At 59.6% G+C, this 55,226-nt stretch overlaps 2 protein-coding genes across 4 annotated transcripts; one reads left to right on the top strand and one right to left on the bottom strand.

Moving 5' to 3' along the window:
• Positions 1-5,980: 5,980 nt before the first annotated feature.
• On the top strand, positions 5,981-9,643 carry NKX1-1 (NK1 homeobox 1; the record flags this gene model as incomplete). Its single annotated transcript, XM_082391285.1, has 2 exons — positions 5,981-6,434; positions 8,654-9,643. The coding sequence occupies 2 exons, from the start codon at positions 5,981-5,983 to the stop codon at positions 9,505-9,507; spliced, it is 1,308 nt and encodes a 435-aa protein (XP_082247411.1). The 3' UTR covers positions 9,508-9,643.
• Positions 9,644-15,702: 6,059 nt separating this feature from the next.
• UVSSA (UV stimulated scaffold protein A) lies at positions 15,703-48,065 on the bottom strand. Of its 3 annotated transcripts, none has more exons than XM_082389924.1 (15): positions 47,895-48,065; positions 46,831-46,938; positions 45,354-45,684; positions 44,102-44,222; positions 42,977-43,279; positions 42,089-42,201; positions 41,868-41,996; positions 33,763-33,874; positions 28,513-28,657; positions 28,196-28,261; positions 27,976-28,101; positions 27,071-27,254; positions 26,530-26,641; positions 23,795-23,960; positions 15,703-23,122 (listed from the first exon to the last, which is right to left on the bottom strand). In XM_082389924.1, exons 1-15 carry the CDS (start codon positions 47,951-47,953, stop codon positions 23,029-23,031), a joined length of 2,169 nt encoding a protein of 722 aa, XP_082246050.1. In that variant the 5' UTR covers positions 47,954-48,065; the 3' UTR covers positions 15,703-23,028. The 3 variants fall into 3 exon arrangements, with proteins under 3 accessions (XP_082246050.1, XP_082246052.1, XP_082246051.1); XM_082389926.1 differs by having other exon boundaries at positions 47,871-48,052; XM_082389925.1 differs by lacking the exon at positions 28,196-28,261.
• Positions 48,066-55,226: the final 7,161 nt, after the last annotated feature.

The following is a 55,226-nucleotide window of genomic DNA, read 5'->3' on the forward strand; positions in this document are numbered from 1 at the left end:
AGCTCGGGGTTTGGATGGGCACCTAAGACGGCGCCTCCCTCCACGTGGAGCTGCCGCTAAGGTGAGTAGGAAGGATCTGTGTAGACAACGGCCAAGGGCACCGCCAACAGAGGCACTCGGCAGCCAGACCCTCCAGGCTCATCAGGAGCCCTGGACGCAGGATGCAGACTTAGGAGCTAGGCAGCACATCCCACAGGACCCAGTCAGGAAGGCCTTGATGCCAGGCTGCAGAGCCCAGAGTCGGCCCTGGGCCATGGCAGCCTTAAGGAGTTTCTGGAAGAGGAGGAGTGAGACTGCATTTGTGTTTTAGAATGATGGGGATACACTGGAGGGCTGGGCTGTGGCAGGGGCAGGAGAGGCGGTCACCAGCAGAAGATCCTGATACCCAGGGCCAAAGGCACCCCAGACCCTCCACTCGGGAGGGTCTCCTCACCATTCACCTCCAGACAGAGGGGTGACAGAGGGGCATTACCCTGGGGAAAAATAATCCATAGAAACCCCAAATAACTCTAGTGATCACTGACGGTGAAAATGCCTAAGCTTGGAGCTCTGGGTGCTGGCAGGACCCTGAGGGACAGGAGGGAAGGTGGCCACGTTGGGCAGGGTCAAACCTGGACACCCCTGCTGCCCCTCAGAGATGGACAGTGACACGCAAAGGGGCCACAAGGGGGACAAGGAGGGACAAGGCCTGCAGAGGCAGGGACCTCCCCCCCCCACCGGGCACCCCACCTGAACTGCCTTCCCTGTGGCACCTGTTTGTGCACATTAAAGATGCTGGCACCAGAAGGGCCCGGCATTCACATCAGAGCTCCTCCACGTGCCGGCTGGGTGATCGTGAGCACATCATCCATCCTCTCCGGCCTCCGTTCGCTCGTCTGCAAGGTGGTGGCTCCCACCCCTGGCCTGCCCTCTGGTCAGAACGCCTTTTGGAGCCAGGGTGCCCTCTGAGGCCGGGAGAGGGAGCTGGCCGCTGCCTGTACAGCCCGGGCGCCGAAGCCAGGTGCCCCTGCCCTCCACACACAGCACCCTTGGTCCCCCACAGCCTGACATCACTCCCAGTTGTTGATTTTTGTTTGTTTTAAAGGGTTTATAGATTTTTTTTAAAAATTTATTGTATTTTTGGCTGCGTTGGGTCTTCATTGCTGCACACAGGCTTGGGCAAGCGGGGGCTACTCTTCGTTGTGGTGCGCGGGCTTCTCACTGTGGCGGCTTCTCTTATTGCAGAGCACGGGCTCTAGGCACGCGGGCCTCAGCAGCTGTGGCACTCGGGTTCAGTAGTTGTGGCGCACGGGCTCTAGAGCGCAGGCTCAGCAGTTGTGGCGCACGGGCTTAGTTGCTCCGCGACATCCTCCCGGGCCAGGGCTCAAACCCGTGTCCCCTGCACTGGCAGGCAGATTCTTAACCACTGCGCCACCAGGGAAGCCCTGTTTGAAGGGTTTAAACCTCACCTTTGTATCTGACTGATTCCTTGCCTCCAGCCAGGCCCAGCGCTACATGCTCTTTATCTCTGAACTCATGCAGCTTACAAGCAGGCGGATTCAAACCCAGGCAGTGAAAACCCCTGCCCTTTGGTAGGTCGTGGTTTGGTCTTGGTGAATGGGCTGCTGACGGCGCGTTGACGGTGCCGGGAGGCGAAGGCGCCTGGGGCCTGGGGCGCTGTCCGCGGTGTTGAACGTGGGCTCCGCGCGCGCTGCCCATGGTTCTGAAGACGACCCGACGCCCGGGCTGCGCGGGGCTGGGGCCCTCTTGTCCCCAGAGCTGCAGCGCAGCAGCCCGTATTCTCTCCCTTCTCTGGTGTTCTGAGTGTGGGGTACCCTTTCTCGAGTAGTCAGGAGACCCCAGGAGAGGTATAGGTTAGAGAAGATGAGGAAACAAATAAGCAGAAAGTTCCCCTTTCACTTGCCAAACTCCAGGTGAGAAAGCGGTCGTGTGGGTCGTTTGGGGGTGGAGAGGCAAGAGGAGGGAGCATGGGGGCTTCTGTCTCCAGGCTCTGCCTCCACCTTCTGCCCCCTCCCACACGTGCACAGGACAGTAGCCCGTTCAGAGAGCACAGCGTCGGCCGCGGGACCCAGGCGGGCTGGGGGAGCCGAAGCATTCATTTGTAGAGGGGATGGTGACCCCTGCCCTGCGTATTTCACAGCGATGTTGAGAGGACCCTGGGCGGTCTGGAGTGGGGTGAGCTTTGCATGAATCAAACATCATTCACATTGGGGGTTACTTATCTATGCGCCCTGGGGACACCTAGCACCGCTGCCCTTCCAGGAGCAAGACGAGAAGGGAAGCCCCTCACCCCACCACCATGTACAGTGAAGGCTGTAATCTCGTCACCCTTCGACCTTCGAGCGGAGGATACGGGGACCTTAGAGGTCATATGGAATCCAACCCCCATAATTCACAGATGAAAAATTGAGGAGGGGGCTCACAAACACATGGTGAGTTAATGGCAGAGATGGTGGGATCTCCCTCCTGCTCCTGCTCCAAAACCTCCCAAAACTCGTTGCTGAGGAGAGGATACTGGCGATGGGTTGAAGAGATTGCGTGCTCCGCTCTCCTCCTCCCCTCCCCTTCCAACACCTCCCCTCCCTCCCCTCTTCTGCATAATCTCAGCCCCCACTCACTCATGTTCCCGGGTCCACTTTGAAGGCCTTTTATCACCAGTCTCTCCCCAGATTTCTACCCTTGTCCATGTCGGTTCCTGCCTTGACACCCTCCCCCCGCCAGCCCACCAGTGACCCCATCTGGCCCTGACCGATGTGCAGGGTGTGTGGGCTTAGCAGCGAAGGGGGGTTTCCTGCCCGCTGGGTGGGTGGAGGCATCCCCAACTTAAGCACTGATTTCACCTGTCATTGCCCACCTGGGGCCCCACAAGTGAAGCTGGTGGCTTGGAGATAACCTGATATGGCAGATGGGCAGAGATTGCACAAATGACGGTCTAATTGACAATCAATTGTGATTAGGAGCAAAAGGACGTCTTTATAGACCCAGATGCTCTAGGTTGAAGTTGGGGAGATGGGAGGTTGTTTCCAGGTATCTGGGAGAGGAAGAGGGGTGCTGTGCATCTCCACGGCAGGTTGTTCCTTAGAGATGGGAGAGGGGTGGGGCAGTAGAGGATGCCACGATCTTCCTGATCCCCGTCCATACACGGCACCCCCGCTTCCCATGGGAAAGCGACCCGAGGTCTGCTGTGTGGCTCTGGAGGTCCCCCTCACACCCCACTGCCCTGCCCCTGCTCCAGACTGCAGACTGCAGACTTTGCAATTCATTCCCTGCCTGCCGAAGCTCCCAGCAGAATGTTTAGGGGCAGGGAAGAAAGGGGAGGGAAGGACCTCCAAACTCCAGGACAGGCACAGTGCTTTCATCCAAGTAGCGCTCAGCCCTGGATCAGCCCACACCTCTCGGCAGGGAGAGCACTTTGCTGTGCTGAGTGTGGGCATGTGCTTTGGCGAGGAGCGCAGTGTGGCTGTGTATTACAGTGTAGTATTCCACTATGCTTATTACATATCGTACTTAACATATTGTATTCTACTTACTATGCTTTAGTGGTAATCCCCATACATTATACTACATCCACATTATATAAAACGCCATTTTACATGTGCTTGTGTTCATGTTGAATGAAAGTTGTACCAAGAGAGCTCACGTTTCTCTTCCTCACGTGTGCGCATAAGGGGGGTGAGAGCAGACCCCTGCCCGCCCCCTGCCCACCCAGCAAGGTGTGGCGGTTTGGACTGCTGCGTTTGTGCCTCGCCTGGTGACCTGCGGAGGGACAGGCATGGAGTGAGAGCATGCCTTTGAGGGGCTTGTGACACTGTGTCACACAGACTCGGCCACCCAGAGCCAGGTCAGGGCCCAGCCCTTGGGACTTGGCCCCTTAGAGTGCCCAGTAGCTGTGCCTCACGGGGGATCAGGCAGCAGCTCAGGGGACAGGGGACCTTGTGTGCCCCTCCTCCAAGCCCAGCCCGGAGCTGGTGGGTGCATTTGTGAGCCACAAGCTCCACACGGGGTGCCCGGGTGCTCATGAGTGGATTTGCGCTCGTGTGTGGCGCGCGCTGGAGAATGACTGTGTGTGTGTGTGTGTGAGTGCGTGTGAATGCGTGTGCACATCTATATTCAAACTTTGCTGGGGGAGGGGTGGAGAGAGCCTAAGAGTCCCTCCAGGAAGGTGGGGGTGGGAAGGAGATAATTACCTCTCTGTGATGAGAGATTATCCACCCTCCTTCCCCCAGAGGTGATTTATAATTTAAAGATAAAGAATAATCAAGTCCTGGCAAGGAAGGACACAGTGTTGTGGGTCTGATTAGAATCTTGGGACCGACCAGCACGCGGGGGAGGGGACCGGCTGGGGGAGGGGAGGCCTTGCCTGCCCCCCCCCCCCGCCGCCCCCGCCTCCCGCCTCCCGCCTCCTCGAGGCTCAGCATGTCCGAGCTTGGCCCAAATTACAGCCAATCGGTCCCCCATTATTTCTCCCAACTTTTAATTTCTGCTTCCAAAGGATCATTGCCCGCGGTAATTGCAAAGGACCCGTCCTTGTGCGCAGAGCAGGCTCCGGGGACCGCAGTGTGAGGCGGCGCACACCGCTCGTGCACACGCCCGCGCGCACACACAGCCGCACACCCTGAAGACACTCGCAGGCGCGCTCCTACCGCCGGCTCCCGCCTGGGTCCCGCGGTCGGCCGGTGTGCCCGTTGGCGGGCGCAGGGAAGAGGGAGCAGCGGCGGTTCCGCCCTCGGACGCCAGCCGGTCCCTCCACCTCGAGGGCCGCAGGGCCCTGGGGTGCAAACCTCGCCGCTGTAGACAAATGTGCACACATAAAGACCCGGACCGAAGGACTTATTTCTCCGGGCGTGGGAAGGGGGAGTTTGCTGCGATGTTTCTCCTTCCTTGAGGCTATCGATTTTTGTGTAGGCCTCCTGCCGTCTGTACGATTTTTTCGGTCCCCATTTTGGGGGGGCGGGGGCGGGGGCGGGGGCGGGGGCGGGGGCGGGGGCGGGGGCGGGAGGGCCCCCCTCCAGCCGTCCCCATTTTCGATTCCACGTCTAATGAGCGACCCTGGGGGCCGCCGGCCCCGCCCCCGGCGGGGACTCGAGGCCAGGCCCTAATTTGACGACGCGAAGGGGGCGGGGGCGGGAGGAGACAGAGGGCCGGAGACCCTGAGCGAGGGAGGCCCCGAGACACGAGAGGAGACCTCGAGCGGAGCGACGGAGAGAGGCGGGACCGAGGTCCACGGAACGCCTGGGAGGGGGCTGACGACGCGGCGAAGACCCCGGGAGTCGGCCCGCGAGGACCCCACTCCTCGCCCAGCCGCCGAGGGGCGCCGGAGCCTCGGGAGCCGCCAGGGCGCCAGGGCCCCGAGCGCCGTGAGCCGGGGGAGAGGCCGGCCGGCCGCCGGGATGCCCCAGCCAACTCTTAAGGCGCGCCCGGGGGCCTCCGCGGCCCCTCCGCAGACGAATCCCGCAATTCTTTAAGAGCCGGGGCTGTCCCCGCCCCCTCCCCCCAGGAGGCCGGCGCGCCGTTTCCGGACGAGCGGAGGCGCAGCGGCACGACGCGAACCGCGACAGCCGCTCGCGGACCGCACTCCGGCTCCGGGCTGTGGGTCTGTCGGTCGGGCCCGGGGCGCAGTCCGTGTGTCCCGCGCGGGACCCGCCTCCTCCGCCCGGGACCGTTCGCAGCCAATTAGGCGCGCGCGCTAACGAGGGCGGCGGAGCCCGCGGCCGCCTGCGGGCGCACGTGTGTGCGGCGAGTGGGCGCGTGGGCGCCGCCGGCGGGGCCGCCATAAATGAGCGGGCCGGGCGCGGCGGGCGCCTGAGGCGGCGGCGGAGGCGGCGCCAGGCAGCACCGGCCGAGCGCGGGGCGGCACGGGGAGCGAGCCGAGCCGCGGCCGCGGCCGCCGGCGCGAGACCGTGCGGCGGCGCCCGGGCCGCCGGGGATGGGAGCCCAGTAGCCGGAGGGGCCCGAGCGGCCGGAGCGGCGGGAGGCCAGCATGAGCGCGAGCGGCCCGGCGGCTACCGGGGACGGCCCCGCGCTGCCTCCGCCGCCGCCCGGGCCCGGTCCGGGGCCCGCACCGCCCGCGCCCGCCGCCGCCGCCCGGGACGCCATGGACGGGCGCGCTGAGCTGCCTGCCTTCCCGCGGGCCGGAGCCCCGCCGCTCGCCGCCAGCGACACGGTGCCCGCGGCGCCCGAGGGGGCTGGGGCGGCCCGGCTCGGCCCCCCGCCGCGCCCCACCTCCTTCTCGGTGCTGGACATCCTGGACCCCAACAAGTTCAACAGCAGAAGACGCCGCTGTGTGCTGCTGGGCCCCGTGGCGCCCGCGGCGTGCGCCCCGTGCGCCCCGGCCCCCGCCGACCCGGGACGCCCGCCGCGCTCCGAGGAGCTGGAGCGCCGTGCCCTCGCCGCCGCCGGAGGAGCTGGAGCCGGTACCGGAGCTGAGCCGCCGCGTGAGTAGGGCACGGCCGGCACCGGGTCGCGGGGGTAGAGGGACGGGCCGCGTCTACGCGTTTGCGCTCCCGGGACCCCTCGGCGAACCTGGCCGGCCCGGCGCCAAGGCTCGGTGGAAAGTTCGCAGCGCGCGGGGCCCGCACCAGCCCGCCCGCCGCCTGCGTCCGACCCGGACTCCAGGGCCCGCACCGCCCGGTGCCTCCCGGGATGACTCCCCCGGACCGGGCCCAGGGCTACGGGCTGCATGGCCGGCCCAGGTTTGGCCACCGCGCACCCCCGGCATTGGAGGGCAGTAGGTGGCAGAGGAAGGGGAGTCGTGCGCGGCGGCTAGCCCGTGACCTCCCCACTCCCACCGCATCCTCCGGAGACCTCCCTCTCTCTATTCTTTCACTTCCTTCCCCCCCCTCTTTCTCTGTCTCTCTTTTTTTTTTTTGGACAAATCAGACTAATTGTGACAAAACGCTGGTTATCTCTGGAAAAACAATTAAATTCCTTCGATTACAGTTAAGGGGAAATGTGCTTAGCGGCGGAAAGCGGCTGGTAATGGGGCGGCCCGCAACCCCGACCTGGTCGATATCCCATTACGGCTGCATGCATATCTCTTTCAAGCACCTTGCAAACTCCCCCCGAACATCTAAATTATAGGGTCAAAATTCGGATAATTACTCGATTAAAACCTATTACACTTATTAGGGGCCGCTATTGATCGAGAATTGCATTCGACCGGCTCCTGATTGCTTTTGGTGCCCCCTCCGCCGGCCCTTCCTCCCTCCAACTTCCCGGGCCCTCTGCCCCGCCGGGAGAGGCACGCAGGGCCGGCAGGGCTCGGGTGGGCCTCTTCAGGCGAGGGGCTTCCCGGCACCTGCACTGGGCTTCCTCCCGGTTGGGCGGAGATGAAGGGGGAACAATCGCGGGAAGGCTGGAGGGGAGCCCCTCAGGCTTTCGGCCTGGCCAGGGTTCTGGGAGTTTCCGCTCAGAGCATCCGTCAAATGGGGAAGACATCCCAGTCGGAATGCCCAGTTTCTTGGTAGTTTAGGGAGGGAGCTGGGTCAGGGTTCCTCCTTCCTCAGCCCACCCCTGGACAGGGCAGAAGCTGGATGGCAAAGTGCTGTCAGGGTCACCTGGGGGACCGTCTCTCCTCCTGCTAAGGGGTATGGGTGGGGGCCAGGATATCTGCCCTGCCGGCCTCCGAGCAGCCCCTGTGGTCACCCTGGAGGAATCTTCCAGGACTGAATTTGTCCTTTACTCTCCAGTCCTCCACGCCAACCTGACCGGGGCCTGGTGCCGACTGGGCGACATGGTGTTGGGCGCCTGCCCTGGCTTCTCTCCTGGTTGTATGACCACCTGTGGGAGCAGGGGCTGCATAGAAACACCCCTCCTCTCACCTCCCCGCCACCCCTGCCAGGCCCTGACCAGGACAGATGCTTTCCTCCAAATTTCTGAGATTCAGATTGCAGCCACCGCGCGGGCCTCTGCCTGGAGGATCCGGAGCTGCTGCTCAGACTTGACCTAGTGGGGACTCCCAACCCGGCTGGTCTCAGCACTGCTCTAGACCCCCACTGCCCAGGCCAGGCGCTCCTGGTCGGAACCAGCCTGGACCTGCTGCAGTCTCAGCCGAGGGGCCAAGGGTGGCCAAGGTCTAGGGCCCCAAGTCTTGAGGTAGGGATGGATCCAGGGCAACTTTTTTGGTCCCCGGAAATCGCCTCCCCACAGCGGGCTCCAACCTCACCCCAGGACTCTGGCCGGGCCCGCTCTTAAATGCCCAGTAATTGGCTGGCTCTGTTGGAGCCTTGTGGTAATTGGAGGGTAATGTACGCTGAAATAAATTAAATGGCCGTTAACTAGTTTGTACATTACGCAAAATGAGTTTAAGTTTGTATCTGCCCCATGGATCGATGGGATCTTTCCCTCTGCCATAAGCCTTGCGGCCCCGTCCTGCCCTGCTGGGGCAAAGGCACGGGGCTCGGGAGATGGCGGGAAGGGGGGCCTCTGGAGAGAAGGAATGCACAGGGGACGGAGAGAGAAAGCGCGGGAGGGTGAGAAGGAAAGGAGGGAAGAGGGCAGGGAAACGAATGCGCTAAGGGGAAAGGGAGGCAAGAAGAGAAGCAACGGAAACAGGAAAAGGGATTCGTTAAGGGGAGCAGGGCGCCGGAGGGGCGAGTGAGCGGAAGGGAGGGCGCCGGGTCCTAACTGTGCTGTCCTCCCTCCCCGTCCGCAGACGCCGGCGACCCCTGCAAGGCGGACGAGGCCGAGGCCAACGGCTACAGCAGCGGCGGTGGCCGCAGCCCGAGCGCAGACAGCGGGGACGAGGCGCCCGACGACGAGGACGAGGACGAGGCGCCGGAGGCGGGAGCGGCGTGCGGCGCGGAGGTGCGGGGAGGCGGTAGTGGCCTCGGGGCCCGCGGGTCGGGCTGCCAGGGCGAGGCCGAGGCGCCCCCAGGCGCTGTCGATGAGGCCACTGTCCTCGGCCCCCGTGGGAACTCGCCCGGAACCCCGGGCCCGCCGGGAGCCTCGGCGGCGCCCGGGGGCGCGGGGACGACCCCGCCGGGCGCGGCGACGGCGACGAAGCCCAAGCGGAAGCGCACGGGCTCCGACTCCAAGTCCGGGAAGCCGCGGCGCGCGCGCACCGCCTTCACCTACGAGCAGCTCGTGGCGCTGGAGAACAAGTTCAAGGCGACGCGCTACCTGTCGGTGTGCGAGCGCCTCAACCTGGCGCTGTCGCTGAGCCTCACCGAGACGCAGGTGAAGATCTGGTTCCAGAACCGCCGCACCAAGTGGAAGAAGCAGAACCCGGGCGCCGATACCAGCGCGCCGACCGGCGGCGGAGGGGGACCGGGGCCGGGCTCCGGGCCGGGCGCGGGGCTGCCCGGTGGCCTCAGTCCGCTCAGCCCGTCGCCGCCCATGGGCGCACCGATCGCCATGCACGGCCCGGCCGGGTACCCGGCGCACGGCCCCGGCGGCCTGGTGTGCGCCGCGCAGCTGCCCTTCCTGTCGAGCCCGGCGGTGCTGTCGCCCTTCGTGCTGGGCTCGCAGACCTACGGCGCGCCCGCCTTCTACGCGCCGCACCTCTGAGCACGGCCTCGGGACAGTACGGGACGCCGGGCCGGGCGGCCCTCGCGCCCCCGAGGCCGCGCCCAGGACCCGAGGGCGCCCGCCGGTCGGCCCTTTTGTAAGGCTAACTCTGTATATAGCCGATTGCTACAGAAGAGTTTTAAATTTATAAACGACTGTCCGCGCGCGTCGGGGCCGAGCTCGGCCCGCTGGGAAGCACTTTGCCGAACTCTACTCAATCAATAAACCGCAGGAGGCCGCGCCCAAGTCCCTCAGGCTCCCGCGTCGCCCGCGCCCCGTCCTCCTCGCCGCCCTTCGGTGGAGACTTCGGCGCGACCGAGGTGCTCCTGGGTGCTCGACCCTGCGCGGGCCTTGGGCCCCAGTTTCCCTGCCGCCCGGCGTCCCGTGGCCAAGCTCGCCCCGTCCTGCGTCGCCCGGGTCCCCCCACGCGCTTGGGAACAGGCGCGCGGCCTCGGTGCTGTGTGCGCTGAGGCTCCGGTCCAGGAGCCCCGGGTCCCCGCTCCTTCCCTTCCCTTTCCCCTTCTTCCGCCCGGGACGCTTGGGGGTGAGGGACGCCCAGCGGCACAGTGCCCGCGCGGTGGGGCCTGGGGGCAGCGCTCGCGCTGGGCGCCGACTCTGCCCCCGCCCCGCTGCGCATCCGTGCGGCCTTCCCTGAGCACCGGGCCGGCCTGAGGAGGAGGGGGCTCCCGCCGCTTCCCAGTGGAGGAAAGCTGGGGCTGGCCGGGATGGAGCACCTGCCCAGCGGCGCCTGAGCCGGACCCCGAGCCCGGCCCGCGGGAGTCCGGTGCGGCCACCTCTCCTCCGACAACCTGCAGCCCGGCTCTGCGCGCGGTCCCCACGTGGGCTCCTGGAGCCCTGGGGAGCGAGGGGAGGCGAGAGGCGGCGGCGCCTGGGCCGGGTGGCTGACTCGAGGCGAGAGCCGAGGCTCGGGGACGCGGGCACTGCCGCGCGGTGAAGGGGGGCCCCGCCGCAGCCCCGCCGGTACTCAAGGTGGGTGTCCACGGTCGCTGGACGCCGGCGCGGTGAAGCCGCGCGCCTGCTCCGCCCTGTGGCTGCTCGGCGGCCGAGCCCTGCGCCCGCACAGGGGACATCCCTCTCCGTGTGCGACTAGCGAGCTCTCGGAGGGACTCTCCCCTGCGCCGTTCAGCCCGTCACCCACCGCGGGCAGGGCTGGGGCTGAGGCCAGGGGCGGGGAGCAGGACGGCCCTGCGGCGGGTGAGTGACAGCCACCGCCGTCCAGGCCCAAGTCCCGGAAGCCGCGGCGCGCACGCACCGCCTTCACCTACGAGAGGGCGCCCCACGTTGTCCTCTCCATCACCAGTGGGCAAAGGGTGGGGGAGGAGCAGCCCCCGACCACCGCGCAGGGGGGAGGGCGGAGGCAGCTGGAACCGCCCCGCCCACTGCTGCAGCCCCCGCCGCCTGGGCCTCTGGCCTCCCGCAGGCTGCTGCTCACCTGCCTCAGACCCCCCCCACCCCGAGTTCCCCGCCATGCACCACGCCGCCTCTGCCCTCGCCAGCAGCTCGGGGCTGGTGCTGCTGAAATTCTCGGAGTATTCTCGCTGCTGGTGGTTAGCCGCCATCCGAATCCTCCCCCCAAGCTGCGGGCAGCCGGAATGTCCCCGAATCCAAGCGGCCGGGGTGCAGAAGGGTGAGGACAGCCCTGGTTTCACTGCTGAGGCCTGGGCCTCCAGGCTGTAGACAGCTGACAGAGGAGCCCCAGAAGGCTCCAGAAGGTTCCAGAAGGCTCTTGGCCTCAAATCATCAGCATTACTGTGCACTTAGCCCCAACAGGATGCCAGGGGCTGCCAAGCAAGAAGCCACAGCCTCCACTTCCAGGAGCTGGGGGAAGAGGCCAGAGGAGGGCAAACCATCAGGACCTTGCAGGAGCCGGACCTGTCCTGCAGGGGTCCCCTGCCTCCCCTAAGCCCACCTTGCTGGGCCGGAACCTGCTGGAACAGAGGGAGAGGTCAGGGAAGACCGGTGCTCCCGACCCTCCACGAGGCCTGGTCCTGCAACGCTGTCCACGGTGGGGCGGGCGGGAGGAAGAGGGAGGGAGTTTCCGACTCGAGACCCGACAGCTCTGGCCTCCTCCCTCTCCCCATCCCGCATCCTGCCCTCACTCACCAAGGTCGCCCAGAAACAAGGCGGCCACACCGCTGGACCCTTCAACATCAATCAACCCTGGCTCAGGACATGGGTGCAGGGGGCCGTTGGAAGCCATGAGGCAGGGAATCAACGCCCCCTGCCCGCCCGGCTCCACCTCCAGGCTCGCAGACTCAGCCCTGAGCTGATACCACAGCCGTGATTGGCCCACACACTAGGCATACACTGGGCCGCTCTGAGCACCTGTGCAGGCCCTGCTGCGGGAGCGGGGACGGCTCCCTGTCACTTCCCTGGGCCCCTCCAGTCTCTCTTTGGTGCATGCCTACCATGTGCTGGGCCCTGTGTCAGCCCATCTGAGCCTCCCCACACCCAAGTGGCATCTGAGCTACGGGTATCTGCACATGGTCACATGGGAAGAAGCAGGCTCTGACCCCGGCCTGGGTGCCCTTGCTCCCTCCTGGAGGTGCCCACAGGCCCAGCTCCCACCCCAGCCCTCCCGCTCACTCTCCTATCAGGTCCTCAGAATCCGCCACGTACCTGGGGAACTTGGGGGTGCAGGCTCCTCTGGCTGCTTCCCCAGGGACCCTCCAGCTGGCCCTGCCACCCTTGCTCCCAATAGGCCATGAGAGGACCCTGCCTGCCCAGTTCTCAGCCTGGGGTTCCTGAGCTGGAAGCAGAGGGGAGTGGTGGCCCTGCTGGCACCTCATCCCTGCCCCCACCATGGTCCCACTTTGGTGTCAGTGCCATGAGGACTGGCACAGCCCCAGGATCTTCATGTACTCTGGGAAGGCCCTCCTCCAGCCCCTAGGACCAGCCCTGGCCCCAGACAGCATCCACCCCCAATCCCAGAATGGTATTGAAGTAGTTTCCATCATGTGGAAGGAGCAAGCAAGACACAGCCCCTGCAGGTACGAGCCCGGACAAGCACAGGCACCCAGAGCCCTCCCTGGGGGGCTCCCCTCCCCACACTGCCCCCCAGTCTCCTGTCCAGGGACTGCTGAGCCCTGCCCTCCTCCCCTCCTTGTGCCCAGCCCACAGCTGGCTGGCTGTGGTCCCTTGCTGTGAGTTAGGCTTTGGTTGCATGAAAGAGAAAATCTGAATGAACAGAAGTTGAAAGGAGATTGTTTATTTTTTCTTGTGTGAGGGAATGCTGGCCTTTGGCAGCCCTGGGCAGCTAGGACACCTTCCCAGGGTCCTTGGAGAACCAGCTCTGTCCAGCTCTCCACTGCCTCATCCTGGCTGGGCTGGGCCCTCATCCTCATGGACCCATATAGAGGGTGAGGCTCCAGCCATCACATCCACATTCTAGGCAGCAAACAGGAAGAGAGAAGAGGGGCACAACTGCCTCCTTTTAAGGCGATTTCCAGAAGCCCATGTAACAGCTGCTCACACCTCATTGGCCAGAACTTGGTCACATGACCACTCCTAGCCGAGGGAGGTTGGGAAATGTAGTTTTTCTAGCAGATGCGCTCTCATTCCTGGTAAAAAGGGGAGTGGGTGCGGGGGCTGCTAGCAGACCTGCCACCCTTGCAGAGCACCCTAGCAGCTCCACCCGTTTCCCTGCCTGCCTGCCCCACTTAACTTTAACCAGCTTTGTTCCGTTTGGGCATGTTGGGGACCCTCAGCCTTACCCAGTCACGGCCACACCCTCAGGGGACACTCACCTGGACTGCAGCCTGCCCCTGGCCCACTGTACTCACTTCCCTGCTCAGGACCCCCAGTGCCCACCGCCCCACCCCCACGGCAGGCTCATGCCACCTGCCCATCCTGCCGCAGCCCTCCCCGCCCCCTTCAATGGTGGCCCTGCTGGCACCTCATCCCTGTCCCCCCACGGTCCCACTTTGGTGTCAGGGCCATGAGGACTGGCACAGCCCCACGACCTCCACCCCTCCTTGCCGGGCTGCACTGGAGTCCGAATACGCTCTAGTGTCTCCACCTGACCCGGGATTGCTTCCCGGTTGCCTGCAGTGTGGCCCCCTTTCAGAGCCAAAGTTACTAAAAGAGCTGTCTACGCTGGCTTCCCTCCCCCCACCCATCACACCACCCTCTTGCCCGCCCATAGCCCATCCTGCTCCCTTGCCAGGTCTGCTGCTGCTTCTTCCTGCCACAGACGCTGCCGATTCCTTTTCAAAGCTCGGGGGGACCCACTGCGCCCACCCCTGTCCTGCAGAGGCAAGGATGAGCCCCAAGGGCCAAGCCCAGCTCTTCCCCATCTCATACGTGCCCCCAGCCGCACCTCACTCCCCTCCCAGGACCCACTGAACTCCTGCTCTGTCCCCCCTCCACATGGCAGCTCTCCTGTGGCCCCCTCTCCAGGGCCCCCAGCCCTCCCCGGGCCAGTGGTGCTGGCCCATCACTCAGCCTCCTGTGCCCCTCCCCCGTTCCCACCCCTTGCTCCAGGTCAGCCAGCGTGACCTACCACATCCCCCATCCCAGGGTGGCACCCAGGTCTCCATCCTGGGCCACTTAAGTGTCACTCAGCTGACGGACCTTCCCTGGCCATGTGCGGCTTCCTGGAGGGTGTGATGTTTCCACGGGGAAGGGCAAGGCTGGACAGACAACTCGGGGCACCTGGGGGCAGGCAGGGGAGTAGTAGCAGGGCGGGGGTGGGGAGGAGTCAAACAGGTCATTCTCAGGGACGCAGGAACTGTCACTCAAGGGGAGGGTGCAGAGCTGAGGCACACAGGTCCACGGGGTAGCGGGGGGAAGTCCCGTCCCTTCCATGGCAACATCCCCTGTAGGCAGGCCACAATTCCGGGTGCCATGTCCCACCCCACACCAGACCCGTGTGGTGGCCCCTTTTGGAGAAGCCCCTTCTGGGCACTGACCTGTTCTCCCTCTTGCCAGGACACAGGGCTGATGGCAGCTGGGCACCCATCCCCAGAGTAAAGACAACATTTCCTGCTTTCTGGGCAGCTGGACAATGCCATGTACTAGGTTTGGCCCAGTTGGCATGAGCAGAGTGTATGTTGCTGGAGGGGTTCCCAGGGAGGCTCCTCACAGGAAATGGCTGAGCCCAAGCCACACACCCCCTGCCCCCCTTCTGCAGACCCAGTGATGGCTGGAGCTCCAGCAGCCACCTTGGGCCAAGAGGTAGCCTTGGGGATGCAGGCCCTGTACTCTGATACTGGGAAGGGATGAGGCCCAATGGCTCCGTGCGGCCTCCTCCCCAGCCTGGGCACCACCTTAGGACAGAAGCACATTTAAAGCCTTGTGTTCACAAGCCACTGTCACTCATTTTCCGTTCTGTGCAGCCAGCTCTGACTGCCGCTGTAACAGCCCTGCCAGTCCTCCCTCCTGCCGTCCCTCCGCCACTCCCTGGGCCGGCCCAGCCAGTCTGCCTTGGACCAGGGCACAGCACCATCCCACCCCGCACCCCACGGCAGCCCCCGTGGTCCCAGGCTGGAGCCAGAGCCCTCAGCGCCACACGAGGACCCGCTCCCACCAGCCCTGCCCGCACTGCCCCACACCACCCGCGCTGACAGGGACTCCCCACTCACTGCTCCCGCCCTCCTGACGAGAACCTGCCGAGCCCAAACGCCAGCACTGACGCTGCCCTGCTACACGGCCTTGGGAGGCCCTGGGACCCCACCCCCCCCCCAGGCAGTCCCGCTCTTGCTTGCCAGGTCCTCACTGGGGCACCCTGCTCTCCCACATGTAGATGGGCTCCTCAAGGCACTCGGGGTGTAGCCTTCCCCTGCTGGCTCCACACCCACCTACTGCCCAGGCTGTCCCACGCCCCCCTGCCCCTCCCTGACTCATGGGGTCCCGAGCAGCACGTGACAAGACAGGTGGGAAGGGGGGGGCACTGAGGGCACCGAGGGAGGGGGTGCAGCTTCCTCTGGGGCCTCTGAGGAAAGTGGGACCCACCCAGGACCCCCTCGGCACCAAGTCACTTCTTGGGGGCCTGGGCTCAGCGTGGTGGAGCCCGCTCCCCGAGGTACGGTCCACTGGGCCCCACTGGCCAGAAGGGCCAGCCCAGCTCCCACTGCTGCTCCCGCCAGCCAGAAACACGTGGACCTGTGGGTTTGTCTTAATAAACACTCATGGAGATTCATTAAAAGATACGATGCAAAGAGCACCAGTCACAAATCGGTCATGAATTAAATTTTATAAAAACACTAGTTATCTAACTTTACCTGAAGTTATACAAAAGAGAACAGAAATATAAGAGGTCTTTGACATAGGCATGTACTACCAAGGCACAGTAATTAAAACAGTATGATGATATATAAATAGGCAGACGAGCTGATGAGATAGAACAAAGTTCAGAAATAGAACCACTGTACGTAGGGACTTTAACAAATGATGATGGCAGTATTTTAAATTTGCAAAAACAAATGATTTCATTACTAGTGTTGGGACACCTGGATGGGTATTTAAAATAAAAAACTGAATTTCCAGAGCCATATTTTATATCAAAATAAATGGTAAGTAGATCAGTGACTTAAACATGAAAATGCAACCTATAAAACTACTAGAAGAAAAGATGGAAGAATTTTTTAACACAATCTTTGAGTGGGGAAGGAATACAAAACTCAGAAGCCATGAAAGGTTGGTTAAATTCAACTACATAAAAAATCTACATGGCGGAAAACAACATAAGCAAAGTCAGAAGATAAAATGAGGAAACATTTGTGACTCATCACGTACAGCTTGTTACTGAATAAAGAGCTCCCACAGTTTAATAAGAAACCAATAAGCTAACAGAAAAATGGGCAAAGGGTATGGAATACAATTCACAGAAAAGGATAAACAATGAATGCTTTAACATTATGAAAAATGCTTGTTCTCACTCCTAAGAGAAACGTCAATTAAAACTATAACATGCTACTTTCTCATGGAGCAAAGACCAAAACATTCATCAATTGAGAGCCAAGGCAGAGTCAGCAACTGGCTGGCAGAGCACTGAAGGTGTGCCCAACACACGGACACACGCACACACAGCTAGTCGGAAAACCACCAGACTCACTGGATCAAAGCATTTAAGGAAATCTCTGTCCAATCATTAGCTAATCACTAAGCTGCCTTGAAGATAAGTCAACAGGTCCAGTCTGAGACACAGAAAAAAGAACGAAGAAAAATGAACAGGCCTCAGAGGCCAATGGATACCATCAACCAAGTGTGTATACATGATGGGAGTCCTAGGAGAGGAGAGAGGGAACAAGGCAGAAAGAATCTTAGGAGAAATAGCAGCCAAGTTTGATGAGAAACAATCTCTACAACCAAGAAGCTCAACAAATTCCAAACAGGACACACACAGAGACCTTAACTAGACACTTCGTGGTTAGAACAGTCAGAGGATAAAGACAAACAGAGCATCTTGAAAGCAGCAATTAAAAACCCAACTCGTGTTCAAGGCTTCTTTCCAAAGACTAACAACAGCTAGCTTCTCTCCAGAAACCCTGCAGCCCAGGAGGCTGTGGGATGACACACTCAAAGTGTTGCAAGAAAAAGACTGTTAAACCAAGAATTCTGCATCCAGCAAAACTATTCCTCAAAACGAAGGAGAAATGAAGACATTCCCAGAGAGACAAAAATGAAGAGACTTCACTGCTAGCAGACCTGCCCTACAAGAGACACTGAAGGGAGTGCTTCAGGTTGAAGTGAAAGATACCAGATTCAAATCCTCAAAGAGAAATTAGGGCACTGGGAAAGGGAGCTACAGAGCCAGATAAGAGATAGTATAAATGTGCTTATGTTTGTAAACCTTTTCTTTTCCTATCTGATTTAAAAGACAACTACATAAAGCAATAATTACAAAACTATGTTGATGGGCTTACAATCTATTAAGATGCAATTTGTATGACAAAAACAGCAGAAAAGAGCTGGAAGGAAACAGAGCTCTAATGGAGCAGTTTTTGTACATTACTGAAATTAAGTTGTTATTTATCCAAACTAGATTGTATTAAGTTGTTCATCGTAGTCCTCAAAGCAACCACTGAAAAAAATTACTTAAAAAATAGTGGTAGAGACACAAGGGAATTAAAGTATTACAAGGGAATTAAACAGCCACAAGAAAAAAAGGTAACAGAGGAAGAAAGATTTAAAAAGACATGTAGAAAAATAGAAAAATGGCAGACATAAATCTTACCTCATCAGCAATTACATTAAAGGTAAATAGATTAAACACTCCACTCAAGCAGCAGAGACTTGGTAGAACAGATTTAAAAACATGATCAAATATATGCTGTCCATAAGGAAGACTTTAGATTCAGAGATACAATGAAAGTGAAAGGCTGGAAAAGGATATACCATGCAAACAACCAAAACCTACGCTAACATCATACAAAAGAGACCTTAAGGCAAAAACTGTTTAGTACTAGAGACAGAGAAGGCTGCGCTATAAAGGGTCAACCCATCGAGAAGAAATAAGAAGTATAAACATATAGGCACTTAACAGAGCCCTAAAATACACAAAGCAAAAACTGACAGAGAAGGGAGAAATAAATAATTTAACAATAATAGTTGGAGATTTCAATACCCCACTTTCAATAATGGATTTAACTGCTGGGGTAAAGATCAATAAGGAAAAGAAGACTTAAACAACACTATAAACCAGCTAGACCTAACAGACTCTACAGAACACCCGTCAACAGCAGAATACTCATCTTCTCAGCTGCACATAAAACACTCTCCAGGATAGATCATAAGTCTCAAATTTTAAAGAACTGAAATCACACAAAATGTGTTCTTTGGCTACACAGAATGACATGAGAAATCAAATAACAGAAGGAAATTTGGGAAATTCACAAGTATGTGGAAATTAAACAACAAACTCCTAAATAAACAATGGGTAAGGGGCTTCCCTGGTGGCGCAGTGGTTGAGAATCTGCCTGCTGATGCAGGGGACACGGGTTCGGGCCCTGGTCTGGGAAGATCCCACATGCCGCAGAGCAAATGGGCCCGTGAGCCACAACTACTGAGCCTGTGCGTCTGGAGCCTGTGCTCCGCAACAAGAGAGGCCACGATAGTGAGAGGCCCTCGCACCGCGATGAAGAGTGGCCCCCGCTCGCCACAACTAGAGAAAGCCCTCGCACAGAAATGAAGACCCAACACAGCCAAAAAATAATAATAAATAAATAAATAATAATTAAAGGTGCTAATAATTAAAAAAAAAACAATGGGTAAAATAAGAAATCACAAGAGAAGTTAGAAAATACTTTTGAGATAAATAAAGATGGATACACAACACACCAAAACGTATGGGATGAAGCTAAAGCAATCCTTAGATGAAAATTTACACCTGTAAACACCTACGTTACAAAGAAGATAGATCTCAAATCAGTAAGCTAAACTTCCACTTAAGAAACTAGAAAAAGAATGAAAAATACTAAACACAAAGCAACCCAACGGAAATAATAAAGATTAGAGTGGAAATTAAGTAAAAAATGAAAAATAATAGAGAAAAACAACTTTGAATAGATCAGTAAAACTGATAACCCTTTAGCTAGACTAACCAAGAAAATTAATGAGAGAGAAGACTCAGATTTCTAAAATCAGGAATGATAGAAGAGACATTACTATCAACCTTACAGAAATAAAAATGACTAAAAAGTAATGCTATGAACAACTGTATGTCAACAAACGATAACAAATAACCTAGATGAAATGGACAAATTCCTAGAAATATACAGACTACTGAAACTGACCATGTGGGATTTATCCCATGAATGCAAGTGTGGTTCAACATATGAAAAACACTTAATGTAACACACCATACGAAAAGAATAAAGGACCAAAACCACACAATCATTTCAATAGATGTAGAAAGTGCATTTGACAAAAATTCAACTCCCTTCACGACAAAAACACTCAACAAACTAAGAACATAAGGAAACTTCCTCAATCTGATACAAGGCCATCTACAAACCCAGCTACCATTACACTCAATGGTAAAAGACTGAAAGCTTTTCCTCTCAGATCAGGGACAAGACGAGGATGTCTGGTCTCTCCAATTCTATCTGGCACTGTACTGAGGCTCTAGCCAGAGCACCTAGGCAAGACAAAGAAATAAAAGGAATCCAAATTGCAAAGAAAGAAATACAACTTTCTCTTGCAGATGACATGATAGTGTGTATAGAAAATCCTAAGGAATCTACACACACACACACAACTATTAGAACTAATAAGTGAGTTCAGCAAGGTTTCAGGATATAAGACCAACATAAAAAAAGTAGTTGTATTTCTATGCATTAGCAATGAACAATCCAAAAATGAAATTCAGAGAAGAGTTGCATTTACAATGACATCAAACAGAATAAAACATTTAAGAATAAATTTAACAAAATAAATGCAAAACTTGTATACTGAAAACTACAAAACACGGAGAAAATATAAAGAAAACCTAAATAAATGGAAAGATAGTAAGTTCACGAATTAGAAAATTTAATATTAAAATGACATTACACTTGGCCCTTGAACATTTCAGGGTTTAGGGGAGCCTACCCTCCACGTAGTCAAAAATCCACGTGTAACTGCACCGTCAGCCCCTGCGTCTGTGGTTCTCCTCCAAGGAGTCAACCAGCCACGGCTCACGTGGCCCTGCAGTATCTACTGCTGAAAAAGTCCTTGTGTAAGTGGACCTGTGTAGTGTGTAGTTCAAACCTGTGCTTTTCAAAGGTCAGCTATACTTTCCAAAGTGATCTCTAGGGTCGACACAATCCCTAAAATCTCAGATGCCCCCCCCTTTTTTTTTTTTTGGTGGCACAAATTCATTCATTCATTCATTCATTCATTTTTGAGATTCCATTACCCTTTATTTTTAGCAACAGCGACAGACACGTGAGGTGGCTCAAAAATTTGTTTGGAAATGCAAAAGACCCCGAATGGCCAAAACAATGTTTAAAAAGAACAAAGTTGGAGGATTTCGAAACTTACCATAAAGCTACATTAATCAAGACATTGTAGCAGTAGCATAGGATATATAGGTGAAGGGAATAGAAGTGAGAGTCCAGAAATAAATTCACACATTTATTGTCAACTGATGATCAAGAAAAGTGCAGACAATTTAATGGAAGAAAGAATAATCTTTTCGACAAATGACGCTGAGACAACTGAATATCCACACGAATGAAGCACAGACAAAAATTAACTCAAAATGGGGCTCCCCTGGTGGTGCAGTGGTTAAGAATCCACCTGCCAATGCAGGGGACACGGGTTCGAGCCCTGGTCCGGGAAGATCCCACGTGCCACGGAGCAACTAAGCCCGTGTGCCACAGCTACCGAGCCTGTGCTCTAGAGCCCGCGAGCCACAACTACCAAGCCTACGCTCTAGAGCCTGCGAGCCACAATTACTGAAGCCAGCACGCCTAGAGCCTGTGCTCCACAGCAAGAGAAGCCACCACAATGAAAAGCCCGCGCACAGCAACAAAGAGTAGCCCCCGCTTGACGCAACCAGAGAAAACCCACGCGCAGCAACGAAGACCCGACGCAGCCAAAAATAAATAAATAAAAGATAAATAAATAAAATTAAAAAAGAAAAATTAACTCAAAATGGACCAAAGACCTAAAATGAACAGCTACATCTTAAAACTCTTAGAAGAAAACATAAGAGTATATATTCATGACCTTGGAGTAAGCAACAGCTGCTTGGATATGACACCAAAATCACAAGTGACAAAAGGAAAAATAGATATATTCGGTATCATCAAAATTCATAATTTTTGTGTTTCAAAGAATACGATCAAGAAAGTGAAAACACAGAATGGGAGAAAATATTTGCAAATCATATAAGGATCTAGTATCCAGAATATATAAAGAACTCTTACAACTCAAAACAACAATTCAATTTAAAATGGGCAGGGCTTCCCTGGTGGCGCAGTGGTTGAGAGTCTGCCTGCCAATGCAGGGGACACGGGTTCGAGCCCTGGTCTGGGAAGGTCCCGCGTGCCGTGGAGCGACTGGGCCCGTGAGCCACAATTGCTGAGCCTGCGCGCCTGGAGCCTGTGCTCCGCAACAAGAGAGGCCGCGACAGTGAGAGGCCCGCACACCGCAATGAAGAGTGGCCCCCACTTGCCGCAACTAGAGGAAGCCCTCGCACAGAAACGAAGACCCAACACAACCATAAATTAATTAATTAATTAATTAAAAAAAAAAAAAAAGAATAAAGAGACTTTAAAAAAAAAAAATGGGCAAAGGATCTAGATGTTTCACCAAAGAAAATACACAAATGGCCAACAAGCACATGAAAAGATGTTCAATATCATTAGTCAAATCAAAACCACAATGATACACCACTCCATACCCACTAAGATGGCTAAAATTAAAAAGACTGATAAAAGCAAATGTTGGCAAGAACATGGAGAAACGAGAACCCTAATACACTGCTGGTGGGGATAGAAAACGGTGCAGCTGCTTTGGAAAATGTTTTGGCAATTCAATCAGTAAGTTAAACACAGAGTTACCACGTGACCCAGCCGTTCCACCTGTAGGTATAAACCCAAAAGGAAGGAAAATATATGCCCCCGCAAAAACCCGTACACAAGTGGCCACAGCAACATCATCCACAATCACCCCGAAGTGCAGACAACCCAAATGCCCACAATGAACGGATAAACAAAGTGCAGTATGTTCCTACAGGGGTGAGTTATCCGCTCATAAAAAGGCATGAAGCACGGACAGAGGCCCCAGCAGGGAAGAACCCTGAACACGCTGTGCTAAGTGAAGGCAGCCAGACACAAAGGGCCGCAGGCTGCTATGACCCCATTCACAGGAAACGTCCAGCGAAGGCAAATCCAGATACAGGGGGCCGGAGGGGCCGGGGCTGGGAGCAGGGCTTCTTTTAGGGTGATGAGAAGTCCTGGAACTAGACAGGGGTGGAGAGTGTACAACACTGTGAGTGTGTGTCACATCACATCACGGAAGCGCACACTTCAAAGGCGTGAACGTCACGGTACGTGAGTCCCGTCTCAATAAAGTGGATTTTACACGAACGAAGGGTGAGGAAGTTCCCTGCGTTCTGACGCGGAACCACCGCCAGCGTGCCTGTGAGCTGGCAACGCCGAGAGCAAACAGCTGGCTCCCCTTCGAGTCAACGGGAGATGTGGGCTTTCCTCCGAGCAGGAGAAGGCTGGCGGGCAGGGCCGGAGGCTGCGCACGCGTCCTGGATGATGAGCGGCCCTGAGTCACACCACAGAGGGCACAGGCTGTACAAGACACCCCCCTGTGGACACGGCTGCCCGAGTTCACCCCGGGCTACTGGGCAGTCAGACGCGTAAGCGATGGCCGTGGTGCCCCGCAGGAGGCCAGAGTCCACACCTCTGGGGCGCTTTAAGCAGAAAGTGCACCATTTCTTCACGTTGAATACACACTGTAATTGTGGCTGTTGTTACAGCCCAGACCCGGGTCTGCCTTCCCATCCTAGCTCACCAGCAGCAGAAGAGGAGCCGGCGACCAGAGTGGACCCGGCCTGGCGCTCTAATGCAGCGCATAGTTAAACTGGTTTGCAAACTTCTCGTGCTTCTTCCGGTCCATCTGGTTCATGGCTGCGACCACCCTCTGCACAGCGGCCCTACAGGGAAAGCACAACGAGGCGTGGCCAGGGCTCCGGCCAGGGCGGCTCCGGCCTGCTGACTGCAGCCTGGCTGGGCTCAGCCACGGGTCCCGGGCCGGCCGCCGTGACGAGGGAGCGCCTGAGCCTGGGAGGGAGCCGCTGGGGCCTGGCACTGAGGAGCCCCGGACACGGGCACTGCTCCAGGGGTCAGGCACGACCTCCCTCACAGATCACAGAGGCTCCGGCCACAGCTCCCGGCCCCACGGAGGACGCCCCCGGCCCCCGCTCCTCCGGGCGCCAGCACCCCTGGCTGAGCCACGGGGAGCCAGCCTCACGCCCAGAGCCCGGGGGCCGAGCCCTCCCCTGGATGCAGACGCACACGGCAGGCCGGCGGCGAGGAGCCGTGGGGGCTCTGCGGGGGTGCTCGGGAAGCCGCCCTCCTGCTCACCCGACTCGGGCAGGGCCCTGGCACCGCCTCCTCTGCCCGGGGTGGACGGCGCCCATGGGGCCTGGGCGCAGACACCCTCGCGCCTTCTAGGGCACCTGGCAGTGCCGCGAGGAGCGCCTCTGGCCGCCAGAGCAGTGGGGTGGGGGGTGGGCGGTGGGGGCACGGGCTGGCGGCCTCTCCACTCTCGCCGCCAGCAACACCGGGCCTGGGGTGGAGGGCGGGACCCCGCGAGGAGCTCTTACTTGGCGAAGACCTTCTTGGCGATGCGTGCACGCGCTGTGTCCGCCTGCCGCTTGAGGTCGGTGAGGCCGGACCGCCGCCGCCTGCCCTTCCCACCGGGCCCGGACGAGCCGAGATCCACCCCAGTGGCTGCCTCCACGTCCCTCATGAGCTCAGGGTCCTGCCAGGCTGCAAACACACCAGACACTGCAGAAAACTCCCGGCGCCGACCTCACCTGAGCCCCGAGTCCTCCCTGACACTGGGGCAGGGAGGGCCACCGGCTGCCCGAGGAGTGGGCGCAAGGCCCCCGTAGGCCAAGGTGGGTGCCTCCACTGACCCCTTAGGCAGGAAGGCAACCGAGGCTGGCGGCCAGGGGCAGTGCCACGCGCAGGCTGCTTCCGCCTCCAGGCTGACGGTGCCCCACCAGAACCCAGGCGTGGCCTCCGGACCCATCTGCTGGCCGGAGGCCGTGCACAGCAGGGTGGCCACGGCCTCTTTACTGGTCCAAAGATAACTTGGCCCCAGGCCCCAGCGACGAGGGTGTCGGTTCACGCAGGCGGCCCTGCTCCTCCCGCCACGGCCCAGGCCCTTCAGGTCAGAAGGCGGTGCTCCGCAGGGAAACAAACGTCACCCAGCCCCAAGGCCTGGTCTCACCAGACCCGGCTGCAACAGAGACAGGTCAGTGCGCCTGTGTGCCAAGACGGGAAGCGTTAACTGTCTAAGTGGGGGCTCCCAACGCGGCGGGCACAGGCATCGGAGTCAGAGGCCAGCGTCCCAGCTCCACCCACCACCACCCTGGCAGCGACTTCCGCCTCAGTCTCCTTCTGCTGGGGCGGGGGGGGGTCCCTGACATTCAGGCCCCATCTAGCCCGCTGGCTCGGGAAGGCCGCCCTGGCCGGGAGTGTGACAGCACAGCCCCCCAACGTGCCCAGACCTATGGACCCAGGCCCTGGCTGGCAGAAGGGGGCTGGACGCCCCAAAGCCCGATGGGGCCCACCACGCAAACCAGAGCCCCTTGGGAGGCTGGGCGGCAAGCAGGGAGAAGCCGCGCACCCAGACACGTAGCGAGGCCTCCCCGAGCTGATTTCTGAAGTGAAGGGACACGGGCCGGCACAATGCAGATACGGGAGCGATTAATCCAAGCCCAGGGAAAACTGTCCAAACAGTTTATCTCCCAGTAATGAGAAGGCGTCACAGTTTAGGAACCCGGTGAATGGAGCAATTGTTTAAACACAACGGAAAAACGCTGGCACCCAGTAGAGATGAAATGAGCATCTCAGTAAAATGAAGGAGCAATTTAAAAGCCTTTGAAAAAAATCAATAAGAGCCGGGCCGCGGGGCCGTCCTGCGTGCTGACGGGCCCTGGAGCTCCGCGCGCATTGTCACCGAGGTTAGCGCCAGGGAAAAGAAAATTGCCCGGCGTGTGAGGGAGGAGGGGATCGATACTGTAGTTAGTAAAGAGATGCTATTTCACATCTGACTGGCCAGCGCTGGCCCGCGGCCCCGGCCCGATACCTGTTGTTAACAAGTCACCGAGGGCTGCAGAACCTGATACTCTTCAGGGCTGACACAAAAATAGGCACTTAATTTGCTCCCGAGTGTGGGCCACCAGGGAAGGCCTCGCCCGCGGATTAATGGGTCAGGGCCCCTCCCCGCCACCCTCCAGGGCTCCAGGCGCCAACCCTGCGTGTGAGGCCGAAATCTAACATTTGTCTCTCGTGACAAAGGGAAAAACCCTGCTAAAGAGGACACACGGCCCAGCTGAGACCCACACTAGCACCACCCCTACAGACACAGTCGCCTTCTGCCTCGGGGGGCTCTGCGCCGTGGGCCTGGCCTTTCTTTTAAGAAAAGGGGCCCGAGGCGGCACGGCCTCCAGACCCCAGCCCAGATCTGACAAACCACGGGACGTCGACACAGGTCAGGGCTGCCCTGGTGGGCCCCCCCACCCCACCCCCCAAGTGTGCCCGGGTGCTGCCCTGCCAGGGATGCCGCTTCTGCGGGTCACCACCCTGCCCGCTGTTCAGGGGCCTCTGGGGGCCAATCAGCCTCCACCCGCGGCTCGCGCCAGAACACAGCACCGGCTCACACGCCAGGATGAGATGAGCTCCCTGACGGGCGGAGAACAGCGTCTCAGTGGCTTTGGCACGAAAGCCCCTCTGTTTGGCACGAAACAGCCTACAGGCCGGAAAACGGGGGCCCTGAGGAGGTCTCCAAGAGAGCGCCCCAGGCTCAGAGGCTCAGCAAGGATGCTTGGGACCACCGGGCAGGACCCTCACCTTCTGCCCACACACGCGCACACACAGTCCACGTGCACGCAAATCGCACACCACACACGCCACAGCCCTCCTGCCCGGCCCCTCGTGCATGGCTCTGCAAGACAGCAGATGACGGAGGGGGGCAGCTGGCATCCTGGAGGCACCTCGGGGCTCAGCCAGTTAACTTTTCACGCCTCAGTTTTTCCATTTGCTTAAAAACAGGTTTAAGAACCCAGAACCCAAACAAACGATGACAAGCTGGTTTCTGGCCGTGGGTGTGTCCACATCGCCCGTCAGGAGCCGTGTGAAAATGTGGTCAGGCTGGCGCTCAGTGTCCTGCTAGCCCCGAGGACAGTGTGTCCTGGGCACGCTTGTGAGTTATGACTGAGCGGGAGGCAGCAGGCGACCACCCGTGGAAACCACGGGCCACGCTGTACGCTGCCGGGGTCCAGGGTGTCCCCCACGCTGTGGATGCCCTTACCCCGTCCCCCGGACCTACCTCGGCGCCCCGCCGGCCTCTGCAGCCGCTGCTTCTGTTCGCGGGCCCTGTCCTCCGGATGGAGGGGCCGTCCCGTGTCATCTCTTGGGATGATCTTCCCATGGAAAGGGCACTGAGGCAAAGAACGGAGCAATTCTGAGGCGGGAGGGGGTCACTGGCCATCCCTACCTTCACGGCTCTTGGGGACGGCCAGCCCACACCACCCTCTGCCCACACACGCCTCAAAGGAGGGGCCCTTGGGCGCAGCCGTGACAGAGCCAGGCAGCGGAGGGTGATCTGGTGTCAGTCTGGCCAAAGCCCCGCCTGGTGCACAGGGCCGCCTCCGTGGACCCCCGGCCCAGCACAGAGCGCGCTCAGGAGACACATGTGGGCGGGGACGCAAGAACCAGGGCAGAGCAACCCAGCCCTGTGCCCACGTGTCAGACCACCCATCCGGGGGAAGGTCCTGGCACCAGCAGGCTGGAGCCCAGCGCCTCCCTCCGGCCCCATCCTGGCCTGGCCGAGGTGGCCACCCCACTGCCCAGCCCTCCACCCTCCTCACCTTCAGGCGGTCTTGGCGCTCGCAGAGCCGGCCGTCGGGCCGGGGGGCACGGCACCGGTGCTGCACGGGCTCGAATCGCCCCGCAAAGGTGATTTGGCGGCTCCGGAGAGACTCAGAGACAGCGGCGCTCTCTACTTCCGCGTCCACCTCGCGGGGCTTCCAGAAGCGGTGCTCAGAGTCGGACCTGCACACGGACCGGACGCTCAGCGCTGTCACGGGGTGGCCACCACAGCACCCGCAGCAAGGCCGGCCTGGGCGGCTAAGCAGGGGGCACCCCTGGGCCTGTGAGTCCATCCAGGACGAGCAGGGACGCTTAGCACGGCGGGGGCACCGCCAGCCACCCCACCCCGGCGGCCCGCCGCCCTAGCCTGGCCTGGACCCGGGGCAGGGGCTCCCTAACGGAGGTTAACAGAGAACAGATCCGCCCACCCCCCACCCTGTGCCCACTCTGGAGAGAAAGCGTCCAGCGCAGCAACAGGGACGGCTTCCCGGAAACTCTTTGCGGAGCCCCAGGCCCGGCCCGCGGAGATCCGAGTCAGAGGACCAGAGGGTGGTCGTGACGAGGGCCTGGGTGGAGAGCCTGGAGCAGTGGGCTGGGCCGGGCCGGACCCCAGTCCTAGGCAGACAAGCCTTCATGCCGTCTGTCATGACGCCCAACCATCAGGGCAGACATCAGGGGACATCCCCCCAGGGAGTAACAAGGAGGTTCAAAGAAGGTCCACAGGCCTCTGGGCAGGGCTGTATGACCCCGGGCACCGTGCCTATGAGAGCCCGAGAGCTGCGCTTGGTGGGACGCATGAGGGCCTGCATGGCAGAGCTGGGCTCGGCGCCAGCTGTGTGTCCCCTGCGCCCAGGCCGGGGGCAGGCTGGGTGGCCCACAGGACCCGCGGGACGCCCGCACTCACTTGAGGATCTTCCCGGCCATCGGCTCCTCTCGGCCCCAGCAGCACAAGTCCACCCCAAAGGGCACGACAGGCGCCCGGGCCCGCTCTGCCGCCAGCTTCTCGGCCTCCTCTGGACCCAGCGGCACCCTGGAGACAGCAGAGGAGGATTCAGTGACGTGGTGCCGGAAGCCAGCCTCGGCCACCCGCCTCTCCACACCCCCCGGAGCTTCCGGTCACACACCTGGGCTGTGACCTTTGCCACCTCAGACCTGGAACCCAGGGCAGCCGCTGAAGCCCTACGAAAAGGCTGGCCATCCCAAGACCACATGGGGAGCTGGCCTCAGATCTGCGGTCCTCACGCTGGGCCCAGGGGTGTCCTGACGCCTGCCCCCTTGAACCCCAGAACCTTGGCCCGCCCCCATGGCCTGGCCTACACACCAGTGCTGAGGACCCCCGGCCCCTGCAGCCCCCGCCCCAGTACGGACGTTGGCAGGCGCTTGCCCGGCCGGGGGTGCACACGCGGTGCCGCCTGGGCAGGGGCGGGTGTCCGGGCATCACCTGGGGCTCGGGGGCAAGGCTGGGGGCAAGTAGCGCTGGAGCCAATGCAGCTGGGCGGCCGCAGAGGTGGGGTCACAGGCCTCCTCGCTGCTCCCTGTTCTCTTCCTCGCCTGCGAGGCCAGTGTGGCCGGGTCTTTCTTCAGCCCTGCGACAGAGACGTATCTGCTCTTGGCCACCATCCCCAAGACCCCGGACAGACCCCTGGAGGAGGCCGTGTCCCCATCCCACGGTGACGGCACAGCACCTGTGAGGGCGCCGAACCCTCCGTCAGCACAGCACCTGCCCCACCAGCCAGATGAGGCCCCAACGCCAGCATCTCACCGGCAAGGCCACCAGGCCACCTCTGCAGGCCAGGGTCTGTGCCCAGGTCCCCAGGGCAGGGGGAAGGCAGCTTCTCTGACACTACTGGGCCCTACTGGTCCACCTGTGCCAATTCCCGGGCTGTCCCTGACCCCTGCCAGCCCCTCCCAGTTGGGCACCTGGGCCAGGGGCTGCCCAGGAGGCACAGGGCAGGGTGTGGGTTAGGACCTCAGAGGCACTCCATCCCGAGAGCAAGGGCAGTGCCTCCCTCCCCAAACTCTCCTCCAGACAGGGAACCGCTGCCAAGAAAGAGGTGAACAAGAAACAAAATATCTGGAAGATGAGAAAGAAAGAGGAGCTGGAGACCCCCCCCCAGGGCCCCACAGAGAGGGAGCCAGGAAGACAAAGACAGCGGGCAAGCAGAGGAGAGGACGACTCCAGGCCAGGCTGAAGGACAGGACGGCAGCTGCACACCCATGGGCAGCTCTCTCTGGTCAGAGACGTGAAGGGCATTCACACAGGCATCAACCTCCTCATTACTGGACCCCAGAAAGAGGAAAGATAACTGGAGTGGATGAAATAAAGAGCCCAACCTTCCTGGAATCAGAGGAAGACCGAGGGGCTCACTGAGTGTCAGGAAGGAGACAGAAGGAAGAACGTGCAAGTCACTTACAAGGATGTTCAGGAACGCGAGAGATGAACAGAAAGGTCTGAGAAGCTTTCCTTCGGAAGCCATAAGCATCCCACAGACACCAGTGTCTTTAAAACAACAGTGAGTGTAAGGTCTGGGAAACAACAATCAAACTCGGAATTTTATACCCAGCTACGCTAGGTTTCAACATGCAGGTGAAGGACACAGCCTCACCTGGAGGTTCAGGAGGGTTTGCGGGATACGGGGAGTAAAGGCCAAGAAATGACTTGGTAAGATTCACTCCCGCCTCTCCCGAAACCCGAGTACCCACAACCATCAGAAGTAAGTTGGTACCTGGACGACCCAATGTGCCGGGCTGGGGGGCCTGAGCGAGCAGGAGCCAGCATTGTCCCCCATCCTGTGCAGGATGTGGGCACAGGGACGTGCTGGGAGGTGCATGGCGAGGGGAAGCGTGAGTGCAACTCTCCCGAGCAAGCGTCACCATCAGAAGCAAAAATACTCATCGTTTCATTTATACTGGACGAACACTTTCAAAACCAGCAGAAAAAAAGTTTACCCAGCAAATAAAAGGTAGGGAAAAGAAAAAAACAAAACAGTAGCAACAATAGCAAACCAAAGAGGAAGGCTGGCAAACAGATGTGCAGCAAACTGGCAACCCCAGCTGAGAACACAGTAGTAACTCAATGGATTCAAGTCAACGAAAAGACACGCTGATGAAATTAAAAACAATCAGCAATTTACCACTTTGGCAAGAACCACTTAAAACAAAAGGTTAACAGAGACTAAAAATAAAAGAAAATAAAAATGAAAAGACACTCGCTGTGCCAACGGGAACTAGAAGGAAGCTGAGCCGATGTCACCACAAGAAAAACTGGGTTCTACATCAAAAAGCTGCATAAGAAGAGTGTGTGAAGGTGTCACGGATGTGAATGGCTCTGCCTCATGAGCGCCCTGGGAGTTCCGGCCAGACCCCGGCCAGTGGGGGTGGACGAAGGGTCAGGGAGGTCGTGGCTTCTACGACAGACACCCTGGGGCCTCACGTCTAAGAAGTCCTTCCCAGGACACGTGGAAAACTGACAAGACAGCCAGGCAGGCAGCTCCAGGGGCCAAAAAGCCGCCACGGGAGCAGAGCAGCACCAACACCGACACAAAGCACTGCCCGTGACGCCATGAGCCTGGCCTTCCTGATGGCGCATCTCCATCCCTCCGTCCACGTGCACGGACTCGAGAACATCCCCCGCTTAGAGAGAGAAACCAGAAGGGAAATGACACAGCACTGAGAGCTGGACGCCAGGGGAAGTGCTTCCTGGGGGAGGAAGGGGAAGCGGGAGGGGGTGGGAGGGGAGAAAGGCGACCAGGACGGGTTGGGAAGGCTGGCTCCGGCCGCCATCAGCTCCGGGCTCTCCGCGGCAGGGCGGGCAGACCTCGCGGCCAAGTCCTCCCGGTGTCTGCACGTGGCCTGCCCGCGTGCACGGCCCGCGTGCTGTCTGGTGCTTCTGTAGATGACGGCAGGGGAGTCGCTGCGACAGAGGCCTCGTCCTGCCCACAAATCCGAAACCGTTTACCCCAGGCCCTTCACCAAAACGCCTGCCCTGCCTGCTCCAGACGCCCTCCAAGTTTGCGCATGGCCCTGAGAGTACGGGGTCCACCCCTGCTTCTCAGGTGCCCGTGGCTGAGAGTGGAGGACATGGCGCAGGGCACTTGGCGTGGCAGGGTCCACCTTGGTCAGCCGGCAGCACCCTGAGCTCTGAGGCCTGGGTGCTCTCGGAGGCCGGCAGGGAGCCGGCCCGGTCACAAAGCCTTCCAGACGCCCCCACGCGGCATGCCGACAATGCAGCGGTCCCAGCTGGCGCAGACCCCGACACGGGCGCGCGCACACACGGGGAGGCGGGACTGGCAAGTGGCCGCTGTGGCACTCACGTAGGTGGCTACAATCGCAACCCGAAGATCGATACGAGAATTCCTAAGAGTTACAAGCATGAAATATATTTTCCATTGATTTGTTGTTTTAAACCATTAAAAAGATGGGTGAGCATGTTGAAGCAGGGTAAACACTCAGAGCACTAAAAAAACACTACCGTTCTCACACTGCTATAGAAATTCAATCTCCCTAACACACCTGCAAGGTAAAAGTCCGAAAAGCAGACGTGTCCCCCGGCCCCGGGTGCTGTGCTTTCGGGGAGAACACTGAGTCCGGGGAGACCAGAGGTCGCAGGTCACGGCGAACCCCGCCAGCCCCACCCACCCGCGTGGGGCGTCTGCCTCAAACACAGATCTCAGCTCAAATGTGCTCTCTCGGCGGCTCTGAGGAAGAGTCATGAGAGCGCCCAAAGCCCCTGGGCTGGTTTAAACTGACCAAGTGGCACCTCCGTGTCTGCAGCGCTAAAGCAGATGGGGCGGGCGGGATCGATGGCAGGAAATGGAGGGGCGGGGGCTCCGCGTGGAGTTCGGCTGCGAGCCTGACACTATTGATTTTACCTAGTTCAGCTGGCCTTGTAATTAAAATGTAAATTTGAGAAAGAGATTACGTCCTGACAGAAATGGTAGGATTAACGGGAAGATAAAAGCCCCTCAGTGAAAATTCAGAGAAAGAAATGAGAAAGAAAACGGGCACCCGTCTCCTCAGCTGTGGATTTAGACCGAATCTACTGCAGAGTCACCTGAGTTTAATTGAAAAACCAGTGACGGACCATCGACTACAGTTATGAACTGGCGCGCCCAGCACTTCCTGCAGTGGCCCCGCGGCCCCGAGCTCTGCACTCCAGACCAGGGCCCAGACCCCTCCAGGGAACGGGGGGACGGCACCCACCCCCCACTGCCGCAGGACAGACCCGGAGCTCAGCAGGTCCTGTCGTGCGAGGGCTCCCAGGCTGCCCGGCCCACGAACCACCAGGGGATGGCTCAGCTCCGCTCTGTCACACCTGGGGCCCCGCTGCGAAGACAAGCGGCGGGTCGGCGACAGCTGGAGGTGGTCACCCACAGTGGTGCCTGGCGACCTGGGAGCCTCCCGGCGGGGCTGCAGCTCCCTCGAGGCGGGGCGGCCAGGGGAGACCCGGGAGGGCAGTCATGGCACCCCAGGGCCTCCAGCACCCCTAGCAGCCTCACGGGTGTGGGACGAGGCCTCGTGGGGGGCAGGCCAGGCACCTGGAGGACGAGGCAGAACAGAGGGCACGGGGAGTGGCCCCGTGGTCAGAGGAGCCCCACTGCTGGGACGGCGTGGTGGGCGCAGCCGGGACCGAGGGCGGGGCGGGGGCCGGGAGGGCAGGAGGCGGGTCACGTGGCGCAGACGGCAGGACCCAAACACTGGAGGGCCGTGAAGCTGGTGTGGTAACTTGGTGTGACACGCCTAACGGGTCATGTCCTCACACTCCAACTGCCTGAGCGTCTAAACTAACAAATTCACATCTCATCTCACACACTCCGATTCAAATCAACTTGTCCACTTCGCCACAAACCCACACGCGATCTTGGTTTTATTAGCTTCCTTTGGACAAGAGATGCCTCCTGTGCAGTCGAGGCTTTTGGAGATTTTTTGGAAAAGAAAAGAATGCTACACGGGAAAGACAGGTCACGGGTAGCACGCCTTCTCAAGGTGTGTCACTGCTCCTGGGCCAGACGTCAGGCAGCGACTCCATCAACGGGAAGGAGGACACCGCCTGACCTGTGACTCCCCTGAGAAACGGAGACTGGGCAGCAGGGGAGCCCAGAGAACGTGGGGTGGTTGCCCCCCACCCACCGAGGCAGTGGCCTCCCCCCGACTCCCTCCCAGCCCAAAGGGCCCTACCGACGCGGGAACCACACCGCGTGCCCCCAACACCCTCCCCCAAGCCCAGGAGGCGCTCTCTGCTCTGAGGGTGCCCTTCCAACCCTGGACTCGCTCCCAACGGCTGAGACTTCTGTGACCCCAAGCAGGGCTGCCCCTCACCGTGGTGGGGCCTGAAGCTGCAGGGCGGGGGGCTCAGCGTGGGCCTGTGGGGTGGGTCGGGGGCCTCCGTGTGTGGACAGCCTGGCTGCACCCAGAGGAAGTGGCAGCAGGGCCTGCCCACCAAGGGGACAGCGGGAACCCAGGGCGGGGCCCAGGCCAGTGAGCGCCCCGATCAGGAAATGAGAATCACATGGTTTTCAATGAAAGCGGCTCCGCAGGGTCGACGGGCGGGGACGCAGTGAACCGCAGGACCAGGCGGCACAGACTCGGGGTGCCTGCCACGGCCAGCTCCCTGCTTGGCGGGCCCCAGGCCGGACGTGAGGTCTGCCCCGAAGGGCAGCGTCCTGCGCGGGACCTCCGCCCAGCCACTCACCACACTCAGGCTGCAGGTGCTCAGAGATGCAGGCCTCATAGCCCTCCTTCTCCGGGACCTCCACAAAGTCCTCGTCGTCCTCGTCCTCGTCCCTGTCTCCCGTGGCTGCCGCCTGTGGACACACCCCCAGACCTGTGAGTGGACACCGCAGGCGGAGACCCGGACAACCCCAGTCCTGCTTCTGGGGACTTTCTCCAGGTTGGGGTTTAGTGTCGACCGTGACGGCCGTGTTTGAGGTCCGCTCCCGTCCCTAAATAGCCACACGAGCCACATGCGCTCCTCCACCGGCCGGCCCTCTGAGATGCACGGACGGGCACTGCTTCGGCCCACAGAGCCCCCACGAGTGGCAGGTCTCACCCGCACAGGCAGGGCCTGGATGACGGCCCTGATCCAGCTCCAGCCAGGCCAAAGCACCTCGTCCTGCCCCGGGCTGGCTCCCCACCTGGGCATCCAGTGGTGCCGGTGTGACCACAGCACTTCTGGAATACTCTACCCTCAAAACGGCTTGTTAAAAAACCACCGAAGAGGAAGCTTCCTCTGGACAAGGCCAACCTCCCCGGCTGCTCTGCGAGGCAGGGTCACTGTGCTGTGCCTGGAGCCCCCCCACCCCTCAAGCCCAGGGACCCAAGAACCACCCAGGGCGTTCTGTTCAAGATCCGTCCCCTCCGCCTCTGCCCCCACCCCCTCCTGGGTAGTGCCCAGCTGGGTAGGAGCGGCAGGGACCCTGAGCACGGAGGGCTCATCTCGTGGGGACCAGAGGGCCCTCCAAAAAGCAGGATGACCGACGGCCTCGCACACGTGCCAATGTGCTGGGGCCACGTGCAGCATGAATGAGGTGTCGGCAGCCCATGCTGCTCAGACCCGGAGGCGCAGCCCCCCCCGAGGCCAGAGTAGCCTCCTGCTCCCCTTCTCCCTCACCCATCCTCAACGACCCCCCGCACTCCAGGACAGGGCGTGGGGCCTGTCCTTCTTGAGAGGGTCACGGCAGGAAGGCGCCCAGAAGCCCGGCCCCGCTGCCAGCGCCATCCTGAAACACTTGGGGGCGTTGCCTGCCTCCAGCCTCTCAGGCCCACCCGAAGGAAACGTCCAGAGAGGCAGCCCGCTGTCGGGGTGATAGCAACCAATGGTTGTATCCATCAGACTTGCCCCCCCCTCCAGAGCCCATCTCGACAGCAACGCCTCAGGGGCACACAGGCACGCCAGAAGAAGGACGGAGGGCCCGGCCCGCCGACCCCCAGGGCAGGAGGCCAGCCGGGGCGCGGCTGCCCTTGGCACTGCCAGGACCGGGACGCCCCACGCCCTGCGGACCCGGAATCCAGGGAGGAGCTGCCCGCGAGGCCTGATCAGATGCAAATGCACTGAGCTTGGCACAACCCGCAGCGTGCGTCTGGGAAGCACGGAGACATTAATCATCGGAAACTGTAATTTTTGTTATCGGTCTAACACTGATCAAAAGGGAAGCCTGTCTCCGCCGCTGACCTGTGAAACGTCCCAATTACACTCTTTGGAAATGACAGGGGCACTTAACTCCGGAGCTGAGCAAATGACGACGATCAATCACGTTTGAATAACAATGAGCCGCGGACCTGAAAATTATTTTTGTATAGAACCTACCCAGGAATTTATGAAAGGTGGAAAGCAGCCCAGGGTTTTAGGGCATCACGGTCCCGGCTAGTGCCGTGCGTATCAAACACTAAACAGAATTTATGGGGTTTAATTTTCTAAACGGCAGATGCGGACCGGGCGCTACAATGCATAACACACAGTGCCAGACTTTAAACATGGGCTCATTTTCCGAAAATATTATGCTTATTGCTCACACCCTTGAATTTCACCTGGGACTTTTATTACATTTTCCTTTCCTAAAAAATATTCAGCTGCTTAGCCAACTATTAGGAATTATACCTTCTTTCTCCCCAACTAAAGTTGTTTATCCCCGTGATTAAACACGAAGCCCTGGCTCCCCCTGTTCTTAAATTCTCACTGATGAGGCCATGAGGCCGTACGGCACCCAGGAAGACCGTCTGGCCCTCAAGAGCTGCCTCCTTAGGGCCCCCGGCCAGGTCCTCGGGCACAGCTTTGCCATGAGCGGCCCCGGGGCCCTCGTACGAGAGCTACCTTGGCCATCGCTGCCACGCTCGCGTCCTAAACCCCTCAGCAGCTGGGGTGACCCTCAAACCACAGCCCTGCAGAAGGAAGCAAGGGCTTCGCTGCTGACACTGACCTCAAGCTTGAATGAACCCATTCTCGAGTTCTAGTTCACACGGGCTGGGCTGGGCTCTGATGTCCTGGGCACACAGCAGGACCTTCTGCGTCCAGCTCTGGGCACACTACCCACACGGGAGAACAGCAGTGAAGATGTCCCGAGGCACAATCCCTGCGGACGGAACACCTGGGGCCAAGGGCCTGTTCAGAGGAAGCAAACCCCCTGCCCTCAGGCTGGACAGTCCTCTCCAGGCCTCCGAAAAGCACATGGCTGGGGACACCGAGGCCCAAGAGAAAGCATCCACCTGTGCTCAAGGGGCCAGCCCAGGGGTCCCAGGCAGTCGCGGTGGCAACCTCCCCTCAAGGTTAAAGGTCACAGATCAGGTCCGACGCCACACTGGGTGCGGGTAGAGGCACTACGGGCAGAGCAGGGGTGAGGACAGGCCCAAGGATCCTAGGAGGAGGTCACACCCTAGGGAGGAATCGGTTGAGGGTGGGTGGCCTTCAAAACGGGGCCAGACTCGCCAGTGGTTCTCGAGCCATTCACTGGGAGCTGAGCTTCCCAATCAGGAAGAAAGACCACCAGACATGCTTGAGAAAGCAGCCCGCCCTCGTCTGGGGGCCAGGAGGCCATGCCAGGCCGCCCCCGGGGGTGCGCCCACCCTCCCTAACAGGTCAAGTCCCAGGGTCTCGGAGGCCCGGGCAGGCGGTCCGAGCCCTGCGGTCAACAGTCTGGGTGAGGGCTAGGCCCCAAACTGAACCCTCCCAAGGCCGCAGGGAGGTGTGGAGGATGCCCCGGGCTTTCCTCTGGTTTCACACAAATTGATTCTCGCCCACAGTTAAAAGGATTTAGAAAAATGAGGCTCTGCGATCATAATTAAACAAGCAATAAAAACAGCTAAGATATACAACGTAATCCGTTTACAGAAGTAGGGCAGCGGGTTGCTAATTACTTGAGAAGGATGGGAAGAGCCACCTCCCAGGTCTGCCCGCCCAAGGCATGCCCGAGATACAGCTGGACCATTAAATAAATTTTGTGCGATCTAATTAACTCGGGGCACCATCTCCATTACTTTTCACCCAAGAAATCACTTTTGTTCAGTTTCATATGTGTGTGTTTCCCTTTTTTTAAAAAAAAAATGATGTAAGGCCTCGTCAGACAAGTGAGCTCCAAGCTGCATTTGTCTCTGCGGCTTGATGGCAACGCATTTAAAACCCCATTCTATCTTATAAACTAAAAATTAAACGTGCTCAGCTGTGATGGTCGTCATCACATCTGCTATTTATATGCTAATGCCCTCCCTGGACGCGGTGCAAATTGCCCAGCCAGGCCAATATCTCACGCGCATCTCCACTGCCGGGACGCAGCTCAGAGGGCAGAGGACGCGCGGTGACCACCACGGGCCCGCGGACAGGAGGCGGACGGAGCGTGCAGCGTGTGCTCACCTCCTGCACGGGGGCCTGAGGGCCACCAGTCAGACCGACTGTCCCCTCCTCACCCCCTCCCACGCGGCCGAGCCCTGGGAGCTGCTCTGGCACCTCGGCCAGCCTGCCGGGGGTGCGCAAGGAGGCCACCAAACGCCTGGACATCCACCTCCAAGCCGAGGCCAGGTGGCCTGAGCCTGTTCCGCGTGCAGATGGGCAGCGCCCTCCTCCCGGGAGCCCCGACGCAGCCCCGATGCTCGCTCTCCTCCCTCAGCGCGCCCTCCTAGCAGGAGCGAGGCGCTGGCTACGCCGCCTCGGCCTTGGCGAGAAGACCCATGCGGCTCCCCCTAGACTCAGTCTTCCCATCTGTCAGAGGACGGTGAAAATGGCATCGACCTCATAGGGCTGATTTTGGAATTAACGGGACCACCCGTGAAAAGTGTTTGGAAGAGAGCGGCCACCCTGGAGGGCGCTGGGGAGGAGGGGCTGCAGGGCTGGGAGGGCCCAGGGGCTGCGGGGGAGACGGCTGACCCCGCCCCCCAGCAGCTAACACGCTCCCGGTCCTCGCGAATGTGCGCAGCCCCCGCCCCCGGCTCCAGCCCTCACGCAGCAGCCTTCAGCGCCAGCGCGCTGGTGATGGAGAGGGCGCGTCTCCAGGAAGGCTGTTTACTGGCCCTGCCGAACACAAGGTCCTGACTGCCCTGACTGCCCTGACTACCGGCTGATTCAGTTCCCCTGCTTCCCTGGGGCGCCGACGCGGTCAACAATTCTCTCCCCTTGTTCCCTGCTCTTTCCCTTTCACCTGCAGGAAGCCAGCACGCAGCTCCGGCAGCAGAGAAACGCCTCCAGCGCACAGCACAGCCGTGACAGCAGCCTGGCCTTGGCCCGCACACCCGCCTGGGCGAACAACGGGAAGAAAACCTCACCCAGAGTTAAGAGAGCGATCTCCACTTCTGCGATGAGACGGGGTGTTTCTGACTTAAAACCCTGTGGCTGCCACCTCAGACCACCAACAGGTGAGAACGAGAGCATCCGCGCGGGCATTCCAGCCGTGGAAGCGAGGAACCCGACAACTGAGAAGACACCCACAGTCCACAGCTTAAACAGACTGATGCTTGGAATTATTTTTTTCTGACTTACTGGTTGGAGGAAGATTAATATTTTGTTAATTACACAATACAAAGTTAAGTGGCGATCGTAGCTACATAGTTAAACAGCAGGCAATTTAAAAGTTTTCAAAGGATTTTTATCAGTTTAACGGATGTAGCAGCCATGGACTATGAGACCTCTCCTCTAGCAGCAGGACTGGAAACTAAATCTACCAAACGACGCTCCATATCGATCTACTTGAGATTTATCCCCGGCCCGCTTCCACAAGGAACAGGGACAGACACTCTATAAAACAAACGGTTACGCGTATTTAAGCTGGCTTAAGTATTCTTTAAAGACAGAACATCTACATCAAAAGGAAAACAATACGGCAACACACAGACTGAAACAGGAAATCTGAAAAAAAGGCCCTTGGCCTGGCTGCAGTCAGGCTGCCCAGGAGAAGCCCCTGCACGACCCACACCTGCCACGGTCGGAGCCATCGTCTAAGCTTCAGCACGACCTTCACATCAGCTTCGGTCTCTTCCACGTTTGTTAAAATTCTCAAATATTTAACCACACGCTCCCAGCTCGGCTCACGCTAAGTGGGGAAACACCAGGCAAAGGATTTAAGCTCCAGACATTTTACGTGAAAACGAGCGAGCGAGAAACACCGGTCCGTAACCCTAACCACCACTGGGCCGCCTGGAGCGGGCGCAGATGTGCAGAGACCGCAGCCGTGTCTATTCTGGGAAGCAGGCTGCCCGAGCGAGCGGGGCGCTGCCACTCAGCGGCCAAGCCCCAATCACTCCATCAACAGGCCCGCCGCCGCTGCTAGTGAACCAGCGAGCACGCTCTCCAAGGACTCAGGGCCTTTGGAATCAACTCCTGGAGGAGCCTGACCGGGCAGCGCCACTCCCACACCCGACCACGCGCCCACCCCGACAGACCCCGGCCACCCCAGCTCGTGCCCTCAGCTGCCGCCCTGCACGGAGTGCACTCTGACCTGACCGTGTCGTCACGTGCCTCCCGGGCTCTGGGGCTGCCCGGCCACAGTCAAGGATGCGTTGATGCTCAAGCTGGAACCAGACCCAGTGGGCCGCTCAGGGCTCGCTCCCAGCAGCTGGCCTCACCTAGTGGCCCTCAAGGGAGCCGTGTCAAGACATCCGGAAGGGGGCTTCCCTGGTGGCGCAGTGGTTGAGAATCTGCCTGCTAACGCAGGGGACACGGGTTCGAGCCCTGGTCTGGGAAGATCCCACATGCCGCAGAGCAACTAGGCCCGTGAGCCACAGCTACTGAGCCTGCGCGTCTGGAGCCTGTGCTCCGCAACAAGAGAGGCCACGATAGTGAGAGGCCCACGCACCGCGATGAAGAGTGGCCCCCACCTGCCACAACTAGAGAAAGCCCTCGCACAGAAACGAAGACCCAACACAGCCAAAAATAAATTAATTAATTAATTAAAAAAAAAAAAAAAAAGACATCCGGAAGGTTCTGCTACCAGTTCTGGGCTCCGAGTCTTGCCGGCCTGGGCAGTGCAGGCTGGCCCCAGACCCGGAGGGACCAGACTGTGCTGCCCGCTCTCTCCTTGAGGCTCTCCCCCAAAGCCCGGGCTGCTCCAGGATGCCGGCTGCTCGGAAAAGGGGGGAGCTGCCCCAGCCCCGCCAGACACAGCGAGGGAAAGGCGGCCTACGAGCAAGACAGGCCGGTCTCAGGTGCCCGTGAAGGGGACACACGGTGCCAACCCCTGATCCCCACACCCCTCACTGCTCTCGGCCCGGCCTTCCACCCTGACACCACGCCGCGAGTCCGCTGAGGCTCAGAAACACGCCCCCCCCCCCACCACCCCCGACCTGAGAGGATGCATGGACCAGACCAATTCCTCCCCCGGGCCCAGAAAGCACCCTTTCTCACTGTGAAACAAGTATCTCGATCAAAATTCACAGAACTTATTTCCTGTTCAGTTATGCACCGAGCAAAGCCCTACCGGCCACGGAAGCAGGGCCAGGCCCCCAGCTGACGACCAGGCCTCGTGCCCGCGTGTCTCGGGAGAAGGTCAAGATCGCCCTCTGCCGGTCCCCGGGGGCTGCACACCCGCAAAGAGGAGGGCAGAGGACGGCCCTTGGCTCGGAAACTCTCAGAAACTCTCGCAGGGCCCATCCCCGCGGGCCCCTGGGGGCAAGGACGAGGCACCAAGGCCCAGGGTGCTGGCCACTCTCCCCTCTAAGTCTGAGGGGCTTCAAACTTGACCTTCTCCTCAGCAAAGAACAGCGCTCTCCCAACCCCAGGGCTTCCTCAGGAACCGGGAGAGGGACCTGCCCCTGCCCCCGCCCTCCTCCCCCTTCAGGTGCCACAGCTCAACCCTGTGGGGTTCGGGCTCTGGGTGTCCCTGGGGCACAGTGCACTCTGCTGCCTGTTTTCTCGTTGATTCCAACCAGAGGCTTCTCGGCTCTGATCGCTGACAACGTCCAGCTGTGGCTGTCACCTCCCCCCACACACACCCTCCAGCCGTAGCGGCTCCCCACCCTCCCACGGTCCCCTGGGACACCCTCGGAGGACCCAGCTCTCTCGGTCCCTTTCAGGCAAGAAGGTCCAGCTCCTGGTGCGAGCCCACGGGAGGGGGCCTGGACGCCACCACCTCTGAGGCTTGGGGTCACCGCACGGGGGCCTGGTGTCCGGGAGCAGGTGGCTTTACCCCTGCCCAGTCCCCAGGGCCCCTGGACCAGGGCCACACGCCTGCCCCCGCCCCACAAGCCTTGCTGCAGACACAGCCATCAAAGATCAGCTCCCCGCCCCCGAACGACGTGGCACCTGGGAGGCGGCGCCGTATGCCCAGCAGATGGCGGGCCTTGAGCACCCTCCCAAAACCGGGCACCAGTCCCCACGTCCACCCCACTTGGCCGCCCTAGGCTGAGACACTGCTCTGTGTGTAAGAGACATCCTGGTTTTCCGTGTCCTGCAGCCACCCTCGGCCCCAGCGCACAGACAGGAGAAACGCCTGAGGCTGGAAGTTGCTACCGAGTTCACGGGAAGGGGCCTACTAGGTGCTCGGACCAGGCGGCAGCCTAGCTCAGCGAGGCCGCCTCCCACACATCCTTGCCTGGGCCCTGGGAGCCCTCTCCCCAACTACAGCCTTCCGCCCGCTGCCCAGCCCACCTCCCTCGCCCTTCTGCCAAGACCCGGTCCCAGTCCCTCCACGTGTGGCGGGGGCCTGGCTGTGGCCTCTGGTGCTCAGTCCAGGGCTCCCGCTCGGGGAAGTCGGTTCCCAGGGAGGAAGAGGAGGAACAACGCTGGGGCCCCAGGGACGCCTGCTTGCTTAGGAGGCCGAGCTGCTATCAGAGGAAGGTCCCCTGGCTGTCCTCACGGGCAGACGGGCCGGCGGCACTCACCTCTCTCCTGCAGCCCTCCTCGGGCATGACATCCAGCTCCCGAGATCGCCGCAGGGCAGTTTCCAGCTCGGCCTTCAGGTCGATGGCACCCTCCAAGTGCCCGCCATGTGTCCCTGCGCGGGTGAACAGCTGCGAGGACGGGGAATCACTCAGCAGGTCGGGCACCCTCCCTCCCTCCCCCGGGGTCGCCCTGGCACCCTCTGCCCACACGCCGGGCCCACCTGGACCCAGGAGCACACGGCTGGCAGGAACCTGTTCTGGATGAGCCTGAGCGTGTCCTGAGCCACGTGGATGACGACCAGGTTGTCCTCATCCTCGTGCACCTTCAGGCTGTCTGCAGCAAGCACACGGGTCATCAGAGGGACCACCGTCCGGGCAGGTCACCGGGCACCCGACGGGCCACCCGCACTGCCACCCACCCTGCTCCAGCCATGCATCACCCGGGACTCCAAACCTGACTCCCTAAGGAGACTCACTGCCTTGTGATCTCGACCACGATGGATTTAGGCTGACCCCAAGGCCTCCCTCCACGCCAGGCGGTCGGGAGACCCCTCCCCGCACTACTCTCGGGGTGGAGGCCGCACCCACCCCTGGGGCCCAGGGTCCTCCCTCTGAGCTCTGCCACGCCCGCAAGCCTCAGCCGGGCACCCCAACCTCCAGCACGCCCTGCCTCCATGGCCCCGGCCAGAGGGCATCGGTTCCTTGGGGCTTGCAGGGCTCTTCCTGCAGCCCGGATGTCCTCCAGCCCCGCCCGAGGGGCCCGGGCCACATGGGGTCGGACGGGGGGTCAGTGCCCCTGCCCCACCGGTGGCTGGAAAGCAGGAGCCACGTGGGGCCCGCCTGTCACCACCTGTGTCGTCACAAACGTGGTGACAAGCTGTTTCTCAATGACTTCTTTCTCCCAGCCACCGTCTGACCCCTCCCCAGGGGCGCCCCATCACTGGCGCGTCAGGCCCACCCTCGCTGCCGGGCCTGTGTGTCGCAATGAGGGCCGCGGGGCGGGGGCCACAGGACCCACGAGCCTGAGTCACCCCTGACCCCACAGCTCGAGAAGCCCAAGCTCTGGGAAGCGCCCGGGGCCGTGGCCAGGGCGTGGGCGCAGCGCGTACCTGAGGAGAGCTCCACCTCGAGCGTGTACTCGCGGGAGCCCAGCCCGTGGTGCCGCACAAACCCTTCCGGGTCGCTGTCCTCGTCCTTGTCCTCCGAGGGCGGCCCCTCCGCACCCGCGGCTCCCGGGCGGCGGGCGCAGATGGCCAGGGTCTTGCTGCAGCAGGGCTGCTCCTCGTCCCTGCCACCCTCCTCGGCCATGGCGGGCAAGGCAGCCCCCGGGGTCGGGTCAAGGTCAAAGGGCACCAGCAGTCGGAAGCAGCTCTCCAGCTCCATGAGGCAGCTCCGGATCTCCCCGGACATTTCTGGGAGGACGAGACGGGGCTCACTGAGTCCCATCAGGACTTGGCCGTCGAGGGTGGGGATGCAACCAGCCGCCAGCCCCGCCCCCCACTTCCTCCACAGGGGCAGGCAGGCGCCCTGCTCCAGAGACCACCCGGCCGGTGGCAAGACCATCCTTCAGGACGTCCTGGGTACCACCCTCAGTCCTGACTCATGCTGAGATGGCGCCCAGCAGCGTCTACGGACACCCAGCAAGAGCCTCCGTGGGCAGTACTTCCGGAAGACAGCAGCCAGCCGAGGGGGCACACCGCCACCGTCCCGCTCTGGCCGCCCCCCACCCTCCCGGCATCTCCCCCGGGCCGACCACCTCTCCCTGCTCTGCGGCTGTCCTGAGGCCAGGCCAGGCATCTTCCCCAGGTGCTCCTACCCCAGCTGCCCTTCATGGGAAGGGCTGGCCAATGGTGGGGATCTGGGGAGGAGGCCGGCAAGACCACGGCTGGGGGGTGGGGGAGCATCAGACGGAAGGGGTGCGCAGACCACTGCGGGGTGCCCGTCTCCAGCACGGCCGCCGGGGCCAAGGGGGAGGCGTGGATGGCCTGCACGGTGCCTCCTGCTGCCCGGCCTCCAGAGGGGAGGGCTGCGGTCTGTGGCTAAGTGCCTCCTCCAGCCCTCAACCTGAACCAGCCCCACCCAGCCAGCCTGCCCACTTGCCTCCCCCACCCCCCCGCCCCCCGTCAGGGACCAGACCCCGGGACGGGAGAACGGAGAGCTGGGCGGAGACCCGAGCTCTGCCTGGGAAGGTGCAGCAGGTGGGTGCGGGGGCACCCCCGGTCCCCACAGCTCACCTTCCATCTCCCGCACGGCCTGCTCAGACCTCTCCTTGTAGATTCTGTCCAAGCGCTTCTGTTTCTCCTCTGCTCGCTTTCTCTCCGCCAGAGTCCTAGCGTCCACATCTTGGAAATCTACCTGAGAAATTGAGGTAAAGATCAGATCTGACCATCATGAACCCAAGTAAAACAAGAATCAAAAATGGGTCTAAGGGAGCTTCCCTGGTGGTGCAGTGGTTAAGAATCCACCTGCCAATACAAGGCACACGGGTTCGAGCCCTGGTCTGGGAGGATCCCACATGCCGCAGAGTAACTAAGCCCGCGCGCCACAACTACTGAGCCTGTGCTCTAGAGCTCGTGAGGCCACAACTGCTGAGCCCACGTGCTACAACTACTGAAACCTGCAAGCCTACAGCCCGTGCTCCACAGCAAGAGAAGCCACCGCGCTGAGAAGCCCGCGCACCGCAACCAAGAGTAGCCCCCACTCGCCGCAACTAGAGAAAACCTCACGCGCAGCAACCAAGACCCAACGCAGCCAAAAATAAATAAATAAAATAACTGAATTTAAAAAAAAACAACAACAAAAACTGGTGTAAGGGAAGACACAGCCGTGCCAGCTACAGCCATGATCTCTACGGGTCTCAAGTTCACACGCACTGCTTTAACACACACAGCGACACGCTCAGCTGCGATGTTTAACCCCCAGAAAGAACACAGCCAACGGCATCTCCTAGTAAAATAAGACATAAAAGACTTCCAGCCCCACACGTGCTGCAGGCAGGCAGGCAACAAGCTCGCTCCAATTAGTGGGAAAGAAGGCTGCTGGCTGGACCGAGGGGCTTGAGAACAACGCTCGAGTGGACCCCTAGGGAGCGGCAGGAAAGGCGACAGCCACAGGCCGGGAGCACGGGCACGTGGGGGAGGCTGGCACTACCGCTACTGGTAGGTACCATCCACCCGGGCCGGCCAGAGCCTGTGGCAGCCCAGGCAGCAACTCACAGTGAAAGCGGGGGACAGCCCGAGCGCAGAGGCCAGCACAGAAAAGGGCTGCGTCTGAGCAGCTGAATCTTCCCTCCTCCTTCTTTTTCATCTTTCCTAGAAACCAAGTCCAAAGGCTCAGCACCACCTACACGCGGGGACGAGCTGAGGCTCTTCCCCCAAAGCTGCTCCTCCTGTCTTGGGAGCCCCTGAGGCCCGCCCCCTTCAGTACCCCCGGGGGCCAGGCAGGTCTCCCCGCGGGGAGGGGCAGTGCAGCTTGGGGCCTGCCCACCTGTTTGTTGTGCGTTAAGAAGTGGAAGCCCAGGGCCAGCTTCTTATAGGCTGTACCATACTTCTCGTTCCAGCCGCGGACGGCCCGGGTGGCGGCCCGCCTCAGCTTCTGTGCCACCTCCCTGGGGGGCGGCAGGGGCCGCTCGTGGTCGGTGCCCAGTGTGAGCTCCAGGAACTCCTGGAAGTTGGAAACGACTAGCATCCTGAAGTGGTGAGACCTGGCGAAGAGCTGATCCAGGACCTGGAAAGCGGAGAGGCGGACCTCGGCGTGCTCCTGGCTCAGCTGGGCCATCAGCAGGTGGTAGGTGTGACCAAGCTGCTCCTCTGAAGACCTGGGGACACAGCCATCCTCATCAGGCGCCTGACGCACCCACAGGTGGCAGGGACGCGGGCCCTCCCACAGCCCTCTGCCCTTCCTCCAGGGCAAAGTGGACAAACTACCGCCCGCCGGCCAAACCCAGCCCCTGCCTATTTCTGCATAGCCCACAAATCAAGAACAGTTTTTCCTTTTTTTGGTTAAGACAAGTCAAAAGAGTAACCCCTCCTGACGTGTGAGATTCAGCGTGGGTGCCCAGTTTTACTGGGACCCAGCCAGGCCCATTCATTCATTCAGCGGCTGACCGCCCCTCCACAGCCCAGTGCCCACAGCAGACCTGACCGCCTGCGGAGCCGGAAGGACTCCCCGCCCGGCCGGCCCGCGGGTAGAGGTCTGCCGGCCCTGCACTCGCGTAGCAGAGACCCCACCCCAAGGGGAGACCACACGTCCCAGCACCCCCAGAAAGCTCTGTGGGCCTCTGGGAGCCGCCCTGGCGGGGCTGGCACACACCCCGACCCCTCGTTGCTCCTCTTCCCGGCTATCCCTGCCCCTGAACACACCCTGCTGTTTGGGGGGATTCTGGGGTGTGCAGCGAAACCTGATCTGAGCCACTACTTTTTATCAAAACGTAAATCACTAACACAATCACTTAGGTTCTCCTGTTTTGCAAACACAGAATGAGAATGATCAGTAAATCTACTTGGCTTATGTTTCCAGCATCTGAGAGGCCCTCGGCAGTGGAAGAAAAGAAGAGGTGGTGTTGAAAAACAGGTCCTGCAGAGCCCACCTGCTATGATCTCTAACCTCCCACCCATCAAACGTTCCAACAGTAACTAATCCATAAGTCACACACGTGTGCTCAAGCACACACACACACACACACACACACACACGGGAGTGAACAGACACCAACCACAGCCCTGCTGGGTTCTCCCCATGCCACACACCCCCACCTGGGACCCCCACCCAGAACACGACCAGGCGCTGCAGGGCCCTGGGGAGACGTCCCGGGCGTGTCCCTTTGCTGGTTCTTTCCTGGCAGAGGGTCGATCGTGGGGACAGGCAGGGGAGGGCGGACCCCGGGGGAGCCCCACGATCTCCCAGGGCTGTCACGGGCTTGCTGAGGCAGCCGTCACCTAAAACGTGAACGCTTACGACGTACTTGCAAATTTTCTTCAGCTCCTTCATTTTCTTGGGGTTCACTTGGGGCTCTCCTGAAGTCGTGAGCTCTTCCACCAACTCTGAAAGTTTCTGGTCCATATGTACAAACCTGGAACGCAGACACGCTAAATGACCACCCAGTACTTCAGGGCTCTGGGTTCCATCAGCAAACGTGTGCTGGTCTCCACCGTGTGCCGGGCATCGGGGTGTGGGCGCAAGGCTGGGTCCTCGCCCCCTGGCCTCTGGGAGGTGACCCCCGACGCCAAAATACAATTCAAGGTGACGTTCCGAGTCAGCCCAACAAGACCTTTTCGGTGGAAACGAGGAAAGGAGCAACTACAGCACGTGAGCTCTGGAGCTCTACGGTCCGACCCCACCAGCGCGGCAGAGGCTGCAGCCCCGGCTGCTCTCCGCCTCTGGCCACGCACTGCGCTAAGGCAAGGATCCAAACAGTCTAAGTTGCACTTAGTTAAATTAGCTTTCCCACAGGACCGCCGCCGCCTCTCTTCCTTCGCCAACACGACTATCCATCCAAAGGCCACAAGGCGGCCTCTACACCCGGAGCGAACTGCTGCGACTCGATCTGCGCGCGGGGAGCCGCCCGGAGGCCGGGGCGCCCGCGCAGCACTTGCGCAGGAAGGAAGGGGCCGGGGTCGCCCTGAGCCTGGGGCGCCGAGGACGCCTGGCTGGCTGCAGGGCTCGGCTTCACCAGTGGAACGAAAGGCCGGGAAGGTGGGCGCAGCCTCTCCCGGCGCGCCCGCCAACAGTAACGTTTATCGTCGGCGACCCTCGGCGGCCGGGGCGGGAGCCGCTCTCCCGAGCACACGCCAGCACCCGGCTGCCCACAGCCCTGTCTGGGCCGACCCCGCCCCCGTCCTGAAGTCCGGGGAGCGGCCGGACTGAGGAGGGGCGTCCGGTGAGGGGTGCGGTAGGGGCATCACGGGGGGGACGCAGGGGGCGTCCCCCAGAGAGGGCTCGCCCTCCGGCCCCCCGCCCCCGCCCCGTCGCCCCTACCCGGCGGCGCAGGACCACTGTACCTACCGCGCGACCGGCCGCTCGCCTCACCTCACCCTTCCGGCGAAGGGCCCGCCCCCTGTCACATGCAACCAGATCGCGACAGTCATTGGCTCGCCCTGGCCCGGGCGGCGCGGGGGCGAAGGTCGGCCAGGCCAAGATAGCGTCTCCACCGCGACGCGGCTGCTCTCAAGTTAGCCCGCCCCTTCCGGAGGAGGCCCCGCCCGCCTCCTGTCACGCGCCCCCGAGCTCGGCAAGCAATGGCTCGCCCTGACCCCCGAGGCGCGGACGTGGGGTCAGGGCCGAGGTCTGCGCGGTGACGCAGGCGCGCTCCCGGCAGGGGCGGGGCGGCCAGGGAGGGCAACGCGCGAGAAAAAGGAGGCGGGCGGGCGCAGCAAGTTCTTAAAGGAGCCGCGTGCGCGGGGGACGGGGCGGGGCCGGGCTGAGGGGCGCGAGCTCGGCGTTCACGGCGTCGCCGCCGGGAGGACTGCGGTCCCCCGGCCCGGCCCCGCCCCTGCGACGGGACTCCCGAGTGGGCGCCGTTGCGCGTTTCTCCGGGAGCTCCGGAGACCCTTCCCCAGGCGCCGCTCGGAGGGCCCGGAAGGGGGCGCGGGCTCCCCGGGGCCGGGGGCCTCGGCAGATGACCCCCCAACCCTCCCCGAGGAGTGGCGCCCCCGCTGTCGGCACGGGCCTCGCCTGGGCGGCTACACTTCCCGGGTCCGATGGCAGCGCTGGGAGCCGTGTCCGGGGGACCCTCCCCGGGAAACCCTCCCTGGTTCGTCTCCCGCCCGCTCGGTGGCCGAACGTCCCGGAGGCGGGGACACCCCGGGCTGGGCGTTGGGTCCTCACGCGGCCGGGGACCCCAGGTGCCAGGTGACACCCCCAGCCAGGTGGCCCCGCACCCCAGCCGCCCTCCCCGGCGGCGCCTGCGTCCTCGGACCCCCGCCGCAGCCAGGCCCTCGGGAGGCGCTCGCCCGCTCACCGGCCCCGGGCGCCCGGCCCTCCCTCCGCGGCGCCGCGGCCTCCCCAGCTCTTGCCCGCCTCCCTCGGGCTCTGGGTGCCGCGGCGCCGGCACAGAGCGGCGTCAGGCGGCAGCTGGGATGTGCCGCGAGCCGGGGTGGCGACCGAAGCGGGTGACGGCGCTAGAGGCCGCCCGCCCCAGAGCGCGGGCGCCGCGGCCTTAGCGCACAGCCCAGGCAGGGCCCCTCCCTGGCCGACGGTGACCAGACGCCTGTCTCCAGCCTCAAAGCGGCGTGAAGCGCTGAGACGCCACAACACGAGGGACCTTAAACGCAGGACGCTGAGTGAAAGGAGGCCGTCAAAAAGAGCAAATGTGTGATGCCACTTAGACAAGACGTCCAGAAGAGGCAAACCCACAGCAGAGGGAAGGGAAGGGAAGCGCCTGCAGATGGGCACAGGGCTTCTTTCTTGGGGCGACAGACGTGACCTAGAATTAGAGGTGGTGGTTGCCCAGCCTCCTTACTGTATTAAAACGTTGAGTTGTACATTTTGAAAGGGTGGCTCTTGTGGTATGTGAATTACATCTCAATAAGTAGCTATTAAGAGAAAGGAAAAGAAAGAAGGAAAAAGACAAAAATGAATTAAAAAACGACACAAAAAAGAGAGAGGAAGTGGCCGCCCGCCCTCTCTGTGCCCAGACCTCAGGCCTCTGGTTTGCTCCAAGCAACCAAGAGCTGTTTCCCTTCTGCAGCTACAGGGTAACTGCTTCCTGACCTAACGAGCCCCGACTCTTGCCAGCTCCTCCCCAGCGCTGTGCGGGCCCCGACCCAGGCTGCCCAAGATGCTTGTGTGGCCCAGTCCAGCCTTGTGCCCGCACCACCTGAGCCACCTGCCCCCCGCCCTCTGGTGTCAGCTGATGGATGGTCGTCTGTCCTTCCACTCGCTCGGGCCAATGACCTTGGAGTCCCCCTGGACCCCTCTTCCTCTCACCCGACTCGGAAGTCCAGACAGGCCCACTTTCAGAACGTATTCAGAACCCGAGCACTTTCCGTCACCCACGGCCACCACCAGGTCCCTGCCACCATCCCCCTCAGCGGGTCACTGCAGTCACCTCTGCCCACTCCGCCCTCAGACCCCTAGGGTCCATTCACCTTGCAGCAGCCAGAGGGACCCTCTAGAGGCTAAGGTCAGATCACGTCACCCTTTCGCCCCTGCAGTGGCTCCCATCCCAGAGCAAAGCAAAAGGCTTTATCAGCCCACGGGGCCTTCCTGGTCTGTGCCGGCCGCCCCGCCTCCTCCCTCCTGCTCTCCGCTCACTCCTGCAGCCACGTCAGGCTTCCTGGAGCCACCCCAGCGCTTTCTCCTGCAGCCCCGCGCCTCCCTTGCTGTGATAAGCCGCCCTCACCGCGCCCCCCGCCCGGCCTGCCTGCCCTTTTCTTAACCTCCTGTACTTTGTCCCACAGTACTTGCAGCTCTATCTCACACTCACAGGATTACAGGCTTGTAATCTTACTACTAGGTTATTGGGTTTTTTCCTCTTCTGCTCTCAGGACATATGCTCCATGAAAACAGGGCTCTTTGTCTTGTATCATGATGCCAGGCACACAGTAGGTGTTTCATACTTGTTGAATGTTGAATCAGTAAATAAAATTAGCCAAGCTGAAGTGTGGTGAGAACTAAAAAGATATTGTAAAACAACCAAACGGGATTTTTCAGGATGATAAACAATAAACCCCAAGCAGCGTGAACATGAAGAAAACCACTCAAGGCACGTCATAGTCAAATTGTGGAAACCCAGGGGCAAAGAAGCACCTTAAGAGCAGTCTGAGAGAAAAGGCGTGTTGCGAAGATAAGAGAGCAGCAGATTTCTGGCCTGAAACAACACAAGCTCCAAGACAATGGAACAAAACCCTTGCAGCAGTAAAAAAAGAAGACACTGTTAACCTTGAATTGTATGTACAGTGAAATGTCCCCCCAAAACTAAACTAAGGTGAAATAAAATCATTTTCAGACAAATAAAAGCTGAGGGAATTCATCACCAGCAGATCTGTGGTGGAAGAAATGTTACAGGAAGGTCTTCAGAATTAAATCAGAATTTAATAATAAAAATATCTGGGAAATCTCCACGTATTTGGAAATTAGCCAACAGACACATAAATGGTGTGTGGGTCACAGAAAAAAATCACAAGGGAAACTAAAATGTTTTGAACTGCATGAAAATGAAAACAACATTAAAATGTATGGGATGTTTATGTTAGAAATGAAAGGCCCCAAATCAGTTATCTAATCTTCCCTCAAGAAGCTGGGAAAAGAACACTTAAACCCAAAATCAGCAGAAGGGAGAAAACAATAAAGAGCGGAAATCAATGAAACAAAACAGTCAAACAACAGGGGAAAATAATCCAAAAGGTGCTTCTTTGTAATAATCTATAAAATTGATAGAAATTCTGATTGATAGAAAACTGACTCTAGCTAGACTGATCAAGGAAAAAATAAGGAGAAGCAAATGACCAACAACGGGCATGAGAGGGCACATCACTACATGTCCTACAGACATTACAAAATAATAGAGTACGTTATAGTTGATGTGCTTAGCAAAGGTCTAGCAGAACAAATCCAGCAATACATTACGAGTATAACGTACCAAGTGGGATTTATCTCAGGAATGCAAGGTTTGTTTAACCACTCAAAATCGAAGAATGTAATTCTCCATGACGACAGAATAAAGAAGAAATATCATATGGTAATTTCCTTAGACAAACTAAAGAACATTTGACAAAGTTCAACATCAGTTTATGGTAATAATTTTCAGGAGACCTCCTCAACCTCAGAAAGAACACCCAGGAAAACCTACAGCAAGCATCACCCTTAACAGTGAAAGAGAATGCTTTCCACCCAAGATTGGAAACAAGGCAATGATGTCCAGCCTCCTGTTTAGCCCTGAGCTGGCGGCTCTGGCTGGTACAAGAAGGGAAGAAAAAGAGAAGCAAGGCATGCGATTAGGAAGAAAGAAGTAAACTGTCTTTATTTACAGATGATACAATTGTGTACATAGAAAATTCCTTAAAATTTACCAAAAAGCTACTAAGATTAATGAGGCAGTTTAGCAAGGTCACAGAATACAAGGTCAATATACAAAATCACTCTATGTCTGTCTGTTACCATATTGGAAATATTGGAAAGGTAAATTTAAAGATTAAGTTTACAATAGCGTTAAAGATCATGAGATAATTAGGGTTAAATTAACAAAATATATGCAAGGTATGTACACTGAAAACTACAAAATGTAAATGAGAGAAATGAAAGTAGATCTGAATAAATATGTGGAGAGACAGCCTGTGTTCATGGATTAGAAGACTCAGAGCTGCCGATTTTCAAGTCCCTGTTATGGACTGAATCAGGCCCCCCCCCCCCCCCCCGCAACCCATATCTCTGTGTGACTGTTTGGAGGCAATTAAGGTTAAATGAGGTCATAAGGGTGGGGCCCCGATGCAGCAGGACCGGCGTCCTCCTGGGAGGACACGGAGGAGGCGCTGGACGGATGCGGTCTCACTAGGACCCAACTGCCATCACTAGGACCCAACTGCCAGCACCGTAGTCCTGGACCTCTGGCCTCCAGGACCGTGAGGAAATATCCTCCTGTCTCAGCCACCCAGCTTGAGCAGACTAAGACTGTCCTCAAATCGATCTTGAGATTCTACACAATTCCAGTTTAAATCCTAGCAGACTGTTTTTTTTTTCCCGGTAGAATTTTAGGAGCTGATTTTAAAATTTACATGGGGGTGCAAGGGAAGTAGAGCAGCTGACACCATCTTGAAAACCTAGAAAATAAGTAGAACAAAAGGGACTCGCACTCCCTGGGTTCAAGAATTCCATTAAAGTTCCAGTGACTGAGATGGAGTGTGGCGTGAGGACATCCAGAAGTGGACCCAGACAGAGAGAGTCGGGGGGTGGTTTTCCCAGCAAAGGAGCCACCATCAATCAATGGGGAGAAAGTCTTCTGATGTTGGAACAACAGGATAAACACACCGGGGAGAAATGACCCTCAACCTCTCCCTCATACCACACACACAGGTTAATTTGTGATGCATCACAGACCTAAACATAAAAGCTAACACTAAATCTTCTAGAAGATATGAGAATATCATTGTGATGTTGAGATAGGCAAGTATTTCGCAGAATACAAAAAGGCACTCACCATAAAAGAAGAAATTGATAAATTGAACTTCACTAAAATTAAAACCTCGGCTGATCAAATGACAGTGTCAATAAAGTGTATATACATATTTCTGACAAAGGGTCGGTAGCCAGAATATGTAATGAATCCCTACTAATTAAGATAACAAGTAATCCAACGAAAACGGGGCAGAAGGCTTGACAGCGTTATGACTAACCAGTCAGCGGGTAGTGAGGCAGACCCAGCCCAGGAAATGCAGAGCACAAACACACATAGAAAAGAATGAGGTGGGGCGCGCGGAGGGGTGTGGCTGTGTGGCCGCTCCAGGAAGTCCTTGGTGGCTGCGACCTTAAACACGTGACGACACCAGGACACAGGGACTCTACTTTCAGGTTTTTACCCAGGAGAGAAGAAGGAATGTCCAGAGACGGGGGTGCCAACGTCCCGGGAACCGCCCGCGTGTCCATGGCGGGGTGGACAGCCAGGCCAGGTGCGCATAGAGAAGCAGCGGCCCACAGAGACCACGGGAGTTTCTGGGTGAGACGAGTCAGGGACCAAGAGCTCAGTCCGTGATTTGATTTTAGTGAAGGCGAAACTCACCTGAGTTATGAAAACCGGAGCGACGGCTGTGCGCAGGGCAAGCAGACAGTCTGGAGGGGCCGGGGGCGCTGGCCACCTGGGCCTGCTGGCTAATGTGTGTGAACATTTATTTAGCAAAACTCATCCAGCTGTTGACTTAAGATCTGTGTTTCCACACGTGCCATTTTCACAACTAAACAAGCCCACAGGGAGCCGGTGCTCACAGCCAGCAGCACGTGCAGCCCACGTGGAAGGCCGGGCGCCGGCGGCGGTGTGAGCGGGGCGGGGGGGGGGGGGCCCATGCCGGCCAGCCGTCTGTCTAGCAAAGGTAACACAAGACCGGCACTCCTCCCACAAAACACGTGTGTGTGTTCAGCAAAAGCCACGTACAAGAGCGCTCGGGGCAGGTTTATCTGGAAACAACCAAGTGTCCACCAGCGTGTGGACGGGAAGTCACCCTCCACACGTCCAGTGGGACGCTGCACACAGTGGAAAGGATGGGCTGCGCCTGCCCGTGGGCGAGCCACCCGGGGAGCCGACAGTAGGGTTGTTTTCACCGAGTCTGAGAACCGCTGAGCCACTGTCACCAAGAGCCACCGCTGCTGGAGCACTCGCCTGGGAAGGACCCGGGGGCAGCCCTGAGGGCCCGCTGGCCCTCGGGCCACACGCACGAGCACGCGTGCAGAAACTCATCCTCGTGCGTGTGCTCAGTTAAGACCTACTTCTACAGAAAGGAAAGGGCAGGAAGGCAGGCAGAGAGGATGGGGATGGGGCCAGCAGAGACCCCCGCTGCCCCCTCCCTGGGTGCAGGCGGCGGCAAGGAGCCCATCGCCCCGCGGACAGCTCTGCCCCGCACCCCTGCGGAGCCGGGAGCTCACGTGTGCGCCGGGCCTGACTGGTGGCAGACGGGCACGGGGAGACCCCACTCAGACGGCGCTGCCATCCTTGGCCCCCACTAAGCAGAGCACACAGCGACGACCTGGAGACCGTGGTCTCTGGGATGTGGACCCAGGGCACAGGGGTCGGCGTGGGCGCCTGGCAGAGGAGCAGAGAGCTGGGACCAAGGCCGGAAGCCACAGCGGCCAGCACCCAGCAAGAAGCCCGGGCGGGCCAAGGGTCGGGGAAGCACAGCAGTGAGGCCAGGAAGGAGGCCAAGGAACCCAGAGGGCTCGGCCGACATGGCAGAGAACAGGCGTGAGGGAGTGGTTAGCAGGGGCCACAGAACCCAGCGTCGGTCCTAGCAGGAAATGTCTGCAGGAGCGACGGGGGAGATTCGCAGCACAGAGCACGCCTGGGGCCAGGCGCTGGGGACCTGGGGGAGCAGATGGCCCTGCCCCGACCAAGCTGGAGTGGCCTCCAGCTGCTTCTGAGCCCCGTTTGGCCACAGTGACAGAAGGTGTGCGAATTAAGAAGAGGAATTTGCCAAAGGGAACTGGGCAGCTCCTGGACCGCAGGGGGCCGAAGCAGTGGGCAGCGGGAGGCCCCTCCACCAAGGCACGACCTGCTAGGCAGAGGGGCTCACGTGGTCGCCCGCATCCTAACCCTGAGCCCCCTTGCCGCGCCATCCCTGCCGAAGTTCAGCGGGGAGATCTGAGCAGTGGCCCCTCCTCCCAGCCTGGCACCTTCTCAGCAGGAGACACGCTCTGCTTCAGGTGCCTCAAATGACC

This window comes from Balaenoptera borealis (assembly GCF_965194805.1).
Source record: "Balaenoptera borealis genome assembly, chromosome: 4".
NCBI lineage: Eukaryota > Metazoa > Chordata > Mammalia > Artiodactyla > Balaenopteridae > Balaenoptera > Balaenoptera borealis.

Excerpts from the sequence above, each read along its gene's own strand:
- UVSSA (XM_082389924.1), bottom strand. The coding sequence starts at position 47,953 with ATGACTGTCGCGATCTGGTTGCATGTGACAGGGGGCGGGCCCTTCGCC. Across the intron at positions 41,997-42,088 it reads CCGTGTGCTCCTGGGTCCAG|CTGTTCACCCGCGCAGGGAC; the intron begins GTGGGCCCGGCG and ends CCGTCCTCGCAG. Across the intron at positions 28,658-33,762 it reads GCACCTGCAGCCTGAGTGTG|GGCTGAAGAAAGACCCGGCC; the intron begins GTGAGTGGCTGG and ends TCTCTGTCGCAG.